The sequence below is a fragment of the Rhipicephalus microplus genome, unplaced genomic scaffold, assembly GCF_043290135.1.
Source record: "Rhipicephalus microplus isolate Deutch F79 unplaced genomic scaffold, USDA_Rmic scaffold_80, whole genome shotgun sequence".
Lineage (NCBI taxonomy): Eukaryota > Metazoa > Arthropoda > Arachnida > Ixodida > Ixodidae > Rhipicephalus > Rhipicephalus microplus.
The window spans coordinates 413,438-485,526 of record NW_027464652.1 but is presented as its reverse complement, the minus strand read 5'-3'; the positions used below and the strand labels follow the sequence as shown (position 1 = coordinate 485,526).

Sequence of the window (72,089 nt, the reverse complement as noted above, 5' to 3'; positions counted from 1 at the left end):
AGCCAATTGCGCCACGGAGACAGTCCTGCCCCACTCTCACCACCGTCAGAACATTTCTTCAGAGCTATGAGCCCAAAGAAGAAAAAGCGCCGCACCACCACCGGGTGGGCTCGAAACTCCAACCTTTCGGTTATCAGCCGATCGCGCTAGCCAATTGCGCCATGGAGACAGTCCTGCTCCACTCTCACCACCATCAGAACATAACTTCAAAGCTATTAGCGCAAAGAAAAGCGCCGCGCCACCTTCGGGTGGGCTCGAACCTCCAACCTTTCGGTTAACAGCAGATCGCGCTAACCCATTGCGCCACGGGGACAGTCTTGCTCCACTCTCACCACTATCAGAACATATCTTCAAAGCTATCAGCACAAAGAAAAAAGCAACACACCACTCCCGGGAGGGCTCGAACCTCCAACTTTTCGGTTAACAGCCGATCGCGCTGGCCAATTGCTCCACGGAGACAGTCCTGCTCCACTCTCACCACCATTAGAACATATCTTTCAAGCTATCAGCCCAAAGAAAAAAAAACCGCCGCACCACCACCGGGTGGGCTCGAACCTCCAACCTTTTTGTTGACGGCCGATCGCGCTAGCCAATTGCGCCACGGAGACAATCGTGCTCCACGCTCACCACCATCAGAAAATATCTTCAAAGCTATCATCGCAAAGAAAAAAGCAACACACCCAACCCGGGAGGGCTCGAACCTCCAACTTTTTGGTTAACAGCCGATCGCGCTAGCCAATGGCGCCACGGGGACAGTCCTGCTCCACTCTCACCACCGTCAGAACATTTCTTCAGAGCTATCAGCCTAAAGAAAAAAAAGCGCCGCACCACCACCGGGTGGGCTCGAACCTACAACCTTTCGGTTAACAGCCGATCGCGCTAGCCAATTGCGCCACAGAGACAGTCGTGCTTCACTCTCACCACCGTCAGACCATTTCTTCAGAGCTATCGCCCCAAATAAAAAAAAAGCGCCGCACCACCACAGGGTGGGCTCGAACCTCCAACCTTTCGGTTAAAAGTTGATCGCGCTAGCCAATTGCGCCACGGAGACAGTCCTGCTCCACTCTCACCACCGTCAGAACATTTCTTCAGAGCTATCAGCCCAAAGAAGAAAAAGCACCGCACCACCACCGGGTGGGCTCCAAACTCCAACCTTTCGGTTATCAGCCGATCGCGCTAGCCAATTGCGCCATGAAGACAGTCCTGCTCCACTCTCACCACCATCAGAACATATCTTCAAAGCTATTAGCGCAAAAAAAAGCGCCGCGCAACCTTCGGGTGGGCTCGAACCTCCAACCTTTCGGTTAACAGCTGATCGCGCTAGCCAATTGCGCCACGAAGACAGTCCTGCTGCACTCTCACCACCATCAGAACATATCTTCAAAGCTATTACCGCAAAGAAAAAAGCAACACACCACCACCGGGTGGGCTCGAAATTCCAACCTTTTGGTTAACAGCCGATCGCGCTTGCCCATTGCGCCACGGGGACAGTCTTGCTCCACTCTCACCACCATCAGAACATATCATCAAAGCTATCAGCCCAAAGAAAAAAAAGCGCCGCACCACCACCGGGTGGGCTCGAACCTTCAACCTTTCGGTTAACAGCCGATCGCACTAGCCAACTGCGCCACGGAGGCAGTCGTGCTCCACTCTTACCACCATCAGAACATATCTTCAAAGCTATCAGCACAAAGAAAAAAGCAACACACCACTCCCGGGAGGGCTCGAACCTCAAACTTTTCGGTTAACAGCCGATCGCGCTGGCCAATTGCTCCACGGAGACAGTCCTGCTCCACTCTCACCACCATTAGAACATATCTTTCAAGCTATCAGCCCAAAGAAAAAAAAAGCGCCGCACCACCACCGGGTGGGCTCGAACCTCCAACCTTTTGGTTAACGGCCGATCGCGCTAGCCAATTGCGCCACGGAGACAATCGTGCTCCACGCTCACCACCATCAGAAAATATCTTCAAAGCTATCATCGCAAAGAAAAAAGCAACACACCCCACCCGGGAGGGCTCGAACCTCCAACTTTTTGGTTAACAGCCGATCGCGCTAACCCATTGCGCCACGGGGACAGTCTTGCTCCACTCTCACCACTATCAGAACATATCTTCAAAGCTATAAGCGCAAAGAAAAAAAAGCGCCGCACCACCACCGGGTGGGCTCGAACCTACAACCTTTCGGTTAACAGCCGATCGCGCTAGCCAATTGCGCCACAGAGACAGTCGTGCTTCACTCTCACCACCGTCAGACCATTTTTTCAGAGCTATCGCACCAAAGAAAAAAAAAGCGCCGCACCGCCACCGGGTGGGCTCGAACCTCCAACCTTTCGGTTAAAAGTTGATCGCGCTAGCCAATTGCGCCACGGAGACAGTCCTGCCCCACTCTCACCACCGTCAGAACATTTCTTCAGAGCTATGAGCCCAAAGAAGAAAAAGCGCCGCACCACCACCGGGTGGGCTCGAAACTCCAACCTTTCGGTTATCAGCCGATCGCGCTAGCCAATTGCGCCATGGAGACAGTCCTGCTCCACTCTCACCACCATCAGAACATAACTTCAAAGCTATTAGCGCAAAGAAAAGCGCCGCGCCACCTTCGGGTGGGCTCGAACCTCCAACCTTTCGGTTAACAGCAGATCGCGCTAACCCATTGCGCCACGGGGACAGTCTTGCTCCACTCTCACCACTATCAGAACATATCTTCAAAGCTATCAGCGCAAAGAAAAAAAAAGCGCCGCACCACCACCGGGTGGGCTCGAACCTCCAACCTTTCGGTTAACAGCCGATCGCGCTAGCCAATTGCGCCACAGAGACAGTCTTGCTGCACTCTCAACACCTTCAGAACATATCTTCAAAGCTACAAGCGCAAAGAAAAAAAAGCGCTGCACCACCACCGGGTGGGCTCGAACCTCCAACCTTTCGGTTAACAGCCGATCGCGCTAGCCAATTGCGCCACGGGGACAGTCTTGCTCCACCCTCACCACCATCAGAACATATCTTCAAAGCTATCAGCGCAAAGAAAAAAAAAGCGCCGCACCACCACCGGGTGTGCTCGAACCTCCAACCTTTCGGTTAACAGCCGATCGCGCTAGCCAAGTGCGCCAGGGAGTCAGTCCTGCTCCACTCTCACCACCATCAGAACATATCTTCAAAGCTATCAGCCCAAAGAAAAAATAGCACCGCACTACCACCGGGTGGGCTCGAACCTCCAACCTTTCGTTTAACAGCCAATCGCGCTAGCCAATTGCGCCACGGAAACAGTCCTGCTCCTCTCTCACCACCATCAGAACATATCTTCAAAGCTATCAGCACAAAGAAAAAAAAGCGCCGCACCACCACCGGGTAGGCTCGAAACTCCAACCTTTCGGTTAACAGCCGATCGCGCTAGCCAATTGCGCCATGGAGACAGTCCTGCTCCACTCTCACCACCATCAGAACATATCTTCAAAGCCATCAGCCCAAAGAAAAAAAAGCACCGCACCACCACCGGGTGGGCTCGAACCTCCAACCTTTCGGTTAACAGCCAATCGCGCTAGCCAATTGCGCCACGGAGACAGTCCTGCTCCACTCTCACCACCATCAGAACATATCTTCAAAGCTATTAGCGCAAAGAAAAAAAGCGCCGCGCCACCACCGGGTGGGCTCGAACCTCCAACCTTTCGGTTAACAGCCGATCGCGCTAACCCAATGCGCCACGGGGACAGTCTTGCTCCACTCTCACCACCATCAGAACATATCTTCAAAGCTATCAGCGCAAAGAAAAATAGCGCCGCACCACCACCGGGTGGGCTCGAACCTCCAACCTTTCGGTTAACAGCCGATCGCGCTAGCCAATTGCGCCACGGAGACAGTCTTGCTCCACTCTCAACACCATCAGAACATATCTTCAAAGCTACAAGCGCAAAGAAAAAAAGCGCCGCACCACCACCGGGTGGGCTCGAACCTCCAACCTTTCAGTTAACAGCCAATCGCGTTAGCCAATAGCGCCACAGAGACAGTCCTGCTCCACTCTCACCACTACAGAACATATCTTCAAAGCTATCAGCACAAAGAGAAAAAAGCGCCGCACCACCACCGGGTGGGCTCGAACCTCCAACCTTTCGGTTACAAGCCGATCACGCTAGCCAATTGCGCCACGGGGACAGTCTTGCTCCACTCTCACCACCATCAGAACATATCTTCAAAGCTATCAGCACAAAGAAAAAAAAGCGCCGCACCACCACCGGGTGGGCTCGAACCTCCAACCTTTCGGTTAACAGCCGATCGCGCTAGCCAATTGCGCCAGGGAGACAGTCCTGCTCCACTCTTACCACCATCAGAACATATCTTCAAAGCTATCAGCACTAAGAAAAAAGCAACACACCACTCCCGGGAGGGCTCGAACCTCAAACTTTTCGGTTAACAGCCGATCGCGCTGGCCGATTGCTCCACGGAGACAGTCCTGCTCCACTCTCACCACCATTAGAACATATCTTTCAAGCTATCAGCCCAAAGAAAAAAAAGCGCCGCACCACCACCGGGTGGGCTCGAACCTCCAACCTTTTGGTTAACGGCCGATCGCGCTAGCCAATTGCGCCACGGAGACAATCGTGCTCCACGCTCACCACCATCAGAAAATATCTTCAAAGCTATCATCGCAAAGAAAAAAGCAACACACCCCACCCGGGAGGGCTCGAACCTCCAACTTTTTGGTTAACAGCCGATCGCGCTAACCCATTGCGCCACGGGGACAGTCTTGCTCCACTCTCACCACTATCAAAACATATCTTCAAAGCTATCAGCGCAAAGAAAAAAAAGCGCCGCACCACCACCGGGTGGGCTCGAACCTACAACCTTTCGGTTAACAGCCGATCGCGCTAGCCAATTGCGCCACAGAGACAGTCGTGCTTCACTCTCACCACCGTCAGACCATTTCTTCAGAGCTATCGCCCCAAAGAAAAAAAAAGCGCCGCACCGCCACCGGGTGGGCTCGAACCTCCAACCTTTCGGTTAAAAGTTGATCGCGCTAGCCAATTGCGCCACGGAGACAGTCCTGCCCCACTCTCACCACCGTCAGAACATTTCTTCAGAGCTATGAGCCCAAAGAAGAAAAAGCGCCGCACCACCACCGGGTGGGCTCGAACCTCCAACCTTTCGGTTAACAGCCGATCGCGCTAACCCAATGCGCCACGGGGACAGTCTTGCTCCACTCTCACCACCATCAGAACATATCTTCAAAGCTATCAGCGCAAAGAAAAATAGCGCCGCACCACCACCGGGTGGGCTCGAACCTCCAACCTTTCGGTTAACAGCCGATCGCGCTAGCCAATTGCGCCACGGAGACAGTCTTGCTCCACTCTCAACACCATCAGAACATATCTTCAAAGCTACAAGCGCAAAGAAAAAAAGCGCCGCACCACCACCGGGTGGGCTCGAACCTCCAACCTTTCGGTTAACAGCCAATCGCGTTAGCCAATAGCGCCACAGAGACAGTCCTGCTCCACTCTCACCACCATCAGAACATATCTTCAAAGCTATCAGCACAAAGAGAAAAAAGCGCCGCACCACCACCGGGTGGGCTCGAACCTCCAACCTTTCGGTTACAAGCCGATCACGCTAGCCAATTGCGCCACGGGGACAGTCTTGCTCCACTCTCACCACCATCAGAACATATCTTCAAAGCTATCAGCGCAAAGAAAAAAAAGCGCCGCACCACCACCGGGTGGGCTCGAACCTCCAACCTTTCGGTTAACAGCCGATCGCGCTAGCCAATTGCGCCAGGGAGACAGTCCTGCTCCACTCTCACCACCATCAGAACCTATCTTCAAAGCTATCAGCCCAAAGAAAAAAAGCACCGCACCACCACCGGGTGGGCTGGAACCTCCAACCTTTCGGTTAACAGCCGATCGCGCTAGCCAAGTGCGCCAGGGAGACAGTCCTGCTCCACTCTCACCACCATCAGAACATATCTTCAAAGCTAATAGCGCAAAGAAAAAAGCGCTGCGCCACCTACGGGTGGGCTCGAACCTCCAACCTTTCGGTTAACAGCCGATCGCGCTAACCCATTGCGCCACGGGGACAGTCTTGCTCCACTCTCACCACTATCAGAACATATCTTCAAAGCTATCAGCGCAAAGAAAAAAAAGCGCCGCACCACCACCGGGTGGGCTCGAACCTCCAACCTTTCGGTTAACAGCCGATTGCGCAAGCCAGTTGCGCCATGGAGACAGTCCTGCTCCACTCTAACCACCATCAGAACATATCTTCAAAGCTATCAGCCTAAAGAAAAAAAGCACCGCACCACCACCGGGTGGGCTCGAACTTCCAACCTTTCGGTTAACAGCCAATCGCGCTAGCCAATTGCGCCACGGAGACAGTCCTGCTTCACTCTCACCACCATCAGAACATATCTTCAAAGCTATCAGCACAAAGAAAAAAAAGCGCCACACCATCATCGGGTGGGCTCGAACCTCCAACCTTTCGGTTAACAGCCGATCGCGCAAGCCAATTGCGCCACGGAGACAGTCCTGCTCCACACTCACCACCGTCAAAACATTTCTTCAGAGCTATCACCCCAAATAAAAAAAAGCGCCGCAACCCCACCGGTTGGGCTCGAACCTCCAACCTTTCAGTTAACAGCCGATCGCGCTAGCTGATTGCGCCACGGAGACAGTCCTGCTCCACTCTCACCACCATCAGAACATATCTTCAAAGCTATCAGCGCAAAGAAAAAAAAGCGCAGCGCCACCACCGGGTGGGCTCGAACCTCCAACCTTTCGGTTAACAGCCGATCGCGCTAACCCATTGCGCCACGGGGACACTCTTGCTCCACTCTCACCACTATCAGAACATATCTTCAAAGCTATCAGCGCAAAGAAAAAAAGCGCCGCACCACCACCGGGAGGGCTCGAACCTCCAACCTTTCGGTTAACAGCCGATCGCGCTAGCCAATTGCGCCACAGAGACAGTCTTGCTCCACTCTCAACACCATCAGAACATATCTTCAAAGCTACAAGTGCACAGAAAAAAACGCGCCGCACCACCACCGGGCGGGCTCGAACCTCCAACCTTTCGGTTACAAGCCGATCGCGCTAGCCAATTGCGCCACGGGGACAGTCTTGCTCCACTCTCACCACCATCAGAACATATCTTCAAAGCTATCAGCACAAAGAAAAAAAAGCGCCGCACCACCACCGGGTGGGCTCGAACCTCCAACCTTTCGGTTAACAGCCGATCGCGCTAGCCAATTGCGCCAGAGAGACAGTCCTGCTCCACTCTCACCACCATCAGAACATATCTTCAAAGCTATCAGCCCAAAGAAAAAAAGCACCGCACCACCACCGGGTGGGCTGGAACCTCCAACCTTTCGGTTAACAGCCAGTCGCGTTAGCCAATTGCGCCACGGAGACAGTCCTGCTCCACTCTCACCACCATCAGAACATATCTTAAAGCTATCAGCACAAAGAGAAAAAAGCGCCGCACCACCACCGGGTGGGCTCGAAACTCCAACCTTTCGGTTAACAGCCGATCGCGCTAGCCAATTGCGCCATGGAGACAGTCCTGCTCCACTCTCACCACCATCAGAACATATCTTCAAAGCTATTACCACAAAGAAAAAAAAGCGCCGCAACACCACCGGGTTGGCTCGAACCTCCAACCTTTCGGTTAACAGCCGATCGCACTAGCCAATTGCGCCATGGAGGCAGTCGTGCTCCACTCTTACCACCATCAGAACATATCTTTCAAGTATCAGCCCAAAGAAAAAAAAAGCGCCGCACCACCACCGGGTGGGCTCGAACCTCCAACCTTTTGGTTAACGGCCGATCGCGCTAGCCAATTGCGCCACGGAGACAATCGTGCTCCACTCTCACCAACATCAGAAAATATCTTCAAAGCTATCATCGCAAAGAAAAAAGCAACACACCCCACCCGGGAGGGCTCGAACCTCCAACTTTTTGGTTAAAAGCCGATCGCGCTAACTTATTGCGCCACGGGGACAGTCTTGCTCCACTCTCACCACTATCAGAACATATCTTCAAAGCTATCAGTGCAAAGAAAAAAAAGCGCCGCACCACCACCAGGTGGGCTCGAACCTCCAACCTTTCGGTTAACAGCCGATCGCGCTAGCCAATTGCGCCACAGAGACAGTCTTGCTCCACTCTCAACACCATCAGAACATATCTTCAAAGCTACAAGCGCAAAGAAAAAAAAAGCGCCACACCACCACCGGGTGCGCTCGAACCTCCAACCTTTCGGTTAAAAGTTGATCGCGCTAGCCAATTGCGCCACGGAGACAGTCCTGCCCCACTCTCACCACCGTCAGAACATTTCTTCAGAGCTATGAGCCCAAAGAAGAAAAAGCGCCGCACCACCACCGGGTGGGCTCGAACCTCCAACCTTTCGGTTAACAGCCGATCGCGCTAACCCAATGCGCCACGGGGACAGTCTTGCTCCACTCTCACCACCATCAGAACATATCTTCAAAGCTATCAGCGCAAAGAAAAATAGCGCCGCACCACCACCGGGTGGGCTCGAACCTCCAACCTTTCGGTTAACAGCCGATCGCGCTAGCCAATTGCGCCACGGAGACAGTCTTGCTCCACTCTCAACACCATCAGAACATATCTTCAAAGCTACAAGCGCAAAGAAAAAAAGCGCCGCACCACCACCGGGTGGGCTCGAACCTCCAACCTTTCGGTTAACAGCCAATCGCGTTAGCCAATAGCGCCACAGAGACAGTCCTGCTCCACTCTCACCACCATCAGAACATATCTTCAAAGCTATCAGCACAAAGAGAAAAAAGCGCCGCACCACCACCGGGTGGGCTCGAACCTCCAACCTTTCGGTTACAAGCCGATCACGCTAGCCAATTGCGCCACGGGGACAGTCTTGCTCCACTCTCACCACCATCAGAACATATCTTCAAAGCTATCAGCGCAAAGAAAAAAAAGCGCCGCACCACCACCGGGTGGGCTCGAACCTCCAACCTTTCGGTTAACAGCCGATCGCGCTAGCCAATTGCGCCAGGGAGACAGTCCTGCTCCACTCTCACCACCATCAGAACCTTTCTTCAAAGCTATCAGCCCAAAGAAAAAAAGCACCGCACCACCACCGGGTGGGCTGGAACCTCCAACCTTTCGGTTAACAGCCGATCGCGCTAGCCAAGTGCGCCAGGGAGACAGTCCTGCTCCACTCTCACCACCATCAGAACATATCTTCAAAGCTAATAGCGCAAAGAAAAAAGCGCTGCGCCACCTACGGGTGGGCTCGAACCTCCAACCTTTCGGTTAACAGCCGATCGCGCTAACCCATTGCGCCACGGGGACAGTCTTGCTCCACTCTCACCACTATCAGAACATATCTTCAAAGCTATCAGCGCAAAGAAAAAAAAGCGCCGCACCACCACCGGGTGGGCTCGAACCTCCAACCTTTCGGTTAACAGCCGATTGCGCAAGCCAGTTGCGCCATGGAGACAGTCCTGCTCCACTCTAACCACCATCAGAACATATCTTCAAAGCTATCAGCCTAAAGAAAAAAAGCACCGCACCACCACCGGGTGGGCTCGAACTTCCAACCTTTCGGTTAACAGCCAATCGCGCTAGCCAATTGCGCCACGGAGACAGTCCTGCTTCACTCTCACCACCATCAGAACATATCTTCAAAGCTATCAGCACAAAGAAAAAAAAGCGCCACACCATCATCGGGTGGGCTCGAACCTCCAACCTTTCGGTTAACAGCCGATCGCGCAAGCCAATTGCGCCACGGAGACAGTCCTGCTCCACACTCACCACCGTCAAAACATTTCTTCAGAGCTATCACCCCAAATAAAAAAAAAGCGCCGCAACCCCACCGGTTGGGCTCGAACCTCCAACCTTTCAGTTAACAGCCGATCGCGCTAGCTGATTGCGCCACGGAGACAGTCCTGCTCCACTCTCACCACCATCAGAACATATCTTCAAAGCTATCAGCGCAAAGAAAAAAAAGCGCAGCGCCACCACCGGGTGGGCTCGAACCTCCAACCTTTCGGTTAACAGCCGATCGCGCTAACCCATTGCGCCACGGGGACACTCTTGCTCCACTCTCACCACTATCAGAACATATCTTCAAAGCTATCAGCGCAAAGAAAAAAAGCGCCGCACCACCACCGGGAGGGCTCGAACCTCCAACCTTTCGGTTAACAGCCGATCGCGCTAGCCAATTGCGCCACAGAGACAGTCTTGCTCCACTCTCAACACCATCAGAACATATCTTCAAAGCTACAAGTGCACAGAAAAAAACGCGCCGCACCACCACCGGGCGGGCTCGAACCTCCAACCTTTCGGTTACAAGCCGATCGCGCTAGCCAATTGCGCCACGGGGACAGTCTTGCTCCACTCTCACCACCATCAGAACATATCTTCAAAGCTATCAGCACAAAGAAAAAAAAGCGCCGCACCACCACCGGGTGGGCTCGAACCTCCAACCTTTCGGTTAACAGCCGATCGCGCTAGCCAATTGCGCCAGAGAGACAGTCCTGCTCCACTCTCACCACCATCAGAACATATCTTCAAAGCTATCAGCCCAAAGAAAAAAAGCACCGCACCACCACCGGGTGGGCTGGAACCTCCAACCTTTCGGTTAACAGCCAGTCGCGTTAGCCAATTGCGCCACGGAGACAGTCCTGCTCCACTCTCACCACCATCAGAACATATCTTAAAGCTATCAGCACAAAGAGAAAAAAGCGCCGCACCACCACCGGGTGGGCTCGAAACTCCAACCTTTCGGTTAACAGCCGATCGCGCTAGCCAATTGCGCCATGGAGACAGTCCTGCTCCACTCTCACCACCATCAGAACATATCTTCAAAGCTATTACCACAAAGAAAAAAAAGCGCCGCAACACCACCGGGTTGGCTCGAACCTCCAACCTTTCGGTTAACAGCCGATCGCACTAGCCAATTGCGCCATGGAGGCAGTCGTGCTCCACTCTTACCACCATCAGAACATATCTTTCAAGTATCAGCCCAAAGAAAAAAAAAGCGCCGCACCACCACCGGGTGGGCTCGAACCTCCAACCTTTTGGTTAACGGCCGATCGCGCTAGCCAATTGCGCCACGGAGACAATCGTGCTCCACTCTCACCAACATCAGAAAATATCTTCAAAGCTATCATCGCAAAGAAAAAAGCAACACACCCCACCCGGGAGGGCTCGAACCTCCAACTTTTTGGTTAAAAGCCGATCGCGCTAACTTATTGCGCCACGGGGACAGTCTTGCTCCACTCTCACCACTATCAGAACATATCTTCAAAGCTATCAGTGCAAAGAAAAAAAAGCGCCGCACCACCACCAGGTGGGCTCGAACCTCCAACCTTTCGGTTAACAGCCGATCGCGCTAGCCAATTGCGCCACAGAGACAGTCTTGCTCCACTCTCAACACCATCAGAACATATCTTCAAAGCTACAAGCGCAAAGAAAAAAAAAGCGCCACACCACCACCGGGTGCGCTCGAACCTCCAACCTTTCGGTTAACAGCCGATCGCGCTAGCCAATTGCGCCACGGGGACAGTCTTGCTCCACCCTCACCACCATCAGAACATATCTTCAAAGCTATCAGCGCAAAGAAAAAAAAGCGCCGCACCACCACCGGGTGTGCTCGAACCTCCAACCTTTCGGTTAACAGCCGATCGCGCTAGCCAATTGCGCCAGGGAGACAGTCCTGCTCCACTCTCACCACCATCAGAACATATCTTCAAAGCTATCAGCCCAAAGAAAAAAAGCACCGGACCACCACCGGGTGGGCTCGAACCTCCAAACTTTCGTTTAACAGCCAATCGCGCTAGCCAATTGCGCCACGGAGACAGTCCTGCTCCACTCTCACCACCATCAGAACATATCTTCAAAGCTATCAGCACAAAGAAAAAAAAAAGCGCCGCACCACCACCGGGTCGGCTCGAAACTCCAACCTTTCGGTTAACAGCCGATCGCGCTAGCCAATTGCGCCATGAAGACAGTCCTGCTCCACTCTCACCACCATCAGAACATATCTTCAAAGCTATTACCACAAAGAAAAAAGCAACACACCACTCCTGGGAGGGCTCGAACCTCCAACCTTTTGGTTAACAGCCGATCGCGCAAGCCAATTGCGCCACGGAGACAGTCCTGCTCCACTCTCACCACCATCAGATTATATCTTCAAAGCTATTAGCGCAAAGAAAAAAAGCGCCGCGCCACCACCGGGTGGGCTCGAACCTCCAACCTTTCGGTTAACAGCCGATCGCGCTAACCCAATGCGCCACGGGGGCAGTCTTGCTCCACTCTCACCACCATCAGAACATATCTTCAAAGCTATCAGCGCAAAGAAAAAAGCAACACACCACTCCCGGGAGGGCTCGAACCTCCAACTTTTGGGTTAACAGCCGATCGCGCTGGCCAATTGCGCCACGGAGACAGTCCTGCTGCACTCTCACCACCATTAGAACATATCTTTCAAGCTATCAGCCCAAGGAATAAAAAGCGCCGACACCACCGGGTGGGCTCGAACCTCCAACCTTTTGGTTAACGGCCGATCGCGCTAGCCAATTGCGCCACGGAGACAATCGTGCTCCACGCTCACCACCATCAGAACATATCTTCAAAGCTATCAGTGCAAAGAAAAAAGCAACACACCACTCCCGGGAGCGCTCGAAATTCCAACCTTTTGGTTAACAGCCCATCGCGCTAGCCCATTGCGCCACGGAGACAGTCTTACTCCACTCTCACCACCATCAGAACATATCTTCAAAGCTATCAGCGCAAAGAAAAAAAAGCGCCGCACCACCACCGGGTTGGCTCGAACCTCCAGCCTTTCGGTTAATGGCCGATCGCGCAAGCCAATTGCGCCACGGAGACAGTCATGCTCCACTCTCACCACCATCAGAACATATCTTCAAAGCTATCAGCACAAAGAGAAAAAAGCGCCGCACCACCACCGGGTGGGCTCGAAACTCCAACCTTTCGGTTAACAGCCGATCGTGCTAGCCAATTGCGCAATGGAGACAGTCCTGCTCCACTCTTACCACCATCAGAACATATCTTCAAAGCTATTAGCGCAAAAAAAAGCGCCGCACCACCACCGGGTGGGCTCGAACCTCCAACCTTTCGGTTAACAGCCGATCGCGCTAGCCAATTGCGCCACAGAGACAGTCTTGCTCCACTCTCAACACCATCAGAACATATCTTCAAAGCTACAAGCGCAAAGAAAAAAAAGCGCTGCACCACCACCGGGTGGGCTCGAACCTCCAACCTTTCGGTTAACAGCCGATCGCGCTAGCCAATTGCGCCACGGGGACAGTCTTGCTCCACCCTCACCACCATCAGAACATATCTCCAAAGCTATCAGCGCAAAGAAAAAAAAAGTGCCGCACCACCACCGGGTGTGCTCGAACCTCCAACCTTTCGGTTAACAGCCGATCGCGCTAGCCAATTGCGCCAGGGAGAAAGTCCTGCTCCACTCTCACCACCATCAGAACATATCTTCAAAGCTATCAGCCCAAAGAAAAAAAAGCACCGCACCACCACCGGGTGGGCTCGAACCTCCAACCTTTCGTTTAACAGCCAATCGCGCTAGCCAATTGCGCCACGGAGACAGTCCTGCTCCACTCTCACCACCATCAGAACATATCTTCAAAGCTATCAGCACAAAGAAAAAAAAGCGCCGCACCACCACCGGGTAGGCTCGAAACTCCAACCTTTCGGTTAACAGCCGATCGCGCTAGCCAATTGCGCCATGGAGACAGTCCTGCTCCACTCTCACCACCATCAGAACATATCTTCAAAGCTATCAGCCCAAAGAAAAAAAAGCACCGCACCACCACCGGGTGGGCTCGAACCTCCAACCTTTCGGTTAACAGCCAATCGCGCTAGCCAATTGCGCCACGGAGACAGTCGTGCTCCACTCTCACCACCATCAGAACATATCGTCAAAGCTATTAGCGCAAAGAAAAAAAGCGCCGCGCCACCACCGGGTGGGCTCGAACCTCCAACCTTTCGGTTAACAGCCGATCGCGCTAGCCAATTGCGCCACAGAGACACTCTTGCTCCACTCTCAACACCATCAGAACATATCTTCAAAGCTACAAGCGCAAAGAAAAAAAAGCGCCGCACCACCACCGGGTGGGCTCGAACCTCCAACCTTTCGGTTAACAGCCGATCGCGCAAGCCAATTGCGCCACGGAGACAGTCCTGCTCCACTCTCACCACCATCAGAACATATCTTCAAAGCTATCAGCCCAAAGAAAAAAAGCACCGCACCACCACCGGGTGGGCTCGAACTTCCAACCTTTCGGTTAACAGCCAATCGCGCTAGCCAATTGCGCCACGGAGACAGTCCTGCTTCACTCTCACCACCATTAGAACATATCTTCAAAGCTATCAGCACAAAGAAAAAAAAGCGCCACACCATCATCGGGTGGGCTCGAACCTCCAACCTTTCGGTTAACAGCCGATCGCGCAAGCCAATTGCGCCACGGAGACAGTCCTGCTCCACACTCACCACCGTCATAACATTTCTTCAGAGCTATCACCCCAAAGAAAAAAAAGCGCCGCACCACCACCGGGTGGGCTCGAACCTCCAACCTTTCAGTTAACTGCCGATCGCGCTAGCCGATTGCGCCATGGAGACAGTCCTGGTCCACTCTCACCACCATCAGAACATATCCTCAAAGCTATCAGCGCAAAGAAAAAAAGCGCCGCGCCACCACCGGGTGGGCTCGAACCTCCAACCTTTCGGTTATCAGCCGATCGCGCTAACCCATTGCGCCACGGGGACAGTCTTGCTCCACTCTCACCACTATCAGAACATATCTTCAAAGCTATCAGCGCAAAGAAAAAAAAGCGCCGCACCACCACCGGGTGGGCTCGAACCTCCAACCTTTCGGTTAACAGCCGATCGCGCTAGCCAATTGCGCCAAAGAGACAGTCTTGCTCCACTCTCAACCCCATCAGAACATATCTTCAAAGCTATTACCACAAAGAAAAAAAGCGCCGCAACACCACCGGGTTGGCTCGAACCTCCAACCTTTCGGTTAACAGCCGATCGCGCTAGCCAATTGCGCCACGAAGACAGTCCTGCTGCACTCTCACCACCATCAGAACATATCTTCAAAGCTATTACCGCAAAGAAAAAAGCAACACACCACTCCCGGGAGGGCTCGAAATTCCAACCTTTCGGTTAACAGCCGATCGCGCTAGCCCATTGCGCCACGGAGACAGCCTTGCTCCACTCTCACCACCATCAGAACATATCTTCAAACTATCAGCGCAAAAAAACCGCAGCACCACCACCGGGTGGGCTCGAAATTACAACCTTTTGGTTAACAGCCGATCGCGCTTGCCCATTGCGCCACGGGGACAGTCTTGCTCCACTCTCACCACCATCAGAACATATCATCAAAGCTATCAGCCCAAAGAAAAAAAAGCGCCGAACCACCACCGGGTGGGCTCGAACCTTCAACCTTTCGGTTAACATCCGATCGCACTAGCCAATTGCGCCATGGAGGCAGTCGTGCTCCACTCTTACCACCATCAGAACATATCTTTCAAGTATCAGCCCAAAGAAAAAAAAAGCGCCGCACCACCACCGGGTGGGCTCGAACCTCCAACCTTTTGGTTAACGGCCGATCGCGCTAGCCAATTGCGCCACGGAGACAATCGTGCTCCACTCTCACCAACATCAGAAAATATCTTCAAAGCTATCATCGCAAAGAAAAAAGCAACACACCCCACCCGGGAGGGCTCGAACCTCCAACTTTTTGGTTAAAAGCCGATCGCGCTAACTTATTGCGCCACGGGGACAGTCTTGCTCCACTCTCACCACTATCAGAACATATCTTCAAAGCTATCAGTGCAAAGAAAAAAAAGCGCCGCACCACCACCAGGTGGGCTCGAACCTCCAACCTTTCGGTTAACAGCCGATCGCGCTAGCCAATTGCGCCACAGAGACAGTCTTGCTCCACTCTCAACACCATCAGAACATATCTTCAAAGCTACAAGCGCAAAGAAAAAAAAGCGCCACACCACCACCGGGTGCGCTCGAACCTCCAACCTTTCGGTTAACAGCCGATCGCGCTAGCCAATTGCGCCACGGGGACAGTCTTGCTCCACCCTCACCACCATCAGAACATATCTTCAAAGCTATCAGCGCAAAGAAAAAAAAGCGCCGCACCACCACCGGGTGTGCTCGAACCTCCAACCTTTCGGTTAACAGCCGATCGCGCTAGCCAATTGCGCCAGGGAGACAGTCCTGCTCCACTCTCACCACCATCAGAACATATCTTCAAAGCTATCAGCCCAAAGAAAAAAAGCACCGGACCACCACCGGGTGGGCTCGAACCTCCAAACTTTCGTTTAACAGCCAATCGCGCTAGCCAATTGCGCCACGGAGACAGTCCTGCTCCACTCTCACCACCATCAGAACATATCTTCAAAGCTATCAGCACAAAGAAAAAAAAAGCGCCGCACCACCACCGGGTCGGCTCGAAACTCCAACCTTTCGGTTAACAGCCGATCGCGCTAGCCAATTGCGCCATGAAGACAGTCCTGCTCCACTCTCACCACCATCAGAACATATCTTCAAAGCTATTACCACAAAGAAAAAAGCAACACACCACTCCTGGGAGGGCTCGAACCTCCAACCTTTTGGTTAACAGCCGATCGCGCAAGCCAATTGCGCCACGGAGACAGTCCTGCTCCACTCTCACCACCATCAGATTATATCTTCAAAGCTATTAGCGCAAAGAAAAAAAGCGCCGCGCCACCACCGGGTGGGCTCGAACCTCCAACCTTTCGGTTAACAGCCGATCGCGCTAACCCAATGCGCCACGGGGACAGTCTTGCTCCACTCTCACCACCATCAGAACATATCTTCAAAGCTATCAGCGCAAAGAAAAAAGCAACACACCACTCCCGGGAGGGCTCGAACCTCCAACTTTTGGGTTAACAGCCGATCGCGCTGGCCAATTGCGCCACGGAGACAGTCCTGCTGCACTCTCACCACCATTAGAACATATCTTTCAAGCTATCAGCCCAAGGAATAAAAAGCGCCGACACCACCGGGTGGGCTCGAACCTCCAACCTTTTGGTTAACGGCCGATCGCGCTAGCCAATTGCGCCACGGAGACAATCGTGCTCCACGCTCACCACCATCAGAACATATCTTCAAAGCTATCAGTGCAAAGAAAAAAGCAACACACCACTCCCGGGAGCGCTCGAAATTCCAACCTTTTGGTTAACAGCCCATCGCGCTAGCCCATTGCGCCACGGAGACAGTCTTACTCCACTCTCACCACCATCAGAACATATCTTCAAAGCTATCAGCGCAAAGAAAAAAAAGCGCCGCACCACCACCGGGTTGGCTCGAACCTCCAGCCTTTCGGTTAATGGCCGATCGCGCAAGCCAATTGCGCCACGGAGACAGTCATGCTCCACTCTCACCACCATCAGAACATATCTTCAAAGCTATCAGCACAAAGAAAAAAAAGCGCCGCACCACCACCGGGTAGGCTCGAAACTCCAACCTTTCGGTTAACAGCCGATCGCGCTAGCCAATTGCGCCATGGAGACAGTCCTGCTCCACTCTCACCACCATCAGAACATATCTTCAAAGCTATCAGCCCAAAGAAAAAAAAGCACCGCACCACCACCGGGTGGGCTCGAACCTCCAACCTTTCGGTTAACAGCCAATCGCGCTAGCCAATTGCGCCACGGAGACAGTCGTGCTCCACTCTCACCACCATCAGAACATATCGTCAAAGCTATTAGCGCAAAGAAAAAAAGCGCCGCGCCACCACCGGGTGGGCTCGAACCTCCAACCTTTCGGTTAACAGCCGATCGCGCTAGCCAATTGCGCCACAGAGACACTCTTGCTCCACTCTCAACACCATCAGAACATATCTTCAAAGCTACAAGCGCAAAGAAAAAAAAGCGCCGCACCACCACCGGGTGGGCTCGAACCTCCAACCTTTCGGTTAACAGCCGATCGCGCAAGCCAATTGCGCCACGGAGACAGTCCTGCTCCACTCTCACCACCATCAGAACATATCTTCAAAGCTATCAGCCCAAAGAAAAAAAGCACCGCACCACCACCGGGTGGGCTCGAACTTCCAACCTTTCGGTTAACAGCCAATCGCGCTAGCCAATTGCGCCACGGAGACAGTCCTGCTTCACTCTCACCACCATTAGAACATATCTTCAAAGCTATCAGCACAAAGAAAAAAAAGCGCCACACCATCATCGGGTGGGCTCGAACCTCCAACCTTTCGGTTAACAGCCGATCGCGCAAGCCAATTGCGCCACGGAGACAGTCCTGCTCCACACTCACCACCGTCATAACATTTCTTCAGAGCTATCACCCCAAAGAAAAAAAAGCGCCGCACCACCACCGGGTGGGCTCGAACCTCCAACCTTTCAGTTAACTGCCGATCGCGCTAGCCGATTGCGCCATGGAGACAGTCCTGGTCCACTCTCACCACCATCAGAACATATCCTCAAAGCTATCAGCGCAAAGAAAAAAAGCGCCGCGCCACCACCGGGTGGGCTCGAACCTCCAACCTTTCGGTTATCAGCCGATCGCGCTAACCCATTGCGCCACGGGGACAGTCTTGCTCCACTCTCACCACTATCAGAACATATCTTCAAAGCTATCAGCGCAAAGAAAAAAAAGCGCCGCACCACCACCGGGTGGGCTCGAACCTCCAACCTTTCGGTTAACAGCCGATCGCGCTAGCCAATTGCGCCACAGAGACAGTCTTGCTCCACTCTCAACCCCATCAGAACATATCTTCAAAGCTATTACCACAAAGAAAAAAAGCGCCGCAACACCACCGGGTTGGCTCGAACCTCCAACCTTTCGGTTAACAGCCGATCGCGCTAGCCAATTGCGCCACGAAGACAGTCCTGCTGCACTCTCACCACCATCAGAACATATCTTCAAAGCTATTACCGCAAAGAAAAAAGCAACACACCACTCCCGGGAGGGCTCGAAATTCCAACCTTTCGGTTAACAGCCGATCGCGCTAGCCCATTGCGCCACGGAGACAGCCTTGCTCCACTCTCACCACCATCAGAACATATCTTCAAACTATCAGCGCAAAAAAACCGCAGCACCACCACCGGGTGGGCTCGAAATTACAACCTTTTGGTTAACAGCCGATCGCGCTTGCCCATTGCGCCACGGGGACAGTCTTGCTCCACTCTCACCACCATCAGAACATATCATCAAAGCTATCAGCCCAAAGAAAAAAAAGCGCCGAACCACCACCGGGTGGGCTCGAACCTTCAACCTTTCGGTTAACATCCGATCGCACTAGCCAATTGCGCCATGGAGGCAGTCGTGCTCCACTCTTACCACCATCAGAACATATCTTTCAAGTATCAGCCCAAAGAAAAAAAAAGCGCCGCACCACCACCGGGTGGGCTCGAACCTCCAACCTTTTGGTTAACGGCCGATCGCGCTAGCCAATTGCGCCACGGAGACAATCGTGCTCCACTCTCACCAACATCAGAAAATATCTTCAAAGCTATCATCGCAAAGAAAAAAGCAACACACCCCACCCGGGAGGGCTCGAACCTCCAACTTTTTGGTTAAAAGCCGATCGCGCTAACTTATTGCGCCACGGGGACAGTCTTGCTCCACTCTCACCACTATCAGAACATATCTTCAAAGCTATCAGTGCAAAGAAAAAAAAGCGCCGCACCACCACCAGGTGGGCTCGAACCTCCAACCTTTCGGTTAACAGCCGATCGCGCTAGCCAATTGCGCCACAGAGACAGTCTTGCTCCACTCTCAACACCATCAGAACATATCTTCAAAGCTACAAGCGCAAAGAAAAAAAAGCGCCACACCACCACCGGGTGCGCTCGAACCTCCAACCTTTCGGTTAACAGCCGATCGCGCTAGCCAATTGCGCCACGGGGACAGTCTTGCTCCACCCTCACCACCATCAGAACATATCTTCAAAGCTATCAGCGCAAAGAAAAAAAAGCGCCGCACCACCACCGGGTGTGCTCGAACCTCCAACCTTTCGGTTAACAGCCGATCGCGCTAGCCAATTGCGCCAGGGAGACAGTCCTGCTCCACTCTCACCACCATCAGAACATATCTTCAAAGCTATCAGCCCAAAGAAAAAAAGCACCGGACCACCACCGGGTGGGCTCGAACCTCCAAACTTTCGTTTAACAGCCAATCGCGCTAGCCAATTGCGCCACGGAGACAGTCCTGCTCCACTCTCACCACCATCAGAACATATCTTCAAAGCTATCAGCACAAAGAAAAAAAAAGCGCCGCACCACCACCGGGTCGGCTCGAAACTCCAACCTTTCGGTTAACAGCCGATCGCGCTAGCCAATTGCGCCATGAAGACAGTCCTGCTCCACTCTCACCACCATCAGAACATATCTTCAAAGCTATTACCACAAAGAAAAAAGCAACACACCACTCCTGGGAGGGCTCGAACCTCCAACCTTTTGGTTAACAGCCGATCGCGCAAGCCAATTGCGCCACGGAGACAGTCCTGCTCCACTCTCACCACCATCAGATTATATCTTCAAAGCTATTAGCGCAAAGAAAAAAAGCGCCGCGCCACCACCGGGTGGGCTCGAACCTCCAACCTTTCGGTTAACAGCCGATCGCGCTAACCCAATGCGCCACGGGGACAGTCTTGCTCCACTCTCACCACCATCAGAACATATCTTCAAAGCTATCAGCGCAAAGAAAAAAGCAACACACCACTCCCGGGAGGGCTCGAACCTCCAACTTTTGGGTTAACAGCCGATCGCGCTGGCCAATTGCGCCACGGAGACAGTCCTGCTGCACTCTCACCACCATTAGAACATATCTTTCAAGCTATCAGCCCAAGGAATAAAAAGCGCCGACACCACCGGGTGGGCTCGAACCTCCAACCTTTTGGTTAACGGCCGATCGCGCTAGCCAATTGCGCCACGGAGACAATCGTGCTCCACGCTCACCACCATCAGAACATATCTTCAAAGCTATCAGTGCAAAGAAAAAAGCAACACACCACTCCCGGGAGCGCTCGAAATTCCAACCTTTTGGTTAACAGCCCATCGCGCTAGCCCATTGCGCCACGGAGACAGTCTTACTCCACTCTCACCACCATCAGAACATATCTTCAAAGCTATCAGCGCAAAGAAAAAAAAGCGCCGCACCACCACCGGGTTGGCTCGAACCTCCAGCCTTTCGGTTAATGGCCGATCGCGCAAGCCAATTGCGCCACGGAGACAGTCATGCTCCACTCTCACCACCATCAGAACATATCTTCAAAGCTATCAGCACAAAGAGAAAAAAGCGCCGCACCACCACCGGGTGGGCTCGAAACTCCAACCTTTCGGTTAACAGCCGATCGTGCTAGCCAATTGCGCCATGGAGACAGTCCTGCTCCACTCTTACCACCATCAGAACATATCTTCAAAGCTATTAGCGCAAAAAAAAAGCGCCGCGCCACCTTCGGGTGGGCTCGAACCTCCAACCTTTCGGTTAACAGCTGATCGCGCTAACCCATTGCGCCACGGGGACAGTCTTGCTCCACTCTCACCACTATCAGAACATATCTTCAAAGCTATCAGCGCAAAGAAAAAAAAGCGCCGCACCACCACCGGGTGGGCTCGAACCTCCAACCTTTCGGTTAACAGCCGATCGCGCTAGCCAATTGCGCCACAGAGACAGTCTTGCTCCACTCTCAACACCATCAGAACATATCTTCAAAGCTACAAGCGCAAAGAAAAAAAAGCGCTGCACCACCACCGGGTGGGCTCGATCCTCCAACCTTTCGGTTAACAGCCGATCGCGCTAGCCAATTGCGCCACGGGGACAGTCTTGCTCCACCCTCACCACCATCAGAACATATCTTCAAAGCTATCAGCGCAAAGAAAAAAAAAGTGCCGCACCACCACCGGGTGTGCTCGAACCTCCAACCTTTCGGTTAACAGCCGATCGCGCTAGCCAATTGCGCCAGGGAGAAAGTCCTGCTCCACTCTCACCACCATCAGAACATATCTTCAAAGCTATCAGCCCAAAGAAAAAAAAGCACCGCACCACCACCGGGTGGGCTCGAACCTCCAACCTTTCGTTTAACAGCCAATCGCGCTAGCCAATTGCGCCACGGAGACAGTCCTGCTCCACTCTCACCACCATCAGAACATATCTTCAAAGCTATCAGCACAAAGAAAAAAAAGCGCCGCACCACCGCCGGGTAGGCTCGAAACTCCAACCTTTCGGTTAACAGCCGATCGTGCTAGCCAATTGCGCCATGGAGACAGTCCTGCTCCACTCTCACCACCATCAGAACATATCTTCAAAGCTATCAGCCCAAAGAAAAAAAAGCACCGCACCACCACCGGGTGGGCTCGAACCTCCAACCTTTCGGTTAACAGCCAATCGCGCTAGCCAATTGCGCCACGGAGACAGTCGTGCTCCACTCTCACCACCATCAGAACATATCGTCAAAGCTATTAGCGCAAAGAAAAAAAGCGCCGCGCCACCACCGGGTGGGCTCGAACCTCCAACCTTTCGGTTAACAGCCGATCGCGCTAGCCAATTGCGCCACAGAGACACTCTTGCTCCACTCTCAACACCATCAGAACATATCTTCAAAGCTACAAGCGCAAAGAAAAAAAAGCGCCGCACCACCACCGGGTGGGCTCGAACCTCCAACCTTTCGGTTAACAGCCGATTGCGCAAGCCAATTGCGCCACGGAGACAGTCCTGCTCCACTCTCACCACCATCAGAACATATCTTCAAAGCTATCAGCCCAAAGAAAAAAAGCACCGCACCACCACCGGGTGGGCTCGAACTTCCAACCTTTCGGTTAACAGCCAATCGCGCTAGCCAATTGCGCCACGGAGACAGTCCTGCTTCACTCTCACCACCATTAGAACATATCTTCAAAGCTATCAGCACAAAGAAAAAAAAGCGCCACACCATCATCGGGTGGGCTCGAACCTCCAACCTTTCGGTTAACAGCCGATCGCGCAAGCCAATTGCGCCACGGAGACAGTCCTGCTCCACACTCACCACCGTCATAACATTTCTTCAGAGCTATCACCCCAAAGAAAAAAAAGCGCCGCACCACCACCGGGTGGGCTCGAACCTCCAACCTTTCAGTTAACTGCCGATCGCGCTAGCCGATTGCGCCATGGAGACAGTCCTGGTCCACTCTCACCACCATCAGAACATATCCTCAAAGCTATCAGCGCAAAGAAAAAAAGCGCCGCGCCACCACCGGGTGGGCTCGAACCTCCAACCTTTCGGTTATCAGCCGATCGCGCTAACCCATTGCGCCACGGGGACAGTCTTGCTCCACTCTCACCACTATCAGAACATATCTTCAAAGCTATCAGCGCAAAGAAAAAAAAGCGCCGCACCACCACCCGGTGGGCTCGAACCTCCAACCTTTCGGTTAACAGCCGATCGCGCTAGCCAATTGCGCCACAGAGACAGTCTTGCTCCACTCTCAACACCATCAGAACATATCTTCAAACCTACAAGCGCAAAGAAAAAAAAGCGCCGCACCACCACCACCGGGTGGGCTCGAACCTCCAACCTTTCGGTTAACAGCCGATCGCGCTAGCCAATTGCGCCACGGGGACAGTCTTGCTCCACTCTCACCACCATCAGAACATATCTTCAAAGCTATCAGCGCAAAGAAAAAAAAGCGCCGCACCACCACCACCGGGTGGGCTCGAACCTCCAACCTTTCGGTTAACAGCCGATCGCGCTAGCCAATTGCGCCAGGAAGACAGTCTTGCTCCACTCTCACCACCATCAGAACATATCTTCAAAGCTATCAGCCCAAAGAAAAGAAGCACCCCACCACCACCGGGTGGGCTGGAACCTCCAACCTTTCGGTTAACAGCCAATCGCGTTAGCCAATTGCGCCACGGAGACAGTCCTGCTCCACTCTCACCACCATCAGAACATATCTTCAAAGCTATCAGCACAAAGAGAAAAAAGCGCCGCACCACCACCGGGTGGGCTCGAAACTCCAACCTTTCGGTTAACAGCCGATCGCGCTAGCCAATTGCGCCATGGAGACAGTCCTGCTCCACTCTCACCACCATCAGAACATATCTTCAAAGCTATTACCACAAAGAAAAAAAAGCGCCGCAACACCACCGGGTGGGCTCGAACCTCCAAACTTTCGGTTAACAGCTGATCGCGCTAGCCAATTGCGCCACGAAGACAGTCCTGCTGCACTCTCACCACCATCAGAACATATCTTCAAAGCTATTACCGCAAAGAAAAAAGCAACACACCACTCCCGGGAGGGCTCGAAATTCCAACCTTTCGGTTAACAGCCGATCGCGCTAGCCCATTGCGCCACGGAGACAGTCTTGCTCCACTCTCACCACCATCAGAACATATCTTCAAACTATCAGCGCAAAAAAAGCCGCGCACCACCACCGGGTGGGCTCGAAATTCCAACCTTTTGGTTAACAGCCGATCGCGCTTGCCCATTGCGCCACGGGGACAGTCTTGCTCCACTCTCACCACCATCAGAACATATCATCAAAGCTATCAGCCCAAAGAAAAAAAAGCGCCGCACCACCACCGGGTGGGCTCGAACCTTCAACCTTTCGGTTAACAGCCGATCGCACTAGCCAACTGCGCAACGGAGGCAGTCGTGCTCCACTCTTACCACCATCAGAACATATCTTCAAAGCTATCAGCACAAAGAAAAAAGCAACACACCACTCCCGGGAGGGCTCGAACCTCAAACTTTTCGGTTAACAGCCGATCGCGCTGGCCAATTGCTCCACGGAGACAGTCCTGCTCCACTCTCACCACCATTAGAACATATCTTTCAAGCTATCAGCCCAAAGAAAAAAAAGCGCCGCACCACCACCGGGTGGGCTCGAACCTCCAACCTTTTGGTTAACGGCCGATCGCGCTAGCCAATTGCGCCACGGAGACAATCGTGCTCCACGCTCACCACCATCAGAAAATATCTTCAAAGCTATCATCGCAAAGAAAAAAGCAACACACCCCACCCGGAAGGGCTCGAACCTCCAACATTTTGGTTAACAGCCGATCGCGCTAACCCATTGCGCCACGGGGACAGTCTTGCTCCACTCTCATCACTATCAGAACATATCTTCAAAGCTATCAGCGCAAAGAAAAAAAAGCGCCGCACCACCACCGGGTGGGCTCGAACCTACAACCTTTCGGTTAACAGCCGATCGCGCTAGCCAATTGCGCCACAGAGACAGTCGTGCTTCACTCTCACCACCGTCAGACCATTTCTTCAGAGCTATCGCCCCAAAGAAAAAAAAGCGCCGCACCACCACCGGGTGGGCTCGAACCTCCAACCTTTCGGTTAAAAGTTGATCGCGCTAGCCAATTGCGCCACGGAGACAGTCCTGCCCCACTCTCACCACCGTCAGAACATTTCTTCAGAGCTATGAGCCCAAAGAAGAAAAAGCGCCGCACCACCACCGGGTGGGCTCGAAACTCCAACCTTTCGGTTAAAAGTTGATCGCGCTAGCCAATTGCGCCACGGAGACAGTCCTGCCCCACTCTCACCACCGTCAGAACATTTCTTCAGAGCTATGAGCCCAAAGAAGAAAAAGCGCCGCACCACCACCGGGTGGGCTCGAAACTCCAACCTTTCGGTTATCAGCCGATCGCGCTAGCCAATTGCGCCATGGAGACAGTCCTGCTCCACTCTCACCACCATCAGAACATATCTTCAAAGCTATTAGCGCAAAAAAAAGCGCCGCGCCACCTTCGGGTTGGCTCGAACCTCCAACCTTTCGGTTAACAGCCGATCGCGCTAGCCAATTGCGCCACGAAGACAGTCCTGCTGCACTCTCACCACCATCAGAACATATCTTCAAAGCTATTACCGCAAAGAAAAAAGCAACACACCACTCCCGGGAGGGCTCGAAATTCCAACCTTTCGGTTAACAGCCGATCGCGCTAGCCCATTGCGCCACGGAGACAGCCTTGCTCCACTCTCACCACCATCAGAACATATCTTCAAACTATCAGCGCAAAAAAAAGCGCAGCACCACCACCGGGTGGGCTCGAAATTCCAACCTTTTGGTTAACAGCCGATCGCGCTTGCCCATTGCGCCACGGGGACAGTCTTGCTCCACTCTCACCACCATCAGAACATATCATCAAAGCTATCAGCCCAAAAAAAAAAAAGCGCCGCACCACCACCGGGTGGGCTCGAACCTTCAACCTTTCGGTTAACAGCCGATCGCACTAGCCAATTGCGCCATGGAGGCAGTCGTGCTCCACTCTTACCACCATCAGAACATATCTTCAAAGCTACAAGCGCAAAGAAAAAAAAAAGCGCCACACCACCACCGGGTGCGCTCGAACCTCCAACCTTTCGGTTAACAGCCGATCGCGCTAGCCAATTGCGCCACGGGGACAGTCTTGCTCCACCCTCACCACCATCAGAACATATCTTCAAAGCTATCAGCGCAAAGAAAAAAAAGCGCCGCACCACCACCGGGTGTGCTCGAACCTCCAACCTTTCGGTTAACTGCCGAGCGCGCTAGCCAATTGCGCCAGGGAGACAGTCCTGCTCCACTCTCACCACCATCAGAACATATCTTCAAAGCTATCAGCCCAAAGAAAAAAAGCACCGGACCACCACCGGGTGGGCTCGAACCTCCAACCTTTCGTTTAACAGCCAATCGCGCTAGCCAATTGCGCCACGGAGACAGTCCTGCTCCACTCTCACCACCATCAGAACATATCTTCAAAGCTATCAGCACAAAGAAAAAAAGCGCCGCACCACCACCGGGTAGGCTCGAAACTCCAACCTTTCGGTTAACAGCCGATCGCGCTAGCCAATTGCGCCATGGAGACAGTCCTGCTCCACTCTCACCACCATCAGAACATATCTTCAAAGCTATCAGCACAAAGAAAAAAAGCGCCGCACCACCACCGGGTAGGCTCGAACCTCCAACCTTTTGGTTAACAGCCGATCGCGCAAGCCAATTGCGCCACGGAGACAGTCCTGCTCCACTCTCACCACCATCAGAACATATCTTCAAAGCTATCAGCCCAAAGAAAAAAAAGCACTGGACCACCACCGGGTGGGCTCGAACCTCCAACCTTTCGTTTAACAGCCAATCGCGCTAGCCAATTGCGCCACGGAGACAGTCCTGCTCCACTCTCACCACCATCAGAACATATCTTCAAAGCTATCAGCACAAAGAAAAAAAAGCGCCGCACCACCACCGGGTAGGCTCGAAACTCCAACCTTTCGGTTAACAGCCGATCGCGCTAGCCAATTGCGCCATGGAGACAGTCCTGCTCCACTCTCACCACCATCAGAACATATCTTCAAAGCTATCAGCCCAAAGAAAAAAAAGCACCGCACCACCACCGGGTGGGCTCGAACCTCCAACCTTTCGGTTAACAGCCAATCGCGCTAGCCAATTGCGCCACGGAGACAGTCGTGCTCCACTCTCACCACCATCAGAACATATCTTCAAAGCTATTAGCGCAAAGAAAAAAAGCGCCGCGCCACCACCGGGTGGGCTCGAACCTCCAACCTTTCGGTTAACAGCCGATCGCGCTAGCCAATTGCGCCACAGAGACACTCTTGCTCCACTCTCAACACCATCAGAACATATCTTCAAAGCTACAAGCGCAAAGAAAAAAAAGTGCCGCACCACCACCGGGTGGGCTCGAACCTCCAACCTTTCGGTTAACAGCCGATTGCGCAAGCCAATTGCGCCACGGAGACAGTCCTGCTCCACTCTCACCACCATCAGAACATATCTTCAAAGCTATCAGCCCAAAGAAAAAAAGCACCGCACCACCACCGGGTGGGCTCGAACTTCCAACCTTTCGGTTCACAGCCAATCGCGCTAGCCAATTGCGCCACGGAGACAGTCCTGCTTCACTCTCACCACCATCAGAACATATCTTCAAAGCTATCAGCACAAAGAAAAAAAAGCGCCACACCATCATCGGGTGGGCTCGAACCTCCAACCTTTCGGTTAACAGCCGATCGCGCAAGCCAATTGCGCCATGGAGACAGTCCTGCTCCACACTCACCACCGTCATAACATTTCTTCAGAGCTATCACCCCAAAGAAAAAAAAGCGCCGCACCACCACCGGGTGGGCTCGAACCTCCAACCTTTCAGTTAACTGCCGATCGCGCTAGCCGATTGCGCCATGGAGACAGTCCTGGTCCACTCTCACCACCATCAGAACATATCTTCAAAGCTATCAGAGCAAAGAAAAAAAAGCGCCGCGCCACCACCGGGTGGGCTCGAACCTCCAACCTTTCGGTTATCAGCCGATCGCGCTAACCCATTGCGCCACGGGGACAGTCTTGCTCCACTCTCACCACTATCAGAACATATCTTCAAAGCTATCAGCGCAAAGAAAAAAAAGCACCGCACCACCACCGGGTGGGCTCGAACCTCCAACCTTTCGGTTAACAGCCGATCGCGCTAGCCAATTGCGCCACAGAGACAGTCTTGCTCCACTCTCAACACCATCAGAACATATCTTCAAACCTACAAGCGCAAAGAAAAAAAAGCGCCGCACCACCACCGGGTGGGCTCGAACCTCCAACCTTTCGGTTAACAGCCGATCGCGCTAGCCAATTGCGCCACGGGGACAGTCTTGCTCCACTCTCACCACCATCAGAACATATCTTCAAAGCTATCAGCGCAAAGAAAAAAAAGCGCCGCACCACCACCGGGTGGGCTCGAACCTCCAACCTTTCGGTTAACAGCCGATCGCGCTAGCCAATTGCGCCAGGAAGACAGTCTTGCTCCACTCTCACCACCATCAGAACATATCTTCAAAGCTATCAGCCCAAAGAAAAAAAGCACCCCACCACCACCGGGTGGGCTGGAACCTCCAACCTTTCGGTTAACAGCCAATCGCGTTAGCCAATTGCGCCACGGAGACAGTCCTGCTCCACTCTCACCACCATCAGAACATATCTTCAAAGCTATCAGCACAAAGAGAAAAAAGCGCCGCACCACCACCGGGTGGGCTCGAAACTCCAACCTTTCGGTTAACAGCCGATCGCGCTAGCCAATTGCGCCATGGAGACAGTCCTGCTCCACTCTCACCACCATCAGAACATATCTTCAAAGCTATTACCACAAAGAAAAAAAAGCGCCGCAACACCACCGGGTGGGCTCGAACCTCCAAACTTTCGGTTAACAGCTGATCGCGCTAGCCAATTGCGCCAAGAAGACAGTCCTGCTGCACTCTCACCACCATCAGAACATATCTTCAAAGCTATTACCGCAAAGAAAAAAGCAACACACCACTCCCGGGAGGGCTCGAAATTCCAACCTTTCGGTTAACAGCCGATCGCGCTAGCCCATTGCGCCACGGAGACAGTCTTGCTCCACTCTCACCACCATCAGAACATATCTTCAAACTATCAGCGCAAAAAAAAGCCCCGCACCACCACCGGGTGGGCTCGAAATTCCAACCTTTTGGTTAACAGCCGATCGCGCTTGCCCATTGCGCCACGGGGACAGTCTTGCTCCACTCTCACCACCATCAGAACATATCATCAAAGCTATCAGCCCAAAGAAAAAAAAGCGCCGCACCACCACCGGGTGGGCTCGAACCTTCAACCTTTCGGTTAACAGCCGATCGCACTAGCCAACTGCGCCACGGAGGCAGTCGTGCTCCACTCTTACCACCATCAGAACATATCTTCAAAGCTATCAGCACAAAGAAAAAAGCAACACACCACTCCCGGGAGGGCTCGAACCTCAAACTTTTCGGTTAACAGCCGATCGCGCTGGCCAATTGCTCCACGGAGACAGTCCTGCTCCACTCTCACCACCATTAGAACATATCTTTCAAGCTATCAGCCCAAAGAAAAAAAAAGCGCCGCACCACCACCGGGTGGGCTCGAACCTCCAACCTTTTGGTTAACGGCCGATCGCGCTAGCCAATTGCGCCACGGAGACAATCGTGCTCCACGCTCACCACCATCAGAAAATATCTTCAAAGCTATCATCGCAAAGAAAAAAGCAACACACCCCACCCGGGAGGGCTCGAACCTCCAACTTTTTGGTTAACAGCCGATCGCGCTAACCCATTGCGCCACGGGGACTGTCTTGCTCCACTCTCACCACTATCAGAACATATCTTCAAAGCTATCAGCGCAAAGAAAAAAAAGCGCCGCACCACCACCGGGTGGGCTCGAACCTACAACCTTTCGGTTAACAGCCGATCGCGCTAGCCAATTGCGCCACAGAGACAGTCGTGCTTCACTCTCACCACCGTCAGACCATTTCTTCAGAGCTATCGCCCCAAAGAAAAAAAAGCGCCGCACCACCACCGGGTGGGCTCGAACCTCCAACCTTTCGGTTAAAAGTTGATCGCGCTAGCCAATTGCGCCACGGAGACAGTCCTGCCCCACTCTCACCACCGTCAGAACATTTCTTCAGAGCTATGAGCCCAAAGAAGAAAAAGCGCCGCACCACCACCGGGTGGGCTCGAAACTCCAACCTTTCGGTTATCAGCCGATCGCGCTAGCCAATTGCGCCATGGAGACAGTCCTGCTCCACTCTCACCACCATCAGAACATATCTTCAAAGCTATTAGCGCAAAAAAAAGCGCCGCGCCACCTTCGGGTGGGCTCGAACCTCCAACCTTTCGGTTAACAGCCGATCGCGCTAACCCATTGCGCCATGGGGACAGTCTTGCTCCACTCTCACCACTATCAGAACATATCTTCAAAGCTATCAGCGCAAAGAAAAAAAAGCGCCGCACCACCACCGGGTGGGCTCGAACCTCCAACCTTTCGGTTAACAGCCGATCGCGCTAGCCAATTGCGCCACAGAGACAGTCTTGCTCCACTCTCAACACCATCAGAACATATCTTCAAAGCTACAAGCGCAAAGAAAAAAAGCGCTGCACCACCACCGGGTGGGCTCGAACCTCCAACCTTTCGGTTAACAGCCGATCGCGCTAGCCAATTGCGCCACGGGGACAGTCTTGCTCCACCCTCACCACCATCAGAACATATCTTCAAAGCTATCAGCGCAAAGAAAAAAAAAAGCGCCGCACCACCACCGGGTGTGCTCGAACCTCCAACCTTTCGGTTAACAGCCGATCGCGCTAGCCAAGTGCGCCAGGGAGACAGTCCTGCTCCACTCTCACCACCATCAGAACATATCTTCAAAGCTACAAGCGCAAAGAAAAAAAAGCGCCGCACCACCACCGGGTGGGCTCGAACCTCCAACCTTTCGGTTAACAGCCAATCGCGTTAGCCAATAGCGCCACAGAGACAGTCCTGCTCCACTCTCACCACCATCAGAACCTATCTTCAAAGCTATCAGCCCAAAGAAAAAAAGCACCGCACCACCACCGGGTGGGCTGGAACCTCCAACCTTTCGGTTAACAGCCAATCGCGCTAGCCAAGTGCGCCAGGGAGACAGTCCTGCTCCACTCTTACCACCATCAGAACATATCTTCAAAGCTATTAGCGCAAAGAAAAAAAGTGCCGCGCCACCTACGGGTGGGCTCGAACCTCCAACCTTTCGGTTAACAGCCGATCGCGCTAACCCATTGCGCCACGGGGACAGTCTTGCTCCACTCTCACCACTATCAGAACATATCTTCAAAGCTATCAGCGCAAAGAAAAAAAAGCGCCGCACCACCACCGGGTGGGCTCGAACCTCCAACCTTTCGGTTAACAGCCGATTGCGCAAGCCAATTGCGCCATGGAGACAGTCCTGCTCCACTCTCACCACCATCAGAACATATCTTCAAAGCTATCAGCCTAAAGAAAAAAAGCAACGCACCACCACCGGGTGGGCTCGAACTTCCAACCTTTCGGTTAACGGCCAATCGCGCTAGCCAATTGCGCCACGGAGACAGTCCTGCTTCACTCTCACCACCATCAGAACATATCTTCAAAGCTATCAGCACAAAGAAAAAAAAGCGCCACACCATCATCGGGTGGGCTCGAACCTCCAACCTTTCGGTTAACAGCCGATCGCGCAAGCCAATTGCGCCACGGAGACAGTCCTGCTCCACACTCACCACCGTCAAAACATTTCTTCAGAGCTATCACCCCAAATAAAAAAAAGCGCCGCAACCCCACCGGGTGGGCTCGAACCTCCAACCTTTCAGTTAACAGCCGATCGCGCTAGCCGATTGCGCCACGGAGACAGTCCTGCTCCACTCTCACCACCATCAGAACATATCTTCAAAGCTATCAGCGCAAAGAAAAAAAAGCGCAGCGCCACCACCGGGTGGGCTCGAACCTGCAACCTTTCGGTTAACAGCCGATCGCGCTAACCCATTGCGCCACGGGGACAGTCTTGCTCCACTCTCACCACTATCAGAACATATCTTCAAAGCTATCAGCGCAAAGAAAAAAAGCGCCGCACCACCACCGGGTGGGCTCGAACCTCCAACCTTTCGGTTAACAGCCGATCGCGCTAGCCAGTTGCGCCACAGAGACAGTCTTGCACCACTCTCAACACCATCAGAACATATCTTCAAAGCTACAAGTGCAAAGAAAAAAAAGCGCCGCACCACCACCGGGCGGGCTCGAACCTCCAACCTTTCGGTTACCAGCCGATCGCGCTAGCCAATTGCGCCACGGGGACAGTCTTGCTCCACTCTCACCACCATCAGAACATATCTTCAAAGCTATCAGCACAAAGAAAAAAAAGCGCCGCACCACCACCGGGTGGGCTCGAACCTCCAATTTTTCGGTTAACAGCCGATCGCGCTAGCCAATTGCGCCAGAGAGACAGTCCTGCTCCACTCTCACCACCATCAGAACATATCTTAAAGCTATCAGCACAAAGAGAAAAAAGCGCCGCACCACCACCGGGTGGGCTCGAAACTCCAACCTTTCGGTTAACAGCCGATCGCGCTAGCCAATTGCGCCATGGAGACAGTCCTGCTCCACTCACACCACCATCAGAACATATCGTCAAAGCTATTACCACAAAGAAAAAAAAGCGCCGCAACACCACCGGGTTGGCTCGAACCTCCAACCTTTCGGTTAACAGCCGATCGCGCTAGCCAATTGCGCCACGAAGACAGTCCTGCTGCACTCTCACCACCATCAGAACATATCTTCAAAGCTATTACCGCAAAGAAAAAAGCAACACACCACTCCCGGGAGGGCTCGAAATTCCAACCTTTCGGTTAACAGCCGATCGCGCTAGCCCATTGCGCCACGGAGACAGCCTTTCTCCACTCTCACCACCATCAGAACATATCTTCAAACTATCAGCGCAAAAAAAAGCGCAGCACCACCACCGGGTGGGCTCGAAATTCCAACCTTTTGGTTAACAGCCGATCGCGCTTGCCCATTGCGCCACGGGGACAGTCTTGCTCCACTCTCACCACCATCAGAACATATCATCAAAGCTATCAGCCCAAAGAAAAAAAAGCGCCGCACCACCACCGGGTGGGCTCGAACCTTCAACCTTTCGGTTAACAGCCGATCGCACTAGCCAATTGCGCCATGGAGACAGTCCTGCTCCACTCACACCACCATCAGAACATATCGTCAAAGCTATTACCACAAAGAAAAAAAAGCGCCGCAACACCACCGGGTTGGCTCGAACCTCCAACTTTTCGGTTAACAGCCGATCGCGCTAGCCAATTGCGCCACGAAGACAGTCCTGCTGCACTCTCACCACCATCAGAACATATCTTCAAAGCTATTACCGCAAAGAAAAAAGCAACACACCACTCCCGGGAGGGCTCGAAATTCCAACCTTTCGGTTAACAGCCGATCGCGCTAGCCCATTGCGCCACGGAGACAGCCTTTCTCCACTCTCACCACCATCAGAACATATCTTCAAACTATCAGCGCAAAAAAAAGCGCCGCACCACCACCGGGTGGGCTCGAAACTCCAACCTTTCGGTTAACAGCCGATCGCGCTAGCCAATTGCGCCATGGAGACAGTCCTGCTCCACTCTCACCACCATCAGAACATATCTTCATAGCTATTACCACAAAGAAAAAAAAGCGCCGCAACACCACCGGGTGGGCTCGAACCTCCAAACTTTCGGTTAACAGCTGATCGCGCTAGCCAATTGCGCCAAGAAGACAGTCCTGCTGCACTCTCACCACCATCAGAACATATCTTCAAAGCTATTACCGCAAAGAAAAAAGCAACACACCACTCCCGGGAGGGCTCGAAATTCCAACCTTTCGGTTAACAGCCGATCGCGCTAGCCCATTGCGCCACGGAGACAGTGTTGCTCCACTCTCACCACCATCAGAACATATCTTCAAACTATCAGCGCAAAAAAAAGCCCCGCACCACCACCGGGTGGGCTCGAAATTCCAACCTTTTGGTTAATAGCCGATCGCGCTTGCCCATTGCGCCACGGGGACAGTCTTGCTCCACTCTCACCACCATCAGAACATATCATCAAAGCTATCAGCCCAAAGAAAAAAAAGCGCCGCACCACCACCGGGTGGGCTCGAACCTTCAACCTTTCGGTTAACAGCCGATCGCACTAGCCAACTGCGCCACGGAGGCAGTCGTGCTCCACTCTTACCACCATCAGAACATATCTTCAAAGCTATCAGCACAAAGAAAAAAGCAACACACCACTCCCGGGAGGGCTCGAACCTCAAACTTTTCGGTTAACAGCCGATCGCGCTGGCCAATTGCTCCACGGAGACAGTCCTGCTCCACTCTCACCACCATTAGAACATATCTGTCAAGCTATCAGCCCAAAGAAAAAAAAAGCGCCGCACCACCACCGGGTGGGCTCGAACCTCCAACCTTTTGGTTAACGGCCGATCGCGCTAGCCAATTGCGCCACGGAGACAATCGTGCTCCACGCTCACCACCATCAGAAAATATCTTCAAAGCTATCATCGCAAAGAAAAAAGCAACACACCCCACCCGGGAGGGCTCGAACCTCCAACTTTTTGGTTAACAGCCGATCGCGCTAACCCATTGCGCCACGGGGACTGTCTTGCTCCACTCTCACCACTATCAGAACATATCTTCAAAGCTATCAGCGCAAAGAAAAAAAAGCGCCGCACCACCACCGGGTGGGCTCGAACCTACAACCTTTCGGTTAACAGCCGATCGCGCTAGCCAATTGCGCCACAGAGACAGTCGTGCTTCACTCTCACCACCGTCAGACCATTTCTTCAGAGCTATCGCCCCAAAGAAAAAAAAGCGCCGCACCACCACCGGGTGGGCTCGAACCTCCAACCTTTCGGTTAAAAGTTGATCGCGCTAGCCAATTGCGCCACGGAGACAGTCCTGCCCCACTCTCACCACCGTCAGAACATTTCTTCAGAGCTATGAGCCCAAAGAAGAAAAAGCGCCGCACCACCACCGGGTGGGCTCGAAACTCCAACCTTTCGGTTATCAGCCGATCGCGCTAGCCAATTGCGCCATGGAGACAGTCCTGCTCCACTCTCACCACCATCAGAACATATCTTCAAAGCTATTAGCGCAAAAAAAAGCGCCGCGCCACCTTCGGGTGGGCTCGAACCTCCAACCTTTCGGTTAACAGCCGATCGCGCTAACCCATTGCGCCATGGGGACAGTCTTGCTCCACTCTCACCACTATCAGAACATATCTTCAAAGCTATCAGCGCAAAGAAAAAAAAAGCGCCGCACCACCACCGGGTGGGCTCGAACCTCCAACCTTTCGGTTAACAGCCGATCGCGCTAGCCAATTGCGCCACAGAGACAGTCTTGCTCCACTCTCAACACCATCAGAACATATCTTCAAAGCTACAAGCGCAAAGAAAAAAAAGCGCTGCACCACCACCGGGTGGGCTCGAACCTCCAACCTTTCGGTTAACAGCCGATCGCGCTAGCCAATTGCGCCACGGGGACAGTCTTGCTCCACCCTCACCACCATCAGAACATATCTTCAAAGCTATCAGCGCAAAGAAAAAAAAAAGCGCCGCACCACCGCCGGGTGTGCTCGAACCTCCAACCTTTCGGTTAACAGCCGATCGCGCTAGCCAAGTGCGCCAGGGAGACAGTCCTGCTCCACTCTCACCACCATCAGAACATATCTTCAAAGCTACAAGCGCAAAGAAAAAAAAAAGCGCCGCACCACCACCGGGTGGGCTCGAACCTCCAACCTTTCGGTTAACAGCCAATCGCGTTAGCCAATAGCGCCACAGAGACAGTCCTGCTCCACTCTCACCACCATCAGAACCTATCTTCAAAGATATCAGCCCAAAGAAAAAAAGCACCGCACCACCACCGGGTGGGCTGGAACCTCCAACCTTTCGGTTAACAGCCAATCGCGCTAGCCAAGTGCGCCAGGGAGACAGTCCTGCTCCACTCTCACCACCATCAGAACATATCTTCAAAGCTATTAGCGCAAAGAAAAAAAGTGCCGCGCCACCTACGGGTGGGCTCGAACCTCCAACCTTTCGGTTAACAGCCGATCGCGCTAACCCATTGCGCCACGGGGACAGTCTTGCTCCACTCTCACCACTATCAGAACATATCTTCAAAGCTATCAGCGCAAAGAAAAAAAAGCGCCGCACCACCACCGGGTGGGCTCGAACCTCCAACGTTTCGGTTAACAGCCGATTGCGCAAGCCAATTGCGCCATGGAGACAGTCCTGCTCCACTCTCACCACCATCAGAACATATCTTCAAAGCTATCAGCCTAAAGAAAAAAAGCACCGCACCACCACCGGGTGGGCTCGAACTTCCAACCTTTCGGTTAACGGCCAATCGCGCTAGCCAATTGCGCCACGGAGACAGTCCTGCTTCACTCTCACCACCATCAGAACATATCTTCAAAGCTATCAGCACGAAGAAAAAAAAGCGCCACACCATCATCGGGTGGGCTCGAACCTCCAACCTTTCGGTTAACAGCCGATCGCGCAAGCCAATTGCGCCACGGAGACAGTCCTGCTCCACACTCACCACCGTCAAAACATTTCTTCAGAGCTATCACCCCAAATAAAAAAAAGCGCCGCAACCCCACCGGGTGGGCTCGAACCTCCAACCGTTCAGTTAACAGCCGATCGCGCTAGCCGATTGCGCCACGGAGACAGTCCTGCTCCACTCTCACCACCATCAGAACATATCTTCAAAGCTATCAGCGCAAAGAAAAAAAAGCGCAGCGCCACCACCGGGTGGGCTCGAACCTGCAACCTTTCGGTTAACAGCCGATCGCGCTAACCCATTGCGCCACGGGGACAGTCTTGCTCCACTCTCACCACTATCAGAACATATCTTCAAAGCTATCAGCGCAAAGAAAAAAAGCGCCGCACCACCACCGGGTGGGCTCGAACCTCCAACCTTTCGGTTAACAGCCGATCGCGCTAGCCAGTTGCGCCACAGAGACAGTCTTGCACCACTCTCAACACCATCAGAACATATCTTCAAAGCTACAAGTGCAAAGAAAAAAAAGCGCCGCACCACCACCGGGCGGGCTCGAACCTCCAACCTTTCGGTTACCAGCCGATCGCGCTAGCCAATTGCGCCACGGGGACAGTCTGGCTCCACTCTCACCACCATCAGAACATATCTTCAAAGCTATCAGCACAAAGAAAAAAAAGCGCCGCACCACCACCGGGTGGGCTCGAACCTCCAATTTTTCGGTTAACAGCCGATCACGCTAGCCAATTGCGCCAGAGAGACAGTCCTGCTCCACTCTCACCACCATCAGAACATATCTTAAAGCTATCAGCACAAAGAGAAAAAAGCGCCGCACCACCACCGGGTGGGCTCGAAACTCCAACCTTTCGGTTAACAGCCGATCGCGCTAGCCAATTGCGCCATGGAGACAGTCCTGCTCCACTCACACCACCATCAGAACATATCGTCAAAGCTATTACCACAAAGAAAAAAAAGCGCCGCAACACCACCGGGTTGGCTCGAACCTCCAACCTTTCGGTTAACAGCCGATCGCGCTAGCCAATTGCGCCACGAAGACAGTCCTGCTGCACTCTCACCACCATCAGAACATATCTTCAAAGCTATTACCGCAAAGAAAAAAGCAACACACCACTCCCGGGAGGGCTCGAAATTCCAACCTTTCGGTTAACAGCCGATCGCGCTAGCCCATTGCGCCACGGAGACAGCCTTTCTCCACTCTCACCACCATCAGAACATATCTTCAAACTATCAGCGCAAAAAAAGCGCAGCACCACCACCGGGTGGGCTCGAAATTCCAACCTTTTGGTTAACAGCCGATCGCGCTTGCCCATTGCGCCACGGGGACAGTCTTGCTCCACTCTCACCACCATCAGAACATATCATCAAAGCTATCAGCCCAAAGAAAAAAAAGCGCCGCACCACCACCGGGTGGGCTCGAACCTTCAACCTTTCGGTTAACAGCCGATCGCACTAGCCAATTGCGCCATGAAGGCAGTCGTGCTCCACTCTTACCACCATCAGAACATATCTTCAAAGCTATCAGCACAAAGAAAAAAGCAACACACCACTCCCGGGAGGGCTCGAACCTCCAACTTTTCGGTTAACAGCCGATCGCGCTGGCCAATTGCTCCACGGAGACAGTCCTGCTCCACTCTCACCACCATTAGAACATATCTTTCAAGCTATCAGCCCAAAGAAAAAAAAAGCGCCGCACCACCACCGGGTGGGCTCGAACCTCCAACCTTTTGGTTAACGGCCGATCGCGCTAGCCAATTGCGCCACGGAGACAATCGTGCTCCACCCTCACCAACATCAGAAAATATCTTCAAAGCTATCACCGCAAAGAAAAAAGCAACACACCCCACCCGGGAGGGCTCGAACCTCCAACTTTTTGGTTAAAAGCCGATCGCGCTAACCCATTGCGACACGGGGACAGTCTTGCTCCACTCTCACCACTATCAGAACATATCTTCAAAGCTATCAGTGCAAAGAAAAAAAAGCGCCGCACCACCACCAGGTGGGCTCGAACCTCTAACCTTTCGGTTAACAGCCGATCGCGCTAGCCAATTGCGCCACAGAGACAGTCTTGCTCCACTCTCAACACCATCAGAACATATCTTCAAAGCTACAAGCGCAAAGAAAAAAAAAGCGCCGCACCACCACCGGGTGCGCTCGAACCTCCAACCTTTCGGTTAACAGCCGATCGCGCTAGCCAATTGCTCCACGGGGACAGTCTTGCGCCACCCTCACCACCATCAGAACATATCTTCAAAGCTATCAGCGCAAAGAAAAAAAGCGCCGCACCACCACCGGGTGTGCTCGAACCTCCAACCTTTCGGTTAACAGCCGATCGCGCTAGCCAATTGCGCCAGGGAGACAGTCCTGCTCCACTCTCACCACCATCAGAACATATCTTCAAAGCTATCAGCCCAAAGAAAAAAAAGCACCGGACCACCACCGGGTGGGCTCGAACCTCCAACCTTTCGTTTAACAGCCAATCGCGCTAGCCAATTGCGCCATGGAGACAGTCCTGCTCCACTCTCACCACCATCAGAACATATCTTCAAAGCTATCAGCACAAAGAAAAAAAAGCGCCGCACCACCACCGGGTAGGCTCGAAACTCCAACCTTTCGGTTAACAGCCGATCGCGCTAGCCAATTGCGCCATGGAGACAGTCCTGCTCCACTCTCACCACCATCAGAACATATCTTCAAAGCTATTACCACAAAGAAAAAAGCAACACACCACTCCTGGGAGGGCTCGAACCTCCAACCTTTTGGTTAACAGCCGATCGCGCAAGCCAATTGCGCCACGGAGACAGTCCTGCTCCACTCTCACCACCATCAGAACATATCTTCAAAGCTATTAGCGCAAAGAAAAAAAGCGCCGCGCCACCACCGGGTGGGCTCGAACCTCCAACCTTTCGGTTAACAGCCGATCGCGCTAACCCAATGCGCCACGGGGACAGTCTTGCTCCATTCTCACCACCATCAGAACATATCTTCAAAGCTATCAGCGCAAAGAAAAAAAAGCGCCGCACTACCACCGGGTGGGCTCGAACCTCCAACCTTTCGGTTAACAGCCGATCGCGCTAGCCAATTGCGCCACGGAGACAGTCTTGCTCCACTCTCAACACCATCAGAACATATCTTCAAAGCTACAAGCGCAAAGAAAAAAAAGCGCTGCACCACCACCGGGTGGGCTCGAACCTCCAACCTTTCGGTTAACAGCCAATCGCGTTAGCCAATTGCGCCACAGAGACAGTCCTGCTCCACTCTCACCACCATCAGAACATATCTTCAAAGCTATCAGCACAAAGAGAAAAAAGCGCCGCACCACCACCGGGTGGGCTCGAAACTCCAACCTTTCGGTTAACAGCCGATCGCACTAGCCAATTGCGCCATGGAGACAGTCCTGCTCCACTCTCACCACCGTCAGAACATATCTTCAAAGCTATTACCACAAAGAAAAAAGCAACACACCACTCCTGGGAGGGCTCGAAACTCCAACCTTTCGGTTAACAGCTGATCGCTCTAGCCCATTGCGCCACGGAGACAGCCTTGCTCCAATCTCAACACCATCAGAACATATATTCAAAGCTATTAGCGCAAAGAAAAAAAGCGCCGCACCACCACCGGGTGGGCTCGAACCTCCAACCTTTCGGTTAACAGCCGATCGCGCTAGCCAATTGCGCCACAGAGACAGTCTTGCTCCACTCTCAACACTATCAGAACATATCTTGAAAGCTACAAGCGCACAGAAAAAAAAGCGCTGCACCACCACCGGGTGGGCTCGAACCTCCAACCTTTCGGTTAACAGCCGATCGCGCTAGCGAATTGCGCCACGGAGACAGTCTTGCTCCACCCTCACCACCATCAGAACATATCTTCAAAGCTATCAGCGCAAAGAAAAAAAAGCGCCGCACCACCACCGGGTGTGCTCGAACCTCCAACCTTTCGGTTAACAGCCGATCGCGCTAGCCAATTGCGCCAGGGAGAAAGTCTTGCTCCACTCTCACCACCATCAGAACATATCTTCAAAGCTATCAGCCCAAAGAAAAAAAAGCACCGCACCACCACCGGGTGGGCTCGAACCTCCAACCTTTAGTTTAACAGCCAATCGCGCTAGCCAATTGCGCCACGGAGACAGTCCTGCTCCACTCTCACCACCATCAGAACATATCTTCAAAGCTATCAGCACAAAGAAAAAAAAGCGCTGCACCACCACCGGGTAGGCTCGAAACTCCAACCTTTCGGTTAACAGCCGATCGCGCTAGCCAATTGCGCCAAGGAGACAGTCCTGCTCCACTCTCACCACCATCAGAACATATCTTCAAAGCTATCAGCCCAAAGAAAAAAAAGCACCGCACCACCAACGGGTGGGCTCGAGCCTCCAACCTTTCGGTTAACAGCCAATCGCGCTAGCCAATTGCGCCACGGAGACAGTCGTGCTCCACTCTCACCACCATCAGAACATATCTTCAAAGCTATTAGCGCAAAGAAAAAAAGCGCCGCGCCACCACCGGGTGGGCTCGAACCTCCAACCTTTCGGTTAACAGCCGATCGCGCTAGCCAATTGCGCCACAGAGACACTCTTGCTCCACTCTCAACACCATCAGAACATATCTTCAAAGCTACAAGCGCAAAGAAAAAAAAGCGCCGCACCACCACCGGGTGGGCTCGAACCTCCAACCTTTCGGTTAACAGCCGATTGCGCAAGCCAATTGCGCCACGGAGACAGTCCTGCTCCACTCTCACCACCATCAGAACATATCTTCAAAGCTATCAGCCCAAAGAAAAAAAGCACCGCACCACCACCGGGTGGGCTCGAACTTCCAACCTTTCGGTTAACAGCCAATCGCGCTAGCCAATTGCGCCACGGAGACAGTCCTGCTTCACTCTCACCACCATCAGAACATATCTTCAAAGCTATCAGCACAAAGAAAAAAAAGCGCCACACCATCATCGGGTGGGCTCGAACCTCCAACCTTTCGGTTAACAGCCGATCGCGCAAGCCAATTGCGCCATGGAGACAGTCCTGCTCCACACTCACCACCGTCATAACATTTCTTCAGAGCTATCACCCCAAAGAAAAAAAAGCGCCGCACCACCACCGGGTGGGCTCGAACCTCCAACCTTTCAGTTAACTGCCGATCGCGCTAGCCGATTGCGCCATGGAGACAGTCCTGGTCCACTCTCACCACCATCAGAACATATCTTCAAAGCTATCAGCGCAAAGAAAAAAAAGCGCCGCGCCACCACCGGGTGGGCTCGAACCTCCAACCTTTCGGTTATCAGCCGATCGCGCTAACCCATTGCGCCACGGGGACAGTCTTGCTCCACTCTCACCACTATCAGAACATATCTTCAAAGCTATCAGCGCAAAGAAAAAAAAGCGCCGCACCACCACCGGGTGGGCTCGAACCTCCAACCTTTCGGTTAACAGCCGATCGCGCTAGCCAATTGCGCCACAGAGACAGTCTTGCTCCACTCTCAACACCATCAGAACATATCTTCAAACCTACAAGCGCAAAGAAAAAAAAGCGCCGCACCACCACCGGGTGGGCTCGAACCTCCAACCTTTCGGTTAACAGCCGATCGCGCTAGCCAATTGCGCCACGGGGACAGTCTTGCTCCACTCTCACCACCATCAGAACATATCTTCAAAGCTATCAGCCCAAAGAAAAAAAGCACCCCACCACCACCGGGTGGGCTGGAACCTCCAACCTTTCGGTTAACAGCCAATCGCGTTAGCCAATTGCGCCACGGAGACAGTCCTGCTCCACTCTCACCACCATCAGAACATATCATCAAAGCTATTACCACAAAGAAAAAAAAGCGCCGCAACACCACCGGGTGGGCTCGAACCTCCAAACTTTCGGTTAACAGCTGATCGCGCTAGCCAATTGCGCCAAGAAGACAGTCCTGCTGCACTCTCACCACCATCAGAACATATCTTCAAAGCTATTACCGCAAAGAAAAAAGCAACACACCACTCCCGGGAGGGCTCGAAATTCCAACCTTTCGGTTAACAGCCGATCGCGCTAGCCCATTGCGCCACGGAGACAGTCTTGCTCCACTCTCACCACCATCAGAACATATCTTCAAACTATCAGCGCAAAAAAAAGCCCCGCACCACCACCGGGTGGGCTCGAAATTCCGACCTTTTGGTTAACAGCCGATCGCGCTTGCCCATTGCGCCACGGGGACAGTCTTGCTCCACTCTCACCACCATCAGAACATATCATCAAAGCTATCAGCCCAAAGAAAAAAAAGCGCCGCACCACCACCGGGTGGGCTCGAACCTTCAACCTTTCGGTTAACAGCCGATCGCACTAGCCAACTGCGCCACGGAGGCAGTCGTGCTCCACTCTTACCACCATCAGAACATATCTTCAAAGCTATCAGCACAAAGAAAAAAGCAACACACCACTCCCGGGAGGGCTCGAACCTCAAACTTTTCGGTTAACAGCCGATCGCGCTGGCCAATTGCTCCACGGAGACAGTCCTGCTCCACTCTCACCACCATTAGAACATATCTTTCAAGCTATCAGCCCAAAGAAAAAAAAAGCGCCGCACCACCACCGGGTGGGCTCGAACCTCCAACCTTTTGGTTAACGGCCGATCGCGCTAGCCAATTGCGCCACGGAGACAGTCCTGCTCCACTCTCACCACCGTCAGAACATATCTTCAAAGCTATTACCACAAAGAAAAAAGCAACACACCACTCCTGGGAGGGCTCGAAACTCCAACCTTTCGGTTAACAGCTGATCGCTCTAGCCCATTGCGCCACGGAGACAGCCTTGCTCCAATCTCAACACCATCAGAACATATCTTCAAAGCTATTAGCGCAAAGAAAAAAAGCGCCGCACCACCACCGGGTGGGCTCGAACCTCCAACCTTTCGGTTAACAGCCGATCGCGCTAGCCAATTGCGCCACAGAGACAGTCTTGCTCCACTCTCAACACTATCAGAACATATCTTGAAAGCTACAAGCGCAAAGAAAAAAAGCGCTGCACCACCACCGGGTGGGCTCGAACCTCCAACCTTTCGGTTAACAGCCGATCGCGCTAGCCACTTGCGCCACGGGGACAGTCTTGCTCCACCCTCACCACCATCAGAACATATCTTCAAAGCTATCAGCGCAAAGAAAAAAAAGCGCCGCACCACCACCGGGTGTGCTCGAACCTCCAACCTTTCGGTTAACAGCCGATCGCGCTAGCCAATTGCGCCAGGGAGAAAGTCTTGCTCCACTCTCACCACCATCAGAACATATCTTCAAAGCTATCAGCCCAAAGAAAAAAAAGCACCGCACCACCACCGGGTGGGCTCGAACCTCCAACCTTCAGTTTAACAGCCAATCGCGCTAGCCAATTGCGCCACGGAGACAGTCCTGCTCCACTCTCACCACCATCAGAACATATCTTCAAAGCTATCAGCACAAAGAAAAAAAAAGCGCTGCACCACCACCGGGTAGGCTCGAAACTCCAACCTTTCGGTTAACAGCCGATCGCGCTAGCCAATTGCGCCAAGGAGACAGTCCTGCTCCACTCTCACCACCATCAGAACATATCTTCAAAGCTATCAGCCCAAAGAAAAAAAAGCACCGCACCACCACCGGGTGGGCTCGAGCCTCCAACCTTTCGGTTAACAGCCAATCGCGCTAGCCAATTGCGCCACGGAGACAGTCGTGCTCCACTCTCACCACCATCAGAACATATCTTCAAAGCTATTAGCGCAAAGAAAAAAAGCGCCGCGCCACCACCGGGTGGGCTCGAACCTCCAACCTTTCGGTTAACAGCCGATCGCGCTAGCCAATTGCGCCACAGAGACACTCTTGCTCCACTCTCAACACCATCAGAACATATCTTCAAAGCTACAAGCGCAAAGAAAAAAAAGCGCCGCACCACCACCGGGTGGGCTCGAACCTCCAACCTTTCGGTTAACAGCCGATTGCGCAAGCCAATTGCGCCACGGAGACAGTCCTGCTCCACTCTCACCACCATCAGAACATATCTTCAAAGCTATCAGCCCAAAGAAAAAAAGCACCGCACCACCACCGGGTGGGCTCGAACTTCCAACCTTTCGGTTAACAGCCAATCGCGCTAGCCAATTGCGCCACGGAGACAGTCCTGCTTCACTCTCACCACCATCAGAACATATCTTCAAAGCTATCAGCACAAAGAAAAAAAAGCGCCACACCATCATCGGGTGGGCTCGAACCTCCAACCTTTCGCTTAACAGCCGATCGCGCAAGCCAATTGCGCCATGGAGACAGTCCTGCTCCACACTCACCACCGTCATAACATTTCTTCAGAGCTATCACCCCAAAGAAAAAAAAGCGCCGCACCACCACCGGGTGGGCTCGAACCTCCAACCTTTCAGTTAACTGCCGATCGCGCTAGCCGATTGCGCCATGGAGACAGTCCTGGTCCACTCTCACCACCATCAGAACATATCTTCAAAGCTATCAGCGCAAAGAAAAAAAAGCGCCGCGCCACCACCGGGTGGGCTCGAACCTCCAACCTTTCGGTTATCAGCCGATCGCGCTAACCCATTGCGCCACGGGGACAGTCTTGCTCCACTCTCACCACTATCAGAACATATCTTCAAAGCTATCAGCGCAAAGAACAAAAAGCGCCGCACCACCACCGGGTGGGCTCGAACCTCCAACCTTTCGGTTAACAGCCAATCGCGTTAGCCAATTGCGCCACGGAGACAGTCCTGCTCCACTCTCACCACCATCAGAACATATCATCAAAGCTATTACCACAAAGAAAAAAAAGCGCCGCAACACCACCGGGTGGGCTCGAACCTCCAAACTTTCGGTTAACAGCTGATCGCGCTAGCCAATTGCGCCAAGAAGACAGTCCTGCTGCACTCTCACCACCATCAGAACATATCTTCAAAGCTATTACCGCAAAGAAAAAAGCAACACACCACTCCCGGGAGGGCTCGAAATTCCAACCTTTCGGTTAACAGCCGATCGCGCTAGCCCATTGCGCCACGGAGACAGTCTTGCTCCACTCTCACCACCATCAGAACATATCTTCAAATTATCGGCGCAAAAAAAAGCCCCGCACCACCACCGGGTGGGCTCGAAATTCCAACCTTTTGGTTAATGTGACGAAGCAGGGAAAGCGAGAGCAGACGACGGAGTGGCCGATCGCTGGAAGGCGAGAAAAACGAAGGAGCTCGGGCTGCAGAGAAGATTAAGAAGGGCGCGCGCAGGCGAGACAGTTTTTTTTTTGGAACGCCGGCAGAACGGGCGGCAGGTTGTTGGAGAACCCGCATCTACGCGCGAGGTTCGCATACACAGGGCGCCTGTCTTCGGGACAGCGAGCGCCTCACGGTCCTCGCCTGGCAAGACCTGGGACGCGGCCTGCTGCTCTCGGAGAACCCGCACCTACGCGCGAGGTTCCAGATTGTCCACCGCCGTCGAGACGAGCGTCGCAAGGTCCTGGCCTGGCGCGGACGAGCCCTGTCTGGCTACCGGCTACCGAGCGACGGTTCGTTCACTCGGCCCTTAACCCCTGCTGCTGCTACGTCGTTTCCACACCGGACATCTACCCGACGACGATTACGTCATCACAGGGACGCAACCAGCCCACAGCCTCCTGGTCCCCAAGCACCGCCACGTGAGACAATTGACTAGTAGTGTACGCTGCCGCTTTATGTATTTCGTGTGTGTATGCTGTCAAATACAATTGTAGTGTGGTTTGTTAACGTCAGATACCGTCTCCTCCATCCGCAACGCGTCACACGCTCTGCGGCGCGACGAACCTCACCAACAAACTTCACATCTGGCGTCCGCGCGACAGGACCGCTCTTATCCTATAAAAGAGCAGCGCGTCGCTTATGCGGGTCTGACGGTTGACGATGGAGACGGACAAGCTCACAGCAATTGGAAAGGAACTGGGGTTGAGCGGTCCAGGGCTAAAGCAGTGGATCGATGAGGAGCGCGTACGTGAACGAGAAGCGCGGGAAGTACGTTTAGCCGAACGCAATGCGGCAAAAGAAGCTGATGCCGAGGCACTGGCGAGGCTACAAGCAGAAAAGGAGGTTCTCGAACTAAGGTTGAAGCTCCGAGAGTTAGATGCGACAACGGGTAGCGTGACTACAGGTCAATCAGTAGAGGGTCCGCACATGGGTTCTCCTCAAAGCTACGAAAGTCCGCACAAACTCATACCGCCCTTCAACGAAGTTCGCGACGAGCTGGACGCGTACATCCAGCGCTTTGAACGCGTCGCCAGGAGCCAGGATTGGCCGCAAGACAAGTGGGCCCTTTCACTGAGCCTTTGTTTGACAGGTGAAGCGCTAAGTGTTGTTGGCAGGATGGCACCTGACCATGCCATGGATTACGCAACGTTAAAGAAAACGTTGTTGCAGCGCTTCCGGTTTACAGAGGAGGGCTACCGCACTAAGTTTCGGTCGGCGAAGCCTGAGGACTGCGAAACGGGTCGACAGTTCGCTGGGCGATTGCTAGGTTATTTCGACCATTGGCAAGAGATGGCCAAGACCGAACGGACGTACGAAGCTCTACGAGACGTTATTGTTTCAGAGCAATTCATCACGCAGTGCCACGAGAAGCTGGCAATCTTCCTGCGGGAAAGGGATTGCCGAGGAATTGAAAAGCTAGTAGAAGCTACTGATCATTATATGGAGGCGCAGGGTTTCGTCAACCTTGGTAAAGGTAAGGACGACAAGGACCATAAAAAGCCACCAGATCGAGCGCAGGCCGCACTACGGAAAGAGGAAAAGGACAAACCACATTGTTTGCTTTGTGGAAAGCGCGGTCATAAGGCCTCAGATTGCTGGGCAAATACTAAAGGGCCAAGGACAAAACCAGCCTTCTGCGGAAAATGTAGACGTAGTGGGCATAGCAAAGAGGACTGCCCTAACAAGGGAAGCGGTAAAGCCTCGTGCCTGAAAGAGCAAGCAGAAGGTCCGAAAGCATCAAACCAGGAGACACAGGCTTCCCGGCAAGGTACTGATTGCTCGAAACGTACGAGAATCAAGTGGGAGGACAAGTCTATGCCTACGGCCGAAGGCGTCCTTGAAAACCAGCCCGTTACGGTCTTACGGGATACAGGATGCGACTCGGTTATTGTGAGAAGGTCCCTTGTACCAGTCAGCAATCTGACGGGGAAAGTTTCCTCTGTGTGTCTTCTTGATCGAAGGGTACTGAAACTGCCGGAGGCAGACGTGCGAATTATTTCACCCTTTTTCCTCAGGCAAGACTCGCGCGATCTGCATGGATGACCCACTGTATGACGTCGTTCTGGGAAACGTCCAAGGGGTCCGTGACGCCTCCGATCCTGATCAAGATTGGAAAAGACACCTACGTCCAGCTAGTCCGATGAAAATATCATCTAGGGTGGGAGCGGACGACGGATCGCTGACTGGATCTTATACTACAGATGCATTCACTTCGGTTGCGAGGCAATCAAAGGAAAACGAAGTCGCCGCGACAGTCGGACAGAGTTCTCGTCGCCTGCCGGTACCAACAATAAGTCCCCTAGATATGAGTGCACGTGACTTGCAGAAAAGTCAGAGGGATGACGCTAGCTTACAGAAATGCTTTGAGGCCGTCGATAAACCCATCCAGACCAGGTTTGCCGAGATTCTTTTCTTTACAAAAGAAGAAATTCTATACAGGAGGTACAAGCTCAGATCGAAGAGAGAAACTGAACAACTTGTTGTACCTACAGCCCTCCGCCATTGTGTAATGCAAATGGCTCATGAAGGAATTCTTGCGGGCCATCAGGGTATAAAACGCACAACAGACCGTATCCTCGAGGAGTTCTATTGGCCAGGGGTACTTTCTGACATCACACGATTTGTGAAATCGTGCGACACGTGCCAGAGAACTGTCCCAAAACACTTAGTTGGGCGAGTACCGTTGGGTAAAACCCCCGTCATTGATACACCGTTTAAGAGAGTGGCCATTGACATTGTGGGACCATTATCTCCCAAGTCAGAAAAAGGGAATAGATACGTTTTGACAATGGTGGACATGGCAACGCGGTATCCTGATGCGGTGGCGCTGCCAAGCATTGAAACAGAAAGGATCGCTGAAGCACTGTTGGAGATGTTCTCGCGAGTGGGGGTACCTCAGGAAATCATCAGCGACCGAGGCACGTCTTTTACGTCCCACCTAATGCGCGAATTCAGCAGGCTTCTATCCTTCACACAGTTGCCGACGACACCATATCATCCCATGGCAAATGGTCTTGTCGAGAGGTTCAATGGCACACTTAAACGAATGATAAGACGAATGTGTCAAGAGTGCCCGAAAAGTTGGGACCGGTACTTAGCGCCTTTACTTTTCGCATATAGAGAAGTTCCGCAGTCAAGTTTGGGCTTCGCCCCGTTTGACTTACTGTATGGCCGTTACGTCAGAGGGCCCATGTCAATATTGAAAGAGATGTGGACTGGTAATCATCTAGATGATGAGACGAAGACCTCGTACGGCTATGTAGTTGACCTGCGGAGACGTCTTGAAAACACTTGTCGTCTAGCCAAGGAGGAGCTGCAGAAAGCCAAACTTGTGCAGAAGAAGCACTATGACATGAAGACTAGACCACGGCGTTTAGCTGTTGGAGACAAGGTGCTGCTGCTACTCCCGTCGGACAACAACAAACTGATTCTAACATGGAAAGGGCCTTTCACAGTTCTAGAGAGGAAGAATGACGTGGATTACGTTATTGATTTAGGAACGCGAACATCTCTGTTTCACGTCAACCTCCTCAAAAAATATCAAGAACGACCATCGGTACCACAGCCAACAAAAGAAGCGTCAGTCGCGTGTCTGGCTGATGATACTGAGCACGACGATCTACCATGCGTACCTTTTCAGCAAAAAGAATCTGCTGCCGATGTGAACATATCGGAAGCACTCTCTACTAAACAGCGCACGCAGATCGCTAGAATACTGCATACCTACGAGAATGTATTCACCGACATTCCCGGCAGAACACATCTCACCCAGTGCAAGTTGAATGTCGCAACGGATACACCAGTGAACATACGGCCGTATCCACTACCGTTTGCTACCAAAGAGGCAGTTCAACAAGAAATTAGAGACATGCTGAAGCAAGGCATCATCGAGCCATCTGAGTCTCCCTACCAGTCGCCGATAGTAGTTGTCAAGAAAAAAGACGGGACAATACGTCTATGCATTGACTTCCGGCAACTCAACAAGATACTGCTGAACGACAATGAGCCCATACCTCGAGTTGATGTTATTTTTGGACAACTGGGGAAGGCACGATATTTTTCTAAGTTCGACTTTGCTAAAGGGTATTGGCAAGTCCCGATGCATGAAGAGTCCAAAGCAATGACAGCGTTTTCTACATCAGCAGGCCTTTATCAGTTTCGTTTCATGCCGTTTGGCATTAAAACCGCCCCAGCTGTCTTCAACCGTCTAATGAGGAAGGTGGTAGCAGATATACCCCATATTTACTTTTACTTCGACGATGTGCTCGTTGCAACCGAGACGTGGACAGAACACGTGGCCACACTTGAAGCCTTTCTTCAACGAGTTAGCGAATCCGGGTTGACGATTCGACCAACGAAAAGTGAGATTGGTCAGCGGTCAGTAAAGTTCCTCGGTCATCACGTCGAAAATGGCATCATCAAACCCCAGATCGAAACCCTTGATAAAATACGGGCAGCCAAGCGCCCACAGACGAAAAAAGAAGTACGCTCTTTCCTTGGACTTACGGGCTATTACAGAGATTTCGTCCACAAGTACTCCGAGATAGCAGGACCATTAACTGAACTGACTAAAAAGAGAGCCCCTAACAAAGTAATTTGGGGAGTGCAGGAACAGAAAGCCTTCGATGCACTCAAGACCATGCTGTCTACACAACCTGTCTTGAGAGCACCCGATTTCGCTCAGCCTTTTGTACTTCGCACCGACGCCTCGTCAACAAGCGTAGGTGCCATACTTATGCAGCGGCATGGTGCTATGCTACACCCAGTGTCGTACGCTAGCCGACGACTGCAACCACGAGAAACTGCCTATTCGACAATCGAGCGCGAAGCCCTGGCACTCACGTGGGCCATCCAGAAATTTCATATTTACTTGTTCGGGCGAACGTTCATACTACAAAGCGACCACAAGCCTCTCGTTTACATCAACTCCGCCAAACACATCAACAGCCGTGTTCTACGTTGGAGCCTCATACTCATGGAGTACGACTTCAGCGTTGAATATATAAAAGGCAGTGAGAATGTAGGAGCAGACTATATGAGCCGGTTGCCAAGCGCATGAACATCATCGCTACACGGCTTGAGGATTTCGCAGTGTCGGGTATAATTGATGGAATTTTTTTTTTTCGGTGCACATTACTTACCGTGACGGACCAACTTTCATCTCGTCTTGCGAGTACCTTTGAGAGTGTCGGGTGTGCGGGGCCCTGAACACTGGTGACAACTTTTGTGTCTCTTATGTGTGCCGAGTGTGCGGGGCTCGGAAGTGTAGTGCAGTGCTCCGAGTGCGCGTGTACTACGGTGTCCCAAGGGGTCCAGTGGCAGCTGCAAGTTCTTCACAGCGAAGAACCTTCTTAAGTGGGGGGGTAATGTGACGAAGCAGGGAAAGCGAGAGCAGACGACGGAGTGGCCGATCGCTGGAAGGCGAGAAAAACGAAGGAGCTCGGGCTGCAGAGAAGATTAAGAAGGGCGCGCGCAGGCGAGACAGTTTTTTTTTTGGAACGCCGGCAGAACGGGCGGCAGGTTGTTGGAGAACCCGCATCTACGCGCGAGGTTCGCATACACAGGGCGCCTGTCTTCGGGACAGCGAGCGCCTCACGGTCCTCGCCTGGCAAGACCTGGGACGCGGCCTGCTGCTCTCGGAGAACCCGCACCTACGCGCGAGGTTCCAGATTGTCCACCGCCGTCGAGACAAGCGTCGCAAGGTCCTGGCCTGGCGCGGACGAGCCCTGTCTGGCTACCGGCTACCGAGCGACGGTTCGTTCACTCGGCCCTTAACCCCTGCTGCTGCTACGTCGTTTCCACACCGGACATCTACCCGACGACGATTACGTCATCACAGGGACGCAACCAGCCCACAGCCTCCTGGTCCCCAAGCACCGCCACGTGAGACAATTGACTAGTAGTGTACGCTGCCGCTTTATGTATTTCGTGTGTGTATGCTGTCAAATACAATTGTAGTGTGGTTTGTTAACGTCAGATACCGTCTCCTCCATCCGCAACGCGTCACACGCTCTGCGGCGCGACGAACCTCACCAACAAACTTCACAGTTAACAGCCGATCGCGCTTGCCCATTGCGCCACGGGGACAGTCTTGCTCCACTCTCACCACCATCAGAACATATCATCAAAGCTATCAGCCCAAAGAAAAAAAAGCGCCGCACCACCACCGGGTGGGCTCGAACCTTCAACCTTTCGGTTAACAGCCGATCGCACTAGCCAACTGCGCCACGGAGGCAGTCGTGCTCCACTCTTACCACCATCAGAACATATCTTCAAAGCTATCAGCACAAAGAAAAAAGCAACACACCACTCCCGGGAGGGCTCGAACCTCAAACTTTTCGGTTAACAGCCGATCGCGCTGGCCAATTGCTCCACGGAGACAGTCCTGCTCCACTCTCACCACCATTAGAACATATCTTTCAAGCTATCAGCCCAAAGAAAAAAAAAGCGCCGCACCACCACCGGGTGGGCTCGAACCTCCAACCTTTTGGTTAACGGCCGATCGCGCTAGCCAATTGCGCCACGGAGACAATCGTGCTCCACGCTCACCACCATCAGAAAATATCTTCAAAGCTATCATCGCAAAGAAAAAAGCAACACACCCCACCCGGGAGGGCTCGAACCTCCAACTTTTTGGTTAACAGCCGATCGCGCTAACCCATTGCGCCACGGGGACAGTCTTGCTCCACTCTCACCACTATCAGAACATATCTTCAAAGCTATCAGCGCAAAGAAAAAAAAGCGCCGCACCACCACCGGGTGGGCTCGAACCTACAACCTTTCGGTTAACAGCCGATCGCGCTAGCCAATTGCGCCACAGAGACAGTCGTGCTTCACTCTCACCACCGTCAAACCATTTCTTCAGAGCTATCGCCCCAAAGAAAAAAAAGCGCCGCACCACCACCCGGTGGGCTCGAACCTCCAACCTTTCGGTTAAAAGTTGATCGCGCTAGCCAATTGCGCCACGGAGAAAGTCCTGCCCCACTCTCACCACCGTCAGAACATTTCTTCAGAGCTATGAGCCCAAAGAAGAAAAAGCGCCGCACCACCACCGGGTGGGCTCGAAACTCCAACCTTTCGGTTATCAGCCGATCGCGCTAGCCAATTGCGCAATGGAGACAGTCTTGCTCCACTCTCACCAGTATCAGAACATATCTTCAAAGCTATCAGCGCAAAGAAAAAAAAGCGCCGCACCACCACCGGGTGGGCTCGAACCTCCAACCTTTCGGTTAACAGCCGATCGCGCTAGCCAATTGCGCCACAGAGACAGTCTTGCTCCACTCTCAACACCATCAGAACATATCTTCAAAGCTACAAGCGCAAAGAAAAAAAAGCGCTGCACCACCACCGGGTGGGCTCGATCCTCCAACCTTTCGGTTAACAGCCGATCGCGCTAGCCAATTGCGCCACGGGGACAGTCTTGCTCCACCCTCACCACCATCAGAACATATCTTCAAAGCTATCAGCGCAAAGAAAAAAAAAAAGCGCCGCAACACCACCGGGTGTGCTCGAACCTCCAACCTTTCGGTTAACAGCCGATCTCGCTAGCCAAGTGCGCCAGGGAGACAGTCCTGCTCCACTCTCACCACCATCAGAACATATCTTCAAAGCTACACTCTAAGCCAAAACGGAGCAACAGCGGTATAGGGGTTGCTCCTTTCAGGGAGCAATTGCATTGCCACTCCCATTACTCTCCTAAAAGGAGTAACTGCAGAGGGAGGAACCGTTGCTCTCCTTTCAGTTCCTCCTTCGGGAGATGAGCAGTTACTCCCTCCAGTTCCTCCCTGCAGACCAACAGTTACTCCCACCAGTTGCTCCCTGCCGACCAACCCTTACTCCCACCAGTTGCTCTTCTAAGAGCAACAGTTACTCTTTACCGTTCCTCCCACGTGTTTGCAGTTACTCTCTGAAAACCAACTGCACATGCTTCCAATTACTCCTTGGGGAAATGAGTATTTATCTCGAGTATGCTTGTCACACGCTTAACACATGGCGAGAGCTCCTTGGAAGAGCACTGCTTGGGTGCTTCTAACACAAAAAGTGGACAATATTGAAAGGAAAATAAATGCTTTATTGTTCTTTTTATGAGGCGACGTGTGACCACACGTAAAAGTAGACTTCGCCACACCACAGCCAGCACTAAACAAACACCATAATATATCAAAGGTTTTCTGCGTCATCCGTGGAAAAACAATGTTGAATTTTTAGCATAGGGCAGTCTGTGTCATCATTGGTGAGAGAAGGGCAACTTCTCCGATTCTGAAGAACTCAAGTTTCGCAGCTGGTGTTTCCATCAGGCTAGCGCAGCAGAACGTCACCGCAGGCATATGTGAAGCATCTCATTGCTGCAAGAAAAAAAATAGAAGTGTGAGGTTAAACATGCCAGAATCAATTCATAACAATGAGTCACACACACTGAAGCAGCGCTTACATTCTAGAATGTCTACTGCAAAACGAAATGTGAAAAAAAGGAAGGTTCGGCCAAACGTTACTTGGCAAGCCATATAAATGCTGATGTGGTAGACGCTCTTCACATGATGTCTCGGACAGCAATATTCTGGAAGAAAATGTGCAGCACCTATACAAGGCATATTTGTAGCAGTTAAAGATACCCTTAGGTTCAGTTAACTTGTTTCCTATACACAGCTGAGTTACATTTCTATGAGCCCAGTCACCAATGGGCATTCTAAATGAGGTCATGTGTGTGGCAAATAACACGTACTGTCCGCTCATGTTAAAATACTTATTTAGCTCGTGCACATAGTTGCTCTCGATTCTACTGTTCTATCATACGCTGCTGCGTCTTGAATTGTGCAATACCTGCAGGCACAAGCCAAGCATGCAAAGCCTGCTTGAAAGCAACCATTTGCAGAGGCTACATGATAATCTAGTATATTTCTTTGTACCTGACGCAAACGGCTGGACAAAACTATAGACAAATAAATGTAGACCGCGCTACCTTCAAAAAATGCTTTAAATTTAGAAAACTAGGGTGCATTTGTTCACTCGGTTGACGAGTCACAGCCACGAGATATGTAAACGAAGCAATATATCTTAAGGCATGCACAGATATTCTAATTCTTTGTTTGACGGTGTCACAGATAGCTTGCCAATACATATATATTTGAGAGCAACAAGATGTGAAGCTTTTATTAGTTCAACGTCTTGTTGGTTCACAGCCAAACAGGTTACTGCTTGTTAGACAAATTGGAATAAGCACATCATGGTTTCCAAAAAAAAAGCATTATTAGAAGTTAGCTCCCGGTGTGAATGTCTGCCTATTTATTTTGTACTGCCTTCTACATGTGCCACAAAGACATTTATTTGTTGAGGATGTGCTACCAGTCAAGCCAAGATCGCATACTTGGTCAATGTGATGGAAATACAAACATTAGAAACACTGCCACCTCTAGTAAGAGCATAACACTTCAGTATCTTGGACTAGCAAAGAGGTGCACAAGAAAGTTAAGCCCACTCTTGCGGAACTTTGAACGCGAATATTTCAGAGTGGGGGAGGTCAACATGCTGTGGCACTTTTAAACCCACGAAACATCTGCAGAAAACAGGGTAAAGGCAAGTCAAGAAACGCTGTTATGAAGGCCTGCGCATGGACAACTTTGTGAATCTAGGCCCAAGTGTTATGCTTTGTGCAAGCCAAAATCCATGTAAATAGGGAAAGCATACTTTTAGGAGTACCGGCGTAAACAAATCTTGGCAGTTGGCTTTTTAGTACAAACAGCAATTCCTGCAATGAAAACATAAACATTTTATCTTAACGGTAACAGTGTGAGCACACACACGGGCCAGCGGAGCCATGTCGAATTGTCAGTGCCAGTGTAACCATGTGGCGTAATGAACTATTCTCTGGCCAACACATGCACAGTTTGCCCCTAAAAAGCGATGCTTTCATATACGTAGTACAAAAAGTCTGCACTTACCAAAACTCACTTGCTTTCTGTACTTTAGCATCGTTGGGAGCATCTTTATCTGCAGTATAACCAAATTTGTGTCATATCCCTGAAAAAAAAGTAAAAGACATGCATCAAATATTGTTTCATTTGGTAGCAGTGAAGTCAGGTTAAGAACAGCCAAGTGGGAATCAGCCGAATTATGTGCATGCGGCAAATCCCAAACGGCGTTATTGAGGTTGTCGAAATTTTCGTCGATTGGTATTAACGTCGATATGTGACTTCAACGGCATGCCAAGTTTTCACAGCGCATAAAGATTTCATGACGCAGAATAATGACAGCGCTAACGAGAACATACAGCATTTATGATTGTCTTTTACAATATTCAGTTTTGCTAAGGTTTTACATCACTAAAGAAATCTGAAAGATTTGGGTCATTCCTCCTCCAATTGTTCTGTCAATATGTAAACTGCTCGCTTGATGGTGCGCTTATAAAATAGTACGTTCAGCGCAGAGGTGAAGCAAGTGACGCAGTGATGTGGGCAGATTTTTTTTTTTAGGCGTGCGGGGAGGGAGGGGGGGTCCGCTTATCTGAATAGGCCGGGCAAGCGAATATGGTCGTCAATTTGGGCTCCCTACGCCCGGCCTAAAAAAATTCTGTGCGCAACCGCCTGGCTATGCCAGTGAAGTGATGCGACAATGATTTGTTCACTTACTGATTTACATACACTTTACATCTCTAAAAAATGCGGCCCAAGGCCCCAACACTCAGCCGTTAACATTACATAAAGCCAATGGTAGAAAAGTGCCAGTATGAATGCAGCTACAACCCCGCCCCAATGTTTTTTCAAGCGAGGTAGTGTTGCGGAAATGAACTTTTAACTGCAAAAGTACACTGGCACTGCAGTGGTGACAGGGGAAGCAAGAGGGTATGCAGGCGGTAATAGAGGTAATTTAGTCCGATACGGCTAGCAATGGATACGGTGAATAAGAGCAAATCATTTCCTTTTCAATAGCGCAACCACTCAACAATGTATTGTAAGAGCATTAAATGTTGCTGGAAATGCCACTCACCTGCACGCTGATGCATGCTCGGTCCTTTGTCCGACGAGCGAACAGGCTTGCAGATAGCTGAAGACGTGTTTACGATGTGTTTGTTCCACCCAGCAGCAAAATCCACAACTACTTCGCGCTCCATAAAGATAAATATACACTAACCTTCATCACGAATAAGCAGAAACGCAAATCTGCGGCACACACACACGATCAAAACATAGCTCACAAGCTAGCCCGTCCATGTGCTCGCCAACCACAGACCATATGAAAATGAGTTAGTGCGAACGGGGACCTAGTTGCGCCGAAAAAAAAAAACGTCCAGGAGTGGCAGCACAGGCGTCAGCGCAATAATTTCAGTGTGTTCTCCTAATACAATTATAAAAAAAAACTGAGGTACACTAAAACTCATAAATAAATATAAAAAGTTTAGTGTAATTTTTATTTAGTGCTAGTCAACATAAACACTGAATAAAAATTACTTTGTAACTTACATCGTTTGCTACACCAGCGCCACTTTTGTCGTGCGGGCGCAGATGGCGCAGATTTGTCATTCTGCCCTCAAACTACACGGTGAAGCGTGCTACTAAGTGTATGGCTGATGAGAAGCGCGTCTGGGTCCGCTTTTTTTTTTTTTCTTCTCCGATATATCTGGGCGGGGGGGGGGGGGGGGGCTCTTTATGCACGTGTTTCGGTGCTTGATCGACTTTGACGCCCTTACTTCGCGGACGAACGGCGTGTCTAGGCTTTTTTTTATCGTTGTTTTGCACGTGTTTCGGCATTCGGTCCGCTTTGACGTGCCAACTCTCCATTCTGCTGCTGCGTGTGTTAGGTATTTGCCGTACTGTATTCTCAGGCCTTCTGTGTTCAGCCAGCGCTGCTATCTTATTATCTACGGATGCTAAAATAAATCACTGTTTTGGCTTGGTGAAGTTTGGCACACAGAACAAACAATAATCTGGCCCATAAATATCAATGTGGGCGGCATGCATATTTGTGTGCGGTGTCCTGCCGGGGAGTAACCGTTGCGTGACGAGAGCATTTACAGCGGTTCCTCCTTCCGTTGCTCCCTTACAAACTTAAGATGAATACAGTTGCTCCCCCATTCTCGAACAAGTCGGCCATCTTGTTCCGCTTGGTCTTTTCTGAGAGTAACAGTCGGTCTGAAGGAGTAAAAACAGCCGTTGCTCCCATTTTGGCCATTTTTGGCTTAGAGTGTATTAGCGCAAAGAAAAAAAGCGCCGCGCCACCTACGGGTGGGCTCGAACCTCCAACCTTTCGGTTAACAGCCGATCGCGCTAGCCAATTGCGCCACGGGGACAGTCTTGCTCCACTCTCACCACCATCAGAACATATCTTCAAAGCTATCAGCCCAAAGAAAAAAAGCACCCCACCACCACCGGGTGGGCTGAAACCTCCAACCTTTCGGTTAACAGCCAATCGCGTTAGCCAATTGCGCCACGGAGACAGTCCTGCTCCACTCTCACCACCATCAGAACATATCTTCAAAGCTATCAGCACAAAGAGAAAAAAGCGCCGCACCACCACCGGGTGGGCTCGAAACTCCAACCTTTCGGTTAACAGCCGATCGCGCTAGCCAATTGCGCCATGGAGACAGTCCTGCTCCACTCTCAACACCATCAGAACATATCATCAAAGCTATTACCACAAAGAAAAAAAAGCGCCGCAACACCACCGGGTGGGCTCGAACCTCCAAACTTTCGGTTAACAGCTGATCGCGCTAGCCAATTGCGCCAAGAAGACAGTCCTGCTGCACTCTCACCACCATCAGAACATATCTTCAAAGCTATTACCGCAAAGAAAAAAGCAACACACCACTCCCGGGAGGGCTCGAAATTCCAACCTTTCGGTTAACAGCCGATCGCGCTAGCCCATTGCGCCACGGAGACAGTCTTGCTCCACTCTCACCACCATCAGAACATATCTTCAAACTATCAGCGCAAAAAAAAGCCCCGCACCACTACCGGGTGGGCTCGAAATTCCAACCTTTTGGTTAACAGCCGATCGCGCTTGCCCATTGCGCCACGGGGACAGTCTTGCTCCACTCTCACCACCATCAGAACATATCATCAAAGCTATCAGCCCAAAGAAAAAAAAGCGCCGCACCACCACCGGGTGGGCTCGAACCTTCAACCTTTCGGTTAACAGCCGATCGCACTAGCCAACTGCGCCACGGAGGCAGTCGTGCTCCACTCTTACCTCCATCAGAACATATCTTCAAAGCTATCAGCACAAAGAAAAAAGCAACACACCACTCCCGGGAGGGCTCGAACCTCAAACTTTTCGGTTAACAGCCGATCGCGCTGGCCAATTGCTCCACGGAGACAGTCCTGCTCCACTCTCACCACCATTAGAACATATCTTTCAAGCTATCAGCCCAAAGAAAAAAAAAGCGCCACACCACCACCGGGTGGGCTCGAACCTCCAACCTTTTGGTTAACGGCCGATCGCGCTAGCCAATTGCGCCACGGAGACAATCGTGCTCCACGCTCACCACCATCAGAAAATATCTTCAAAACTATCATCGCAAAGAAAAAAGCAACACACCCCACCCGGGAGGGCTCGAACCTCCAACTTTTTGGTTAACAGCCGATCGCGCTAACCCATTGCGCCACGGGGACAGTCTTGCTCCACTCTAACCACTATCAGAACATATCTTCAAAGCTATCAGCGCAAAGAAAAAAAAGCGCCGCACCACCACCGGGTGGGCTCGAACCTACAACCTTTCGGTTAACAGCCGATCGCGCTAGCCAATTGCGCCACAGAGACAGTCGTGCTTCACTCTCACCACCGTCAGACCATTTCTTCAGAGCTATCGCCCCAAAGAAAAAAACGCGCCGCACCACCACCCGTTGGGCTCGAACCTCCAACCTTTCGGTTAAAAGTTGATCGCGCTAGCCAATTGCGCCACGGAGAAAGTCCTGCCCCACTCTCACCACCGTCAGAACATTTCTTCAGAGCTCTGAGCCCAAAGAAGAAAAAGCGCCGCACCACCACCGGGTGGGCTCGAAACTCCAACCTTTCGGTTATCAGCCGATCGCGCTAGCCAATTGCGCAATGGAGACAGTCTTGCTCCACTCTCACCAGTATCAGAACATATCTTCAAAGCTATCAGCGCAAAGAAAAAAAAGCGCCGCACCACCACCGGGTGGGCTCGAACCTCCAACCTTTCGGTTAACAGCCGATCGCGCTAGCCAATTGCGCCACAGAGACAGTCTTGCTCCACTCTCAACACCATCAGAACATATCTTCAAAGCTACAAGCGCAAAGAAAAAAAAGCGCTGCACCACCACCGGGTGGGCTCGATCCTCCAACCTTTCGGTTAACAGCCGATCGCGCTAGCCAATTGCGCCACGGGGACAGTCTTGCTCCACCCTCACCACCATCAGAACATATCTTCAAAGCTATCAGCGCAAAGAAAAAAAAGCGCCGCAACACCACCGGGTGTGCTCGAACCTCCAACCTTTCGGTTAACAGCCGATCGCGCTAGCCAAGTGCGCCAGGGAGACAGTCCTGCTCCACTCTCACCACCATCAGAACATATCTTCAAAGCTATTAGCGCAAAGAAAAAAAGCGCCGCGCCACCTATGGGTGGGCTCGAACCTCCAACCTTTCGGTTAACAGCCGATCGCGCTAACCCATTGCGCCACGGGGACAGTCTTGCTCCACTCTCACCACTATCAGAACATATCTTCAAAGCTATCAGCGCAAAGAAAAAAAAGCGCCGCACCACCACCGGGTGGGCTCGAACCTCCAACCTTTCGGTTAACAGCCGATTGCGCAAGCCAATTGCGCCATTGAGACAGTCCTGCTGCACTCTCACCACCATCAGAACATATCTTCAAAGCTATCAGCCTAAAGAAAAAAAGCACCGCACCACCACCGGGTGGGCTCGAACTTCCAACCTTTCGGTTAACAGCCAATCGCGCTAGCCAATTGCGCCACGGAGACAGTCCTGCTTCACTCTCACCACCATCAGAACATATCTTCAAAGCTATCAGCACAAAGAAAAAAAAGCGCCACACCATCATCGGGTGGGCTCGAACCTCCAACCTTTCGGTTAACAGCCGATCGCGCAAGCCAATTGCGCCACGGAGACAGTCCTGCTCCACACTCACCACCGTCAAAACATTTCTTCAGAGCTATCACCCCAAATAAAAAAAAGCGCCGCAACCCCACCGGGTGGGCTCGAACCTCCAACCTTTCAGTTAACAGCCGATCGCGCTAGCCGATTGCGCCACGGAGACAGTCCTGCTCCACTCTCACCACCATCAGAACATATCTTCAAAGCTATCAGCGCAAAGAAAAAAAAGCGCAGCGCCACCACCGGGTGGGCTCGAACCTCCAACCTTTCGGTTAACAGCCGATCGCGCTAACCCATTGCGCCACGGGGACAGTCTTGCTCCACTCTCACCACTATCAGAACATATCTTCAAAGCTATCAGCGCAAAGAAAAAAAGCGCCGCACCACCACCGGGTGGGCTCGAACCTCCAACCTTTCGGTTAACAGCCGATCGCGCTAGCCAGTTGCGCCACAGAGACAGTCTTGCTCCACTCTCAACACCATCAGAACATATCTTCAAAGCTACAAGTGCAAAGAAAAAAAGCGCCGCACCACCACCGGGCGGGCTCGAAATTCCAACCTTTCGGTTAACAGCCGATCGCGCTAGCCCATTGCGCCACGGAGACAGCCTTGCTCCACTCTCACCACCATCAGAACATATCTTCAAAGCTATCAGCCCAAAGAAAAAAAGCACCGCACCACCACCGGGTGGGCTGGAACCTCCAACCTTTCGGTTAACAGCCAATCGCGTTAGCCAATTGCGCCACGGAGACAGTCCTGCTCCACTCTCACCACCATCAGAACATATCTTAAAGCTATCAGCACAAAGATAAAAAAGCGCCGCACCACCACCGGGTGGGCTCGAAACTCCAACCTTTCGGTTAACAGCCGATCGCGCTAGCCAATTGCGCCATGGAGACAGTCCTGCTCCACTCTCACCACCATCAGAACATATCTTCAAAGCTATTACCACAAAGAAAAAAAAGCGCCGCAACACCACCGGGTTGGCTCGAACCTCCAACCTTTCGGTTAACAGCCGATCGCGCTAGCCAATTGCGCCACGAAGACAGTCCTGCTGCACTCTCACCACCATCAGAACATATCTTCAAAGCTATTACCGCAAAGAAAAAAGCAACACACCACTCCCGGGAGGGCTCGAAATTCCAACCTTTCGGTTAACAGCCGATCGCGCTAGCCCATTGCGCCACAGAGACAGCCTTGCTCCACTCTCACCACCATCAGAACATATCTTCAAACTATCAGCGCAAAAAAAAGCGCAGCACCACCACCGGGTGGGCTCGAAATTCCAACCTTTTGGTTAACAGCCGATCGCGCTTGCCCATTGCGCCACGGGGACAGTCTTGCTCCACTCTCACCACCATCAGAACATATCATCAAAGCTATCAGCCCAAAGAAAAAAAAGCGCCGCACCACCACCGGGTGGGCTCGAACCTTCAACCTTTCGGTTAACAGCCGATCGCACTAGCCAATTGCGCCATGGAGGCAGTCGTGCTCCGCTCTTACCACCATCAGAACATATCTTCAAAGGTATCAGCACAAAGAAAAAAGCAACACACCACTCCCGGGAGGGCTCGAACCTCCAACTTTTCGGTTAACAGCCGATCGCGCTGGCCAATTGCTCCACGGAGACAGTCCTGCTCCACTCTCACCACCATTAGAACATATCTTTCAAGCTATCAGCCCAAAGAAAAAAAAAGCGCCGCACCACCACCGGGTGGGCTCGAACCTCCAACCTTTTGGTTAACGGCCGATCGCGCTAGCCAATTGCGCCACGGAGACAATCGTGCTCCACTCTCACCAACATCAGAAAATATCTTCAAAGCTATCATCGCAAAGAAATAAGCAACACACCCCACCCGGGAGGGCTCGAACCTCCAACTTTTTGGTTAAAAGCCGATCGCGCTAACCCATTGCGCCACGGGGACAGTCTTGCTCCACTCTCACCACTATCAGAACATATCTTCAAAGCTATCAGTGCAAAGAAAAAAAAGCGCCGCACCACCACCAGGTGGGCTCGAACCTCTAACCTTTCGGTTAACAGCCGATCGCGCTAGCCAATTGCGCAACAGAGACAGTCTTGCTCCACTCTCAACACCATCAGAACATATCTTCAAAGCTACAAGCGCAAAGAAAAAAAAAGCGCCGCACCACCACCGGGTGCGCTCGAACCTCCAACCTTTCGGTTAACAGCCGATCGCGCTAGCCAATTGCGCCACGGGGACAGTCTTGCGCCACCCTCACCACCATCAGAACATATCTTCAAAGCTATCAGCGCAAAGAAAAAAAAGCGCCGCACCACCACCGGGTGTGCTCGAACCTCCAACCTTTCGGTTAACAGCCGATCGCGCTAGCCAATTGCGCCAGGGAGACAGTCCTGCTCTACTCTCACCACCATCAGAACATATCTTCAAAGCTATCAGCCCAAAGAAAAAAAAGCACCGGACCACCACCGGGTGGGCTCGAACCTCCAACCTTTCGTTTAACAGCCAATCGCGCTAGCCAATTGCGCCACAAAGACAGTCCTGCTCCACTCTCACCACCATCAGAACATATCTTCAAAGCTATCAGCACAAAGAAAAAAAAGCGCCGCACCACCACCGGGTAGGCTCGAAACTCCAACCTTTCGGTTAACAGCCGATCGCGCTAGCCAATTGCGCCATGGAGACAGTCCTGCTCCACTCTCACCACCATCAGAACATATCTTTAAAGCTATTACCACAAAGAAAAAAGCAACACACCACTCCTGGGAGGGCTCGAACCTCCAACCTTTTGGTTAACAGCCGATCGCGCAAGCCAATTGCGCCACGGAGACAGTCCTGCTCCACTCTCACCACCATCAGAACATATCTTCAAAGCTATTAGCGCAAAGAAAAAAAGCGCCGCGCCACCACCGGGTGGGCTCGAACCTCCAACCTTTCGGTTAACAGCCGATCGCGCTAACCCAATGCGCCACGGGGACAGTCTTGCTCCACTCTCACCACCATCAGAACATATCTTCAAAGCTATCAGCGCAAAGAAAAAAAAGCGCCGCACCACCACCGGGTGGGCTCGAACCTCCAACCTTTCGGTTAACAGCCGATCGCGCTAGCCAATTGCGCCACGGAGACAGTCTTGCTCCACTCTCAACACCATCAGAACATATCTTCAAAGCTACAAGCGCAAAGAAAAAAAAGCGCCACACCACCACCGGGTGGGCTCGAACCTCCAACCTTTCGGTTAACAGCCAATCGCGTTAGCCAATTGCGCCACAGAGACAGTCCTGCTCCACTCTCACCACCATCAGAACATATCTTCAAAGCTATCAGCACAAAGAGAAAAAAGCGCCGCACCACCACCGGGTGGGCTCGAAACTCCAACCTTTCGGTTAACAGCCGATCGCACTAGCCAATTGCGCCATGGAGACAGTCCTGCTCCACTCTCACCACCGTCAGAACATATCTTCAAAGCTATTACCACAAAGAAAAAAGCAACACACCACTCCTGGGAGGGCTCGAAACTCCAACCTTTCGGTTAACAGCTGATCGCTCTAGCCCATTGCGCCACGGAGACAGCCTTGCTCCAATCTCAACACCATCAGAACATATCTTCAAAGCTATTAGCGCAAAGAAAAAAAGCACCGCACCACCACCGGGTGGGCTCGAACCTCCAACCTTTCGGTCAACCGGTAATCGCGCTAGCCAATTGCGCCACGGAGACAGTCCTGCTCCACTCTCACCACCATCAGAACATATCTTCAAAGCTATCAGCGCAAAGAAAAAAAAGCGCCGCACCACCACCGGGTGTGCTCGAACCTCCAACCTTTCGGTTAACAGCCGATCGCGCTAGCCAATTGCGCCAGGGAGACAGTCCTGCTCTACTCTCACCACCATCAGAACATATCTTCAAAGCTATCAGCCCAAAGAAAAAAAAGCACCGGACCACCACCGGGTGGGCTCGAACCTCCAACCTTTCGTTTAACAGCCAATCGCGCTAGCCAATTGCGCCACAAAGACAGTCCTGCTCCACTCTCACCACCATCAGAACATATCTTCAAAGCTATCAGCACAAAGAAAAAAAAGCGCCGCACCACCACCGGGTAGGCTCGAAACTCCAACCTTTCGGTTAACAGCCGATCGCGCTAGCCAATTGCGCCATGGAGACAGTCCTGCTCCACTCTCACCACCATCAGAACATATCTTTAAAGCTATTACCACAAAGAAAAAAGCAACACACCACTCCTGGGAGGGCTCCAACCTCCAACCTTTTGGTTAACAGCCGATCGCGCAAGCCAATTGCGCCACGGAGACAGTCCTGCTCCACTCTCACCACCATCAGAACATATCTTCAAAGCTATTAGCGCAAAGAAAAAAAGCGCCGCGCCACCACCGGGTGGGCTCGAACCTCCAACCTTTCGGTTAACAGCCGATCGCGCTAACCCAATGCGCCACGGGGACAGTCTTGCTCCACTCTCACCACCATCAGAACATATCTTCAAAGCTATCAGCGCAAAGAAAAAAAAGCGCCGCACCACCACCGGATGGGCTCGAACCTCCAACCTTTCGGTTAACAGCCGATCGCGCTAGCCAATTGCGCCACGGAGACAGTCTTGCTCCACTCTCAACACCATCAGAACATATCTTCAAAGCTACAAGCGCAAAGAAAAAAAAGCGCCGCACCACCACCGGGTGGGCTCGAACCTCCAACCTTTCGGTTAACAGCCAATCGCGTTAGCCAATTGCGCCACAGAGACAGTCCTGCTCCACTCTCACCACCATCAGAACATATCTTCAAAGCTATCAGCACAAAGAGAAAAAAGCGCCGCACCACCACCGGGTGGGCTCGAAACTCCAACCTTTCGGTTAACAGCCGATCGCACTAGCCAATTGCGCCATGGAGACAGTCCTGCTCCACTCTCACCACCGTCAGAACATATCTTCAAAGCTATTACCACAAAGAAAAAAGCAACACACCACTCCTGGGAGGGCTCGAAACTCCAACCTTTCGGTTAACAGCTGATCGCTCTAGCCCATTGCGCCACGGAGACAGCCTTGCTCCAATCTCAACACCATCAGAACATATCTTCAAAGCTATTAGCGCAAAGAAAAAAAGCACCGCACCACCACCGGGTGGGCTCGAACCTCCAACCTTTCGGTCAACCGGTAATCGCGCTAGCCAATTGCGCCACGGAGACAGCCCTGCTCCACTCTCACCACCATCAGAACATATCTTCAAAGCTATCAGCACAAAGAAAAAAAAGCGGCACACCATCACCGCGTGGGCTCGAACCTACAACCTTTCGGTTAACAGCCGATCGCGCTAGCCAATTGCGCCACAGAGACAGTCGTGCTTCACTCTCACCACCGTCAAACCATTTCTTCAGAGCTATCGCCCCAAAGAAAAAAAAGCGCCGCACCACCACCCGGTGGGCTCGAACCTCCAACCTTTCGGTTAAAAGTTGATCGCGCTAGCCAATTGCGCCACGGAGAAAGTCCTGCCCCACTCTCACCACCGTCAGAACATTTCTTCAGAGCTATGAGCCCAAAGAAGAAAAAGCGCCGCACCACCACCGGGTGGGCTCGAAACTCCAACCTTTCGGTTATCAGCCGATCGCGCTAGCCAATTGCGCAATGGAGACAGTCTTGCTCCACTCTCACCAGTATCAGAACATATCTTCAAAGCTATCAGCGCAAAGAAAAAAAAGCGCCGCACCACCACCGGGTGGGCTCGAACCTCCAACCTTTCGGTTAACAGCCGATCGCGCTAGCCAATTGCGCCACAGAGACAGTCTTGCTCCACTCTCAACACCATCAGAACATATCTTCAAAGCTACACTCTAAGCCAAAACGGAGCAACAGCGGTATAGGGGTTGCTCCTTTCAGGGAGCAATTGCATTGCCACTCCCATTACTCTCCTAAAAGGAGTAACTGCAGAGGGAGGAACCGTTGCTCTCCTTTCAGTTCCTCCTTCGGGAGATGAGCAGTTACTCCCTCCAGTTCCTCCCTGCAGACCAACAGTTACTCCCACCAGTTGCTCCCTGCCGACCAACCCTTACTCCCACCAGTTGCTCTTCTAAGAGCAACAGTTACTCTTTACCGTTCCTCCCACGTGTTTGCAGTTACTCTCTGAAAACCAACTGCACATGCTTCCAATTACTCCTTGGGGAAATGAGTATTTATCTCGAGTATGCTTGTCACACGCTTAACACATGGCGAGAGCTCCTTGGAAGAGCACTGCTTGGGTGCTTCTAACACAAAAAGTGGACAATATTGAAAGGAAAATAAATGCTTTATTGTTCTTTTTATGAGGCGACGTGTGACCACACGTAAAAGTAGACTTCGCCACACCACAGCCAGCACTAAACAAACACCATAATATATCAAAGGTTTTCTGCGTCATCCGTGGAAAAACAATGTTGAATTTTTAGCATAGGGCAGTCTGTGTCATCATTGGTGAGAGAAGGGCAACTTCTCCGATTCTGAAGAACTCAAGTTTCGCAGCTGGTGTTTCCATCAGGCTAGCGCAGCAGAACGTCACCGCAGGCATATGTGAAGCATCTCATTGCTGCAAGAAAAAAAATAGAAGTGTGAGGTTAAACATGCCAGAATCAATTCATAACAATGAGTCACACACACTGAAGCAGCGCTTACATTCTAGAATGTCTACTGCAAAACGAAATGTGAAAAAAAGGAAGGTTCGGCCAAACGTTACTTGGCAAGCCATATAAATGCTGATGTGGTAGACGCTCTTCACATGATGTCTCGGACAGCAATATTCTGGAAGAAAATGTGCAGCACCTATACAAGGCATATTTGTAGCAGTTAAAGATACCCTTAGGTTCAGTTAACTTGTTTCCTATACACAGCTGAGTTACATTTCTATGAGCCCAGTCACCAATGGGCATTCTAAATGAGGTCATGTGTGTGGCAAATAACACGTACTGTCCGCTCATGTTAAAATACTTATTTAGCTCGTGCACATAGTTGCTCTCGATTCTACTGTTCTATCATACGCTGCTGCGTCTTGAATTGTGCAATACCTGCAGGCACAAGCCAAGCATGCAAAGCCTGCTTGAAAGCAACCATTTGCAGAGGCTACATGATAATCTAGTATATTTCTTTGTACCTGACGCAAACGGCTGGACAAAACTATAGACAAATAAATGTAGACCGCGCTACCTTCAAAAAATGCTTTAAATTTAGAAAACTAGGGTGCATTTGTTCACTCGGTTGACGAGTCACAGCCACGAGATATGTAAACGAAGCAATATATCTTAAGGCATGCACAGATATTCTAATTCTTTGTTTGACGGTGTCACAGATAGCTTGCCAATACATATATATTTGAGAGCAACAAGATGTGAAGCTTTTATTAGTTCAACGTCTTGTTGGTTCACAGCCAAACAGGTTACTGCTTGTTAGACAAATTGGAATAAGCACATCATGGTTTCCAAAAAAAAAAGCATTATTAGAAGTTAGCTCCCGGTGTGAATGTCTGCCTATTTATTTTGTACTGCCTTCTACATGTGCCACAAAGACATTTATTTGTTGAGGATGTGCTACCAGTCAAGCCAAGATCGCATACTTGGTCAATGTGATGGAAATACAAACATTAGAAACACTGCCACCTCTAGTAAGAGCATAACACTTCAGTATCTTGGACTAGCAAAGAGGTGCACAAGAAAGTTAAGCCCACTCTTGCGGAACTTTGAACGCGAATATTTCAGAGTGGGGGAGGTCAACATGCTGTGGCACTTTTAAACCCACGAAACATCTGCAGAAAACAGGGTAAAGGCAAGTCAAGAAACGCTGTTATGAAGGCCTGCGCATGGACAACTTTGTGAATCTAGGCCCAAGTGTTATGCTTTGTGCAAGCCAAAATCCATGTAAATAGGGAAAGCATACTTTTAGGAGTACCGGCGTAAACAAATCTTGGCAGTTGGCTTTTTAGTACAAACAGCAATTCCTGCAATGAAAACATAAACATTTTATCTTAACGGTAACAGTGTGAGCACACACACGGGCCAGCGGAGCCATGTCGAATTGTCAGTGCCAGTGTAACCATGTGGCGTAATGAACTATTATCTGGCCAACACATGCACAGTTTGCCCCTAAAAAGCGATGCTTTCATATACGTAGTACAAAAAGTCTGCACTTACCAAAACTCACTTGCTTTCTGTACTTTAGCATCGTTGGGAGCATCTTTATCTGCAGTATAACCAAATTTGTGTCATATCCCTGAAAAAAAAGTAAAAGACATGCATCAAATATTGTTTCATTTGGTAGCAGTGAAGTCAGGTTAAGAACAGCCAAGTGGGAATCAGCCGAATTATGTGCATGCGGCAAATCCCAAACGGCGTTATTGAGGTTGTCGAAATTTTCGTCGATTGGTATTAACGTCGATATGTGACTTCAACGGCATGCCAAGTTTTCACAGCGCATAAAGATTTCATGACGCAGAATAATGACAGCGCTAACGAGAACATACAGCATTTATGATTGTCTTTTACAATATTCAGTTTTGCTAAGGTTTTACATCACTAAAGAAATCTGAAAGATTTGGGTCATTCCTCCTCCAATTGTTCTGTCAATATGTAAACTGCTCGCTTGATGGTGCGCTTATAAAATAGTACGTTCAGCGCAGAGGTGAAGCAAGTGACGCAGTGATGTGGGCAGATTTTTTTTTTTTAGGCGTGCGGGGAGGGAGGGGGGGTCCGCTTATCTGAATAGGCCGGGCAAGCGAATATGGTCGTCAATTTGGGCTCCCTACGCCCGGCCTAAAAAAATTCTGTGCGCAACCGCCTGGCTATGCCAGTGAAGTGATGCGACAATGATTTGTTCACTTACTGATTTACATACACTTTACATCTCTAAAAAATGCGGCCCAAGGCCCCAACACTCAGCCGTTAACATTACATAAAGCCAATGGTAGAAAAGTGCCAGTATGAATGCAGCTACAACCCCGCCCCAATGTTTTTTCAAGCGAGGTAGTGTTGCGGAAATGAACTTTTAACTGCAAAAGTACACTGGCACTGCAGTGGTGACAGGGGAAGCAAGAGGGTATGCAGGCGGTAATAGAGGTAATTTAGTCCGATACGGCTAGCAATGGATACGGTGAATAAGAGCAAATCATTTCCTTTTCAATAGCGCAACCACTCAACAATGTATTGTAAGAGCATTAAATGTTGCTGGAAATGCCACTCACCTGCACGCTGATGCATGCTCGGTCCTTTGTCCGACGAGCGAACAGGCTTGCAGATAGCTGAAGACGTGTTTACGATGTGTTTGTTCCACCCAGCAGCAAAATCCACAACTACTTCGCGCTCCATAAAGATAAATATACACTAACCTTCATCACGAATAAGCAGAAACGCAAATCTGCGGCACACACACACGATCAAAACATAGCTCACAAGCTAGCCCGTCCATGTGCTCGCCAACCACAGACCATATGAAAATGAGTTAGTGCGAACGGGGACCTAGTTGCGCCGAAAAAAAAAAACGTCCAGGAGTGGCAGCACAGGCGTCAGCGCAATAATTTCAGTGTGTTCTCCTAATACAATTATAAAAAAAAACTGAGGTACACTAAAACTCATAAATAAATATAAAAAGTTTAGTGTAATTTTTATTTAGTGCTAGTCAACATAAACACTGAATAAAAATTACTTTGTAACTTACATCGTTTGCTACACCAGCGCCACTTTTGTCGTGCGGGCGCAGATGGCGCAGATTTGTCATTCTGCCCTCAAACTACACGGTGAAGCGTGCTACTAAGTGTATGGCTGATGAGAAGCGCGTCTGGGTCCGCTTTTTTTTTTTTTCTTCTCCGATATATCTGGGCGGGGGGGGGGGGGGGCTCTTTATGCACGTGTTTCGGTGCTTGATCGACTTTGACGCCCTTACTTCGCGGACGAACGGCGTGTCTAGGCTTTTTTTTATCGTTGTTTTGCACGTGTTTCGGCATTCGGTCCGCTTTGACGTGCCAACTCTCCATTCTGCTGCTGCGTGTGTTAGGTATTTGCCGTACTGTATTCTCAGGCCTTCTGTGTTCAGCCAGCGCTGCTATCTTATTATCTACGGATGCTAAAATAAATCACTGTTTTGGCTTGGTGAAGTTTGGCACACAGAACAAACAATAATCTGGCCCATAAATATCAATGTGGGCGGCATGCATATTTGTGTGCGGTGTCCTGCCGGGGAGTAACCGTTGCGTGACGAGAGCATTTACAGCGGTTCCTCCTTCCGTTGCTCCCTTACAAACTTAAGATGAATACAGTTGCTCCCCCATTCTCGAACAAGTCGGCCATCTTGTTCCGCTTGGTCTTTTCGGAGAGTAACAGTCGGTCTGAAGGAGTAAAAACAGCCGTTGCTCCCATTTTGGCCATTTTTGGCTTAGAGTGTATTAGCGCAAAGAAAAAAAGCGCCGCGCCACCTACGGGTGGGCTCGAACCTCCAACCTTTCGGTTAACAGCCGATCGCGCTAGCCAATTGCGCCACGGGGACAGTCTTGCTCCACTCTCACCACCATCAGAACATATCTTCAAAGCTATCAGCCCAAAGAAAAAAAGCACCCCACCACCACCGGGTGGGCTGGAACCTCCAACCTTTCGGTTAACAGCCAATCGCGTTAGCCAATTGCGCCACGGAGACAGTCCTGCTCCACTCTCACCACCATCAGAACATATCTTCAAAGCTATCAGCACAAAGAGAAAAAAGCGCCGCACCACCACCGGGTGGGCTCGAAACTCCAACCTTTCGGTTAACAGCCGATCGCGCTAGCCAATTGCGCCATGGAGACAGTCCTGCTCCACTCTCAACACCATCAGAACATATCATCAAAGCTATTACCACAAAGAAAAAAAAGCGCCGCAACACCACCGGGTGGGCTCGAACCTCCAAACTTTCGGTTAACAGCTGATCGCGCTAGCCAATTGCGCCAAGAAGACAGTCCTGCTGCACTCTCACCACCATCAGAACATATCTTCAAAGCTATTACCGCA

At 51.7% G+C, this 72,089-nt stretch overlaps 2 long non-coding RNA genes across 2 annotated transcripts; both read right to left on the bottom strand.

The window, feature by feature from the left end:
- Window positions 1-54,097: 54,097 nt before the first annotated feature.
- Window positions 54,098-54,980, bottom strand: LOC142790191 (uncharacterized). Its single transcript, XR_012889397.1, has 2 exons — window positions 54,540-54,980; window positions 54,098-54,392 (listed from the first exon to the last, which is right to left on the bottom strand). It is a non-coding gene; the product is annotated as an uncharacterized LOC142790191 (long non-coding RNA).
- A 12,379-nt stretch (window positions 54,981-67,359) lies between these two features.
- Window positions 67,360-68,242, bottom strand: LOC142790190 (uncharacterized). The gene is made up of 2 exons (XR_012889396.1): window positions 67,802-68,242; window positions 67,360-67,654 (listed from the first exon to the last, which is right to left on the bottom strand). It is a non-coding gene; the product is annotated as an uncharacterized LOC142790190 (long non-coding RNA).
- Between the last annotated feature and the right edge of the window lie 3,847 nt (window positions 68,243-72,089).